Source organism: Protopterus annectens, chromosome 4.part0 (assembly GCF_019279795.1).
Source record: "Protopterus annectens isolate FY-2018-M chromosome 4.part0, PAN1.0, whole genome shotgun sequence".
Classification (NCBI taxonomy): domain Eukaryota; kingdom Metazoa; phylum Chordata; order Ceratodontiformes; family Protopteridae; genus Protopterus; species Protopterus annectens.
The window spans coordinates 1,687,376,041-1,687,448,129 of NC_056733.1; positions in this window are offsets into that span (position 1 = coordinate 1,687,376,041).

The window sequence follows — 72,089 nt, forward strand, 5'->3', positions numbered from 1 at the left end:
GGAAGCCATGGAGGGAGAAGCCCGCTTAGCTGGGGGGGGCCGAAGCGGAGGCCTCAGCCCGCTGCTTGTGGTGCTTCTCCCTCCTTTTCTCCCTCCTGGCCTCCCTCTCCTCCGGCGCCTTAGTGGGAGTTTGAGTCCTGGCCGGGGGGAGGGGGGCAGGAGTGGCCGCCACCATGGACTGGGGTGGTGCCCCAGAAGTACCGGAGGCCAAAGCCGAATCTGCGGGCAAAAGTCCCGCCAGGATCAGCTTCGACCTGCGGTCTTTCAGTGCCCTGGGGTTGAACGCCGCGCAGATCGAACATCCAGAGGAGAGGTGTTCAACCCCAAGGCACCGAACACACCGAGTGTGGCCATCCGGCGGTGATAGCTTATGGCCACACTCGGTGCATTTGGAAAAAATAGGCTTTGGGGCCTCCGACATAGTTTAAATAAAATTAAAATTACCCAAACACACTAGGCCCCAAACACAACAACAACACACACACACACTACGCCCAGTGAGGGAAGGGGAGGATTACACTAAAAATAAAGCTAAAGTTAAAGCTAAATTAACAAAAGGGAAGCCTAAACACACACAAACTGTTTAACTATAATAATAAACAGGATTTTACACAAATTCAAACACTTATCTGAAAAGCGCTAGGAGCTCCACAATCTAGAAGCTTACTCTAAGAGCGGCAAACTAGATCTGGGGTCAATCAGGGTTGGCAGGGTATTATGGGTAAGGGGAGGAGCTAGGAGCTTGGATCTCTAAGCTGTAGAATAAGTTGCCAGCTCGGATCCGAGATCGGATCCAAGACCCAAAGGTTGCTGACAAATGAAGCACCTACTTCAGATTAAAAGTTTCTCAGTTTTCCAAAGATCTGGGGAGTTATGCTTAAAGTCCCTGCTAAAGGTCCAAAGAGGAGAAGTCAGCAGTCTTCTAGATGATTGTTGTACAGCAGCTATTACAGACAATAGGTATTTATGCTTTGGAAATGGCATTGTTACCAAGTTTATCATAAGCTGTGCCTCCATTCAAGATCTTAACCAAGGGGGAAGACCTGGAATCCTAACTGATACCTTCAAATGTATAGTCAAACATGAAAGGGATGGTTACCTGGCCTTGAATATTTACAGATCATCTTACAGGGGATCCTTTTCTTATCTTTACAGACATGACAGAGTTGAACTCCAATTAATTTGATAGTGCAAGGAAGTGTTTAAGTGGCAAAGTAGGAGTCACAGCAAAGACCTAAGCTTTTAGGCATCATGAATAGGCATGTGTTACAAAAACAAATGATAAAAAAATAATCTGAATTAAAATTCTTTGCAAAATTAGGGTTGTATGCTGATGGTCTTATTGGTAAGGATACCATGACAGAGATTGTTGTCATAGATAGAATCAAATGAACTTTGCTGGAAACTATTGAAAAGGAAATGTGTCGATTCAACCACCCAATATACAGCTTTATCATGTTATTTTGCAGATGTATATGTTACAAGACTTCGGTTAAGCAGAGCATGCACACAAAATCAAAGTGGCCTTTCTCACACACTCTATTTTTTGCATATCGCCACATATTGTAAATGGTGATTAGAAATCTGACTAGAAATCTTATGTAACTATGTCCAATGCAGGTCTTTAATGAGAAAACAATGGATTGTGACAGAATTATGTCAACATTAGTCAAAACTGAAATTGCTCAAACTACATGCTCAGAGAGTTTGATGTTGTATAGAATTTCCAGTTAATAGTGGGGTAATTAAAGTCACCCATAAAAATGGTATTAGGTAAGATGGTTAGTGTTTTAATAAGTTTAAATACATGGTATGGGTTTCTTGGATCATAGTGGGGGACCTATAGCTTGCAAGAAAGTGGTACTGGATTTTATCTATGGTGATTTGAACATAGAGCAGCTCAAGTGCATTGTCTGTTTGACCAGCCTTGAAGTATATTTATTTTTGATGTAAATAGAGACACCTCCAGCTTTAGTCCTTGCCTGTGAAGTAGCTCATCTAAATATGTGGAGCATTATAACACTGCCCTGTTGGTGTGCTCTCCGTGGCTTTAAACCATGTCTTAGACACTGCACAGACATCAGTATTCTATAGGGTAAAGAGAGTTTCCAGGGCATGGGATTTTTTATTTAGGCTCCTAGCATTGAGCAGTAATACCTTTAGATTTTCTTGCTTTAGATCTGCTATGTCGGAAGTACTTTCAGTTTGGCATTGCCTAAAAAATACATTATGGGGAAGACAATGGTTTAGCTAATATTTGAAAGCCTAGAGGGGAGAGGTGCAGATCATCCATGGCAAAGCAGTGTGGTCTGTTGACCATCTCCTTATATGCAGACAAATATTGCACCCCCTTAGAATGACACCAGAAACTAAGCCAATTATTAAAGTCAATCATCTTTTGTTCATATTGTGGCATCACCCTTGGAGAAGGTAAAATGCTGCTCAATGCTAGGCTCATACCAGCCTGAGACACATATTCTGAGAACTCTATGATGTCTCTCTTCATATAGTCTAGGGAGGTACGTCTCAGGACATTTACTCCCACATGGACTATGACTGAGTCATACTGGTAAGTAAAACCACACAGCAACTCAAAAAACACAAGAGAAGTTAAAAAACAAGCTGGTCACACCAGGTACTTAGCATATTGGCAGTTGAATCCAAATGCTTTCAGCTTACTAGTTTCAGACTTCTTCAGATACTGAGTCATATTGGTAATTGTGATCCAATGACCTGAGTGCATGCATAATGTGGTGGATCCTAGCCCCTGATAAGCATCTGACCGTAACTTTCTCCTTACTCAGCCTGGAGTGAGGGACATCAGTGTGTCTCACAATGGAGTCTCCAATGACTGGAATGTTGGATTGCATGGTGACATGCCTTATGGGCTTAGAGGTAGAGACTCCATGAGATGTAGCTCTACGTGTTGATGTAGGAGTTGTTTTGAAAGAGTGTGTTTGGGGCTGCTGAGGGCATTTCTTATGTGTACTTTGTCTAAGAGGCCTTTGTGGTTTAGAAAGCTTACATGTAAGTGCCTCAATGTATGTGGGTCTATTTGTCTGCTTTGAATTGTGTGTGATGGGTGCAGCATGTGTACTACTGACAACCTTATTGACATTAGGCATACTTTTATGTGAGAGCTTTGCTTCTAGTGATGTTGTGTAAATACATCTCTCACATACTGTATCAGTTTTCTTGAGAATTAACTGGTTGTCAGTAAACATGAGGCAATTTCTACATTACCTCATGATGCCCATATCCACCAAGCTACTAACAGTGACAGTGGGAAAGTTCATATACATGGCAACATACCCTATTTTATTGATTAGACTGTTGGAGTGAGAATATCAATCACTGTCAGGAGTATCAGGTTTGCAACTATGTGGACAGTGCTTGTCACCGCAAACTAGATGTCCTCTGTGCTACTAGATATACCCTGCCTCCATCATTTTGGAATTTATTTCACATGCTATCACATTTATAACTAATGCAAAGCATACACAAGTCACTAGAAATCCTTGCTTTACACCTCACTTCATGTGTACCTCTTGGCTTAACCACTCATTTACAATTATTTTTATTTTGTTATTACTATACACTGACATACATCATTTCCTAATCTTCTCACTTATATTATAGTCTTTCATTATTACCCATAACATTTCATGTTCAGTTGTATCAAATTCCTTATTAAGGTCTCATATAATGACTTTTCCTTCTTCTTTTCTATTCATAATATCATCCACAATTTCTCTGTCTATCATTAATAATTTTTGACAACCCTTCTCCTTTATGCTCTCTCTTTATATATATATATATATATAGAGAGAGAGAGAGAGAGACACACACACACACACACACACACACACACACACACACACACACACACACACACACACACACACAGACCGTCCATAATATTTTCCATTTTAGTTTCCAATCTCTTTTGTATTATTTTCATGAAGGTCTATAATTGTTATTATCCAATACTATCGGTCTCCAGTTTTTAATAGTCTTCTATCTTCCGTCTTCCATATGAATTTAAGTATTCTACTACATAATACTTTTAACATAAAACTCTCATTTAACCATTCATTCAAAGCCTTTTTTGCCGTTCCTGAATTTGTTATACATTTCATACTCTATTCCATATTTTCCTGCAACCAAATCTATATTTACTTGGTTTAACATTTTATCTAACTCATTTAAAGAAATATCTTTCTCTAACTCTTGATTTTCTTTTCCTGTTACCTTTATTACTGGCCTTGTTTTTTTTTCCTCTACCTTCTTTTTTCTTTAAACATTTCTTGGAAATATTGCACTGCACTACTGATAATCTTTTCCTGAATTATTTCTGTTTCTCCTTTTACATTTTTATTTCTCTCAGTACACCACAATCTTCCTTTACTAATCTGCTTAAGTTATGTGATACTGCTTTTCTTTTTTTCTTGTAAAAAGATCTTTGCTTATATAACACCTCTTATCATTTTTCTTGATTTTTTTTTAATATAATTATTTTTTGTCAAAGTACTTTCTATCATTATGTATTAAATCTTCCAACACATCATCAAATGTTCTTTTATATTTTTATTTCTGTACTTTTCTCATGTCATTTTGCCAGTGTAAAAGCATTTTTATATTTTCCTTGAATATTATTCACCATTCAAATCAATTTTTGTAAAATGTTCTCAAAGTAATATGCTCTTTGTAGACCTTGCAAGATAATTAGAAAATTCAGTTTCAGCTACCGCCTCTCCTACAACTAAACCTTGTGATACTATTAAATAATCTATTTCAGTTCAATACATACCCCATTTTGTAAGTCCATGAATATTTGTCCAGCTTTAACTTACCACATATTGTAACTTTTAACATTTTTCTTATGCCATTTCCATTTTTTTACACTTGCCTCTTAAATCACAGTTAAAGTCTCCAGTTATTATAATATTCATATTTATTATTATATAATCTAAAATCTGATGAAATACGTGTTTCCTTTCTTTACAATTTACATAGGCATACAATGTTATAATTCTATGTAGCTGTTCTTTCCATTTTAAATCCGAAATAATTAATCTTCTAATTTTTGCTAAAGTTACATCTAATATCTCATCTGTATTTTTACAGAATATGACTATTCCAGAACATCTCTCATTTCCTACATTCCAGATTATTTTTCCTCCCTATAGTTTCTCTGCTTGCAATCTTTCCTCATTTGTTAAAATTCTTGTTTTCTAATATAATTAGATCTATATCACATTTATTACACCGCTTCAAAATTTGTATTATTCTAACTATGTTTTTAATACTATTCACATTAAAAGAAAGCACTATAAACTTTTCATTTTCACTTTGCCTTAGATTCATGGTTTCATAAGAACATAGTTAATTACAAGGCTAGCTTTCATAAGAGGCCGTCTTAAGCCTACACAATTTATCTCCCAGTAGTGAAAATAAAACACTATACATTGTGTTTGGAAGTCAAACACCTTAACCATTATAACAACCCCCTGTCATTAGAAGTATATTTTTTTCATCTTTATCCTTTCTTTTTTCTTTTGTAACTTATCCCTTCAAATTTTTTTTGTGGCTTTTACCATTTTACTAATATAATTATTTTTTCTTTTACTACCTCCCAATTTATTTCTTTGTCATCACTTATTTCAGAACCTTCTTCTATGCTGTCTTTATTATTTTTTTCTCATACATTTTCTTATATTTCTACTACTTCTAAAAGTTTTTCTCTTTGTTCATTTCATCTCTTTTATTTTTCGTTACTCTTATTTTCTTTTTTCCAATCCAGTCATAAATGTCCAATTTTGTTACATTTATAATATTTCTAACATCTCAATTCAATTTTTTTGCATCGTGTTCCATTTCCTCACAAATATAACATTTTCTTTTATCACAGTTTCTTAATAAATGTTCTTCTTATCCACAAAAAAAAAAAAACACGTTTTGGTTTGTCCCCATGTTTTACAACACCCCTATCCCCCTCCTCATTTATCATGCTTAGTATTTCTATAACTATATCTATATGTGTGTGTGTATGTATATATATATATATATATATATATGTATATATATATATATATATATATATATATATATATATATATATACATATCTATACACACACACACACACACACACACACGTATATATATATATATATATATATATATATATATATATATATATATCATTTTGTTTCTATTTTTAACACAATATTGCAGTCACATCCACCAATCTATAAACCACTTTATCACAAACTTTTTCAATGTCTAGTACTTCTTTAGATAAAGTTTTCAGATGTCCTTTCAAAGTCTCTCTTTCCACCTTTATTCGAAATTGTACATGAATTTTCTTTTTTTATTTTCCTGTTAAATGCTTTTATCATATAAATATAATGTCACAAAATGCTTCTTTGTTAATAAAAATAAATATTCTTACCTCATGTGCTTGTACGCACAAAGAGCTATTAAAAATTGTCCCACTCTTCATACCTTTCCATTTCTTTGTCTTCTTTACTTTGAATCCTTACCACACACATCTTATTTTCATATTCTACTGCCTTCTTTTCTGCTACTCCCCTTTTATCTTCTTTAACTTTCTATGCACTATTGTTCCAGATTAACTCTGCATCTTCATTTTGTACTTTTCCATAATGCCCCCTCCCCCAGGTGGCTCTGGCTCACTGCGCATCACCATTTCTTTAAGGTAATCATCTCTTAACATACACAATTGGAGGGCTGTAATTACACATCCATCATTTGCTGAATTATCTTCTTCAAACATATTTCTTTGAAAATCTCCTCAGAATACTGCACACATTATCTAGTCTTATTTGCTTGATCGTCCATTTCTGTCACCACTTCATTATCTCCTCTCTTCATTTGCCTTCCTATTCCCTCTGGCTGCTTCTGCACCTGGAACAGAAACAAGGAGTGCTCCTACAAAATAGGTCCTACTCACAACAATAATAAGTGGGGTTCCTTTATTAAAATTCACAAAATATAATATATACATTTTAGATACAGAAGTCACCACCTATTTACAATTATTTACAAGTATGTACAAGTGAGTTACACATTTAAAAACATTGTTTTAAATGTTCAATTCCCCCTACACTTTTTTTCACAACCAAAATCTTATTTTTTTTCAAAATTTCTGACAATAACTAGTTCCTGTTATATTTTATGTCATTCATTCTTTCATACCATATAATCCATATTAAAATTTCTACTGTATCTATATTCTTTTATTTTATATTTTTATAATATCAATTGAAAAATTAATTATCAAGGTGCTGTTTACTGCGATGGATCTGAAGTCTTCTTAAGATACTAAGGTCTTGCTGGCTGGATTCTGCTGAAATCAAAGTCTAGTTATATTGCATTCACAGTCTGTTGCCCACAGAAACTTGTAGAATGTACACTGATGCAACACCAAACTCTGTCACTTTAAATCAGTAATTAATAAATAACTTTTTATAACAAACCACACATGCTACTGTTGCAGCTTTAGTTACACTGTACCACTTTTTGCTTCTTATTCAGCATAAGTGAAAACTTTCCCATACAAAATACCTCTCCTAACAATTTCATTTGCTATGGTCTCTTTATAGTTGTTTTGCATCCTGTTTTTCTCCTTGGTATTCTATTTTGGTCTTTGTATGAAAACATCTGTTTGCTGGTGTTTGCAGAAAAATATGTCTTCATCCTGTATTGAAATAATGCTGGTATTGTCTCTTAAGGAACCATCCTGTGCAAATGCTGACTTGATAAAAGCAAATCCATTGAAACTTCCTTGCTTAACAGTATCATATGATATAAACATGTGCAGATTGTTTTCCTGTTGTCCATTCTTTAAGGAAGCAGATCATCTTTCTTACTGAAAATGTGAAATGCATACATCACATTTTTTGCATTTTTGCTAAGTCTGTAAGTGGTCAGTCTTCTTGCTGACAGTGTGAAATGCATACATTCTTGCTAATGTTGTAGGAAAACATGTCCATTAAGCAAATTCCTTATTTTTTAAGCCACACTAATTTAGTATGGATGCTAATCACATATTGCTAAACTCTATTCGTACATTTAAGCAAGCTTTATTTTATACATTATTTATTTTGCATACTTGTACTTTCAGCCTTAATAGATTTTATAGTATACTCTTACAGTATTTTTCTTTTAAAATATACTCAAAGCACTTTATACTGATATGCATTTTTTTCTTTTGATACAAGTCAAAATGCAATTTTACACAGTTAATACCAGAACTGAGTGTATAATTTAGTTTAACAACTTTTTTATTGCAGACCATTCTATGAAAATATTCCATCAGTTATGAGCTGTTTCTGTTTTAGTTTTAACTTGAATAATTTGTTTTCTTGCAATAACAGAACCCAATTTATGACTTAGAACTTTTTTATTAACTCTTTGCAACTGTTGAATTAACTGTTGACTTTTATTAATCATTTTATACTAAAAGATTGTAGCTAGACTAATATATATATAAGAGACAAGAACCGTGTGCTACTGCAAATGTTATGTAGTACTATAAATATACAGTTTCAGTGTAATTGTAACTATAACATTGTGGTCATATCTCTGAACTGGCCATTAACACCTTGGTTGACAGTTAAGTGAACATATTATATACTTTGGTAAAGTACTGAAGTGGGCTTAGATAATAAATATTTGATTGTAATTATTTCAGTATATTTAATACTTGAGGATTTAAAAAAAAAAACATGATTTATACACTAAAGAATGCTATGTACATATTAGTCCATTAGCTGTATGAGTACACTATTTTAATATAATTTTCCTCTAACTGGGGTAACCAATACTAGTATGGATAACACGATGGTCCAAAAAACAGTGATAAAACTACAACTTAACAAATCTTACTTTTGAAATTGTTACTTTACAATGTGTCCTATACAGTATGCATCTACACATACTGTTTGTTACTCATGCATTTCAATCTAGTAGGTACCCTGGATACATTTTTTTATAAATTTCATTTGTACTGAATTCTTCTGTATTTGTACTTAGAAAGATTGTAAAGTACATTTAGTCTAGTCTTACAAATTTAGTAACATTAATATCAAGCAAAATCTTGGAAAATGCTTATGTCTCTTTAGAAGTATCTAGTGGAATGGCTACCAGAGGCAACTTCATTCCCAGCAATTAGAAGCATTCATGCTTTTTGCATACCAACATTGTCTTGCCAAAAACATATAAAAAATAGCGACCAGTACTGCTGATTTTTACATATCTTTACTCTCTCTCTTGTATAGCTTTACAGTTTAACATGTTGCAAATACAATTTAATGCTACATAATAAATTATCTTGGCCTGTCAGGTTTAATCTATTTACCAGTATTTCTAATGCATTAATACCTGTTTTCCCCTCCCCTAAAAGAGTATTGTCAAGAAGAAATGAGAATTTTTTTCTTCCTGTACCTTTATTTAGAACTTTTTGCAATACTGCTCATATAGTCAGTGTAAAACTGAGAAAGTTCCCCTCCCACGGTAGTACTACAGTATTGTTTATTTGCTTTATGTCGTTAGAATAGAATGTATGCCAGCCCAACACTTTGGTTATTTATTTGCTTTATTAGGTTACTAATAAAGAATGGACCTTTGTCTGATTTGATATTTTTTTATAAAGCTTTTGCTGTTTACTACTACTAGTATGTATCTATACCCTCCTGCATAATTTATTTGAATTGTATGTATATTGTATGTATATTATAGCCCATCTGCTGGCTGTACTTGATGTAACTGAGGTTTTTTACTTTTAACATTTACCTGCAAACAGATTATCAGTTACATATATGCACAAATGTGTTGTTTTATTAAAATTACCAGATAGTGTTGCATTTGAACATTTAACAATTATGTTTTAATAACAATAATGTTTTAGAAAAACTCAAGCCACTTGCCTGGCAATCAGTCTTGTTTTTCTACCTTATCTGCTCAATATTTCCTGTAACTGTTTATCCAGTCTGGGAAGGTCTGAGCTCACATTTCAGACTCTGTAGACTATAGTTAATCCTTTTAGCATTTTTCCTGTAATCGTCTGTTAATACACTTGAAGCTTGATATTAGAATGCAGTTATAAATCACTTAGAAATATAAGTATTTGTGATTTCCATAACTATACATTTATACTACATAACTAGAAATTACTTTACAATTAGCTTACATATTTTTCAACTTTGATTTCAGTATTTTTTTATTTATTTAACTGCTGTGCCATTCATTTTACAAAGACTGCTTGACTAATACATCTGTGATTTTATTTCTTTTTAAACTTCAGAACTGTTTGGTGTGGTGTTACTATACAATATAAAAAAATGTAAAAAAACAAAATAGATATTGGCTTAACTAACATGTTTATATTTACATTATTCATATTTGTTGTTATCTGTCTTTCATTCTTATCTATTATAAACAGATGTACTATAGATGAAAAGATAATACATACATATCAGTCTTGTGACTTCAGATTTTTATTGTTATAAACAATTTTCATTTGATTTTTATGCACTTAACTGTTTTGTGTACCTTTTCACTATGCTACGAGAATGGCAGTCATACACTCTACTCTAGTACTGATAAATGTCTTGCTTTACTTAAATGAAAGTTTTTAAAACATTTGGGAATGATTTGTACATACATAAGATACTACCATGTATGCTTAACCATTTTCAAAATACAAACATATCATAAAATATATCTCTTTTGTACAGATCAGCTGTAGTTTCCTGCTCTTTTGCAATGTTTTCTTAAGCTCAGCTCTTGTATGCAGAAAGTCAGTCTCTGTCGATTCAGCTAATTTATTTTCTTTATCCTGTAACTGCTGTTCAAGAGTTTCCTGTAATGTTGCGTAGTCTTTCTGATATTTTTCAGTAACTGTTCTGCTGAATCTAAAACTCCTATGCAGTTTTGAAAAAATGTGTTTATAACTTGTCTAAACATCCTGAACTCATCATGTCTGTCTTTCTGAAGTTTATTACATTCTTTTGTAACAAAATGTACTAGAGGTTCTGTAAGTGGACTACTGTTGTAACTCTGAAATAAAAAAAAACCTTTCACAAGTGGTGACAGAACATAACTGTCCAACATCTGAATATAATGTAAGCATATTAACTTTTCCTGTTTCTTTACAATTAAAAGTGTTGTCTGTACAGTCTAACCTTTGAATAATGGCATGCACTGTATTTTTATGACATTGTACACAGAAAGCAGTTTCATATAATTTGCACAATAAACATTTGTCATGCCACACATGGTTTTCTTTGAGATACCAGTCAAATATTGTAATACATTTGCATAATGCCTTACTATCAACTTGCCCTAATAATGTTTTTTAAGCATACTCTTACATCAATATTCTATTTATATTCATATTTATATATTTAAACAATTTCAGTCCTTTTAACCAGTCTGTGTTACATATTTCTTCCCCCAATTCATGTAGTCTTTCAAATTTCAGAAATAAAAACATGTTCAGTGGTTTCTCATTCTTTTATTGACATATATGCCATACTTGCCATTACTGGAAGCCTGCTTATAGACAACCTCCAGAAAAAATCTGTACATTCTACATAATTTCATATATTTTCATTCTTGCTCTTACCGGTTTCACTTTTTTATCTTCTAACTGTTTCCAAGGGTAAACATAATAAAATGTCCCCATTATATTTCCATACCATGTGTGATGCCCCTGCACTGGCCCAGTTATCTGAGTCTGAGAGCCTGATTCCTCACCACTAACACTAGTGAGGGACGTGCACATTGGGAGGATGACAAGTACACACGCAGCAAAGTACAATTTCTCTTAAAAGCAAACAGAGATCACAGTCAGTCTGGGGCTGGTTTCTCCCTCTCTCTCCAGATCCCCAATAAGTCTCCTCACTGCCACAGCTATAGGGTTAAGATCTCAGCTGAATGGTCAAGCCAAAACCTCTAGTACCCTCTCTGTCCAAACAGTGCTTTGTGTCCCTGCCCAAGTAACTGACACACACACACACTTTGAGATTTGATTTATATACAAATACACAGACACTCCTGGGGAAGGCTGGTACAGGTTTACTAGGTATGCCCCCTCCTCCTCAGACTATAAGGTAGTAATCACTGCCACCAACCAGCTCCTTATCAGCTGCTATAAGGCCCTTCCCAAAGGGTGACCAATTCTACTGTGTAATGTTACTATTATCCAAATGGTAAGTGTGACCAAGACTTTCGGCTATTGGGGTGGCATATACAATGTCATCAAATGCATATGCAAGTACGCTAAGAGCTTAAATATCTCTAAACAAACCAGACACCATTAAAAGATTTAAATATATTTAATAATAAATAAAAAAGCACAAGACAATACTCAATAACTCAACACAGTGACAACAGAGTTCAGAATCATAGGAAATATTTTAAAGCAACATTGCAGGACAGTTTCACATAAATACAGAAAACATCTAAAATAATCTTTACTGTTTTCATATCTATATCTAAGAGATACTATGCCCTAAATGACTTACTTACAGAGTCAGGCAAATACAGATGAAAAGTGCTGATGAGAGAATGTTTCTAGATCCAAAGACAAATACAAAATGCACAAACTCACTCTTTGAGATAGTTCTTAAATTACTATCAAACATTTCTGCTGGGTTATCTCAGATTACATCATTCTTTGTCACCTCTGCCTTCAGTTTCCAGTCTAACAGAAACTTAAAATTTAGTACCTCTTTGTCAAAAATATTATCTCTCAGAAATTTGCCTGTAACTGGAAGTCATAAAACAGTTAAATACTTTTACCTTTGAAACCTGTAATTATTTCTGCTTCCAGACAATAGAAAGAATTCCTAGCTGTCAGCATCCTGTCTCCTAGCTGAAACTGAGAGATACCACAGTCATAAACAATTTCAACTTATTTTCTTAGAGTTTTACAAGTTAACTCTGTATGTTCCAGCTTCCTACTATCAAAACATGCAATTGCATAGGCATATAGTTCATATACATTTCTGTTATTTTCAAGTAGGGTACACTGTGGTAACATTCTTGAATCTCAGTATATAACATACAGTTTAACACACACTTCTGCACCAGCAGTTTAATATACACATAGCATATAGTTTTCTTACATTTGTAAGACAAGCACACAAACCATATTACTATTCACAAATTACATAAAATTATTTACAAAATTCTAGCTAGCTGAGCTGGCAACCTTCACACCATGTTTTCCTATTCTTGTCTATCTTTTAAAATCAGTCTTCCATAATAATACTTTCTCTTGATATGATTTCCTTTTCACACAAGCGATCCCTTTACTTCTTTTTAAATGTTTAAACATTTCCCATATTGATTTATATTTTTCCCTATAATCCTTATTGATAATTTTCCTTTGTCTTGTATTCTTATTAATACTTTATATATATTTAATGAAGCTATATATACAATTGGGTTTAATAAACCCAAACCTCCTTCTTTCTTGGAAACATAAAGAATTATTCTTTTAATAGGGTTTAATCTAGATACCTATATAAATGTAAATAACATGTTCAATAATTCTTATTCACATTCTGGTGGTATCATAAACACACTTGCCAGATGTGCCATCTTACCTAATATCACAGAATTAATTAAACATGCGTTCTTCCAATATGAAAGTTTAACAGTTCTCCAGAATATACTAGTACTCCTGATGTTAAGTATCATATCCTTCCATTGTGTTACTTTCTTTTGTTCAATACCAACCTTTATTCCCAGAATTACTATTTCTTCTTTAATAAATTGAATCCCTCTTATTGTCCAGAGAACCCCAGTCCTTTACTTTTTTCTTCATTAATACTTAGACCTAACATCTTTGTTCTTTGTCATGTGTCAGAATAGCTATACTTATCCATTATTTAATTTTTAACAGCTAATACTAAATCATCCACATCCACATCCATGGCCAACGCCATATATGGGGTTGTTGAGCGTACTATAGGTAAACAGTCAGCTAGTTTGTTAATGCAGTGAACATTTAAATATATTTAAATATATCTTACTAATACAGTTATCCGGAATGAGGTTGGCTTTGATTACATTTATTTATTTATTTTATTTAGCTTTAAACATTGTGCTTAGGTTAATCTTTATGCTTCATGGTGAAAAGGTGGAATGACGTTTTACTAATGCAGTTAGTGTATTTGTCTCTAAGTCACTGTTGCTCTCGAGATTTGATGCTAGCATATTGTAGATGGATTTTAAAATGTTACAAACAAGGTTTTATGAAAGTTTTAACAGTTTTTATCATAAGTATATATCATACATACAGATATGTTTTTTAATAATCTTTACATACACAAGATCCGATGTTATTTATTTGAATGAATGTAAACAATATATGCTGCTTTAAGACTCATAACTGAAATGGGAAATAGATTGGTTACAAACATTGGAGTGTTTAACAAATTATTTAATTACCAATTAAGCTAGAGGATATGATTGGTGAATTTTATGTATAAAAGGAAGTTGAATTTCTAGTTTAATTGATCTGATGAGAGCATGTGAAAGCGCTTATCCGTTTTTTGTTTATGTGAATAAAGAAGTTTTTACGATTTATTCTCGTGGTGTATCCTGACAGTTTTTGCTGCTACTAAATCATCCACATTAGAGAACATCACTGGAATCTGAATTCCCTCTGGTGAACAATATTTAGCTTTCTCTAATGCCAAATGTATCTTAGAAACTAAAGCATTCATATTTAATGCAACTAGAATACTACTTGCTGGACATCCTTGCTTAATACCACTCTTTATTTTTATTGTCTCTCTTCTACAACTGTTAGACACTAACCTCAATTTATTTTTGCTATATACAGATTTCAAATTGATTATTTTGTTACTTATATTATATTCTGTCAAGGTGTCTCATACTGCGTCATGCTGGATCTTGCCAAATGGCTTACTTATGTCACCTACTAGTATTTTCAATTCTGTTTCCCTGTTTATTACATAATCTATCAATTTTCTTATTAATATTAACAATTCTTGACTTCCTTTTTCTTTTATTCCAAATATGACATCAGTCATTAATTTATTAGCCTTACTTATTATTCTTTTTCTACTATTTTCATAAATATCTTATAATCCACATTTTTATTACTGTTGGTCTCCAGTTTTCTATGTCTGTTTTTTTGCTCCTTTCATCCATATAGATTCCATTGTACCCATAAATATTTTTTCATAATTTACACCCTTTTCAAACCATTCATTCAATACCTCTAAAACTACTCCTTTTGCCACTGTTGCATGCCCTTAAACATTAGATATTGAAGTCCATCTAACCCTGTAGCTGCTTCTACATTTACTTTTTTCAATCCAATTTTAAATTCTGTCTTTGTAATATTTTCTTCCATTCTCTTATTATCCTCTTCAATTAGTTTATTTAATCATTTTTTTCTTATAGTGTCACATATAGAAAACATTTTTAAAATATCCCTTTTAACTGTGTGTGTAATTTTATTTAGATATGGTGCTACATCTTCATTTCTTCCTTTTTCCTTGTAAAAATATCTCTGTTTAGATAATATTTGTTTTAATTTTCTCTTGGTTCATTTCATATAACATTCTTTCTTTTTCTAGAAACTATTCTTTATTGTCTACTATGCATTTAAAGTCTTGATTACTAGTTTCCTTATACTTGCCATTATCTTGCATTAGTTTTGTCCTTTGCCATTCTATTACCTTTTTCTATATTTTCATTTAAATGACTCCACCAAATGTGTCCAATCTTTATAAAACCCTTTCATGTTTATATGATCTAGCCATAACTGATGTATTATTTCATTTACACACCCATCTAGCTCTGATTCATAAGTTCTTTTTATCCCTCTCCTTATTCTTATAAAACCTTTTCCTTCTTGAATTTCAATCCAGACTGCATCATGGTCTGAGAAACCCACAATTTTTACTCCTTGATGTAGTATATTTAACCTCTCTGATGCTATAAAGTAATTAATTGCAGTTTTCAGATTGCTGTTTTTGTATATCTAGTGTTTGTTTTTCCATAAATAAATTTTACTGTTTTTGATCACATCTGAAATAATTTTCCATCTGCCCCTTCTTTTCACCTATGTCTTAAATCACAATTGAAGTGTCCACTACTATTACTTGCATATTTACACTCACATAATCAAGCATTTTCTTAAACATATTCACTCTTTGTTTTTGTAAAGTGTATGCACATATATTTGGTCTTTTCAACTTATATCCAATATTACTATTCTTCATAATACCACTAGTATATAATCCAGAATCTCTATATATTCTTTAAATAAAATTGCTATGCCTGTACATTTTTCATCTCCTAGGTTCCATATAAGCTTACATTCCCATAATCCATTAACTTGAATTATTTCATCTTCTGTTGTTATTCTTATATCTATTAATACTATAATGTCCATGTCTAACACTCTACACCATTTCAATACTCTTAGACTTTGTTGAACATTCTTTATACCACTCATGTTAATGGCTAGGATTCTCACTTTGAAAAACAGTGTCTGTTATTTATCCTTTTCCTTTTTTCATCCTATATCTATATTTTTAAATTTGCATTTTCTATCTTTCACTTTTTCCAGTGGAACATCTTTTACTTTGGACTCTTAATCCATTTATCATCCCCTTCATCGCTTGAATTACTTACTTCTTCCTCTGTCTCTCCATCTTTATTTTTTGTTTCCTTTATATTTTCATTTACTTCTATTTCTATAGGTGTCTCAATCATTTTTTGTTGTTGTGTTTCTTCTGTATTATCTACTAACACAGTCTCCTTATCATGGTCTGCCTTTGATTCTCATGTACCATTTTTGTAGCATTACAGCCCATCTATGAATGTCCTACTTGTTCACACTTTTTTGCTCACATTTTTTAGCTTCATGACCAAATTTACCACAAATGAAACATTTCTTTTTATCACATTTGTTAATTAAATGGTCATCTTTACTACACACAAAAAAAAATCTTTGGCTGTCCCCAGTATTTAAACAATCCCTTATTCCCTTCCAAATTAATTATACTTGTTTGGCATCTACTTCTCTGAAGTACAGGCCAACACTAAGGGACTCTGGCTAACAAAGTTCGCAGATGACTGCAAACTGGGAGCCATTATTGAATCCCCAAATGATGTGGGTACTCTACAAAAGGGCCTTAAAGAAACAGATGCTTGGTGCCAGAGTCATGGGCTCAAACTCAATGCCAAGAAATGTATAGTTATCCCCTTTGGGAAAAAACAAGTACCCATAAATTAAAATATAGGTGGCAGTGCACTAAACACCAAAGGTGTGATAAGAGATTTAGGGACACAGGTGGACAGTGATCTCACCTTCGATAACCACATCGCCACAACAGTCAGGAAATCCTTCTATGTGGCACACCTCATTACTAAGGGCTTTTCATCCAGAAAAAAAGGAGGTCATTGTCCCACTGTACTCATCCCTCATTAGACCCATTATAGAATACAATGCCTCGTTTGGTATGTACCTCTCAAGACATCTGCAACAACTGGAAAGGCCGCAGAAATACCTCACTAAAAGAATCACAGGCCTAAAGCAGATGCCCTGTGCTGACCACCTTAAAAAACTCCAGCTATACTCTGTTGCATATTGTCTACTCAGAGGCGATCTCTGCTTAACATACAAGGCTATGTCAAACCCAGAGCTGTTGGACATGCTACACTTAAAGAAATCCCAATCCCTCAGAGTCACATGCTCCAGGGATGTAAACCTTGTCTTCACAATAAACAAAACATGCTGGAGGGATAGGTTCCTGACCCAGAGACTCCCCAGACTCTGGAATAGATTGCCCATACATATCAAGCAGAGTGCCTCTTTGGCCCTCTTCAAAAGGAACCTTGACGATTGGATGGGAGAAAGGAAATTCACCCCGGGAATCAAATCAGTCCTCCTGTTAGACAGGGGTCCAGGGAAGTAAATAGTGTGGGAAGAAATAGCCAGGAAATTGTTATGGCTAGGCTTGTATAGGCCCTAGGCTGATAGCCTAGTACCAACCTATGAACCTATGAACCTATGAACCTACTCGGAAAATGCATTATTTTGTAATTTTACATTTTCAATATAACACCACATTCCCAACCCCCAGTCCATAAATCTCTATTGTCATAGTTTTTTTTTTGTAATCTCTAATACATTTCTTCATACAGTTTTCAAACAGTCTTTTAAATTGTTTCTTTCAACTTCAGTTTTAAATTGTATAAATATTCTTTTTCTAGCTTCTCTGTTAAATTGCTGCACCACATACAGGTTCCAAGGATTTTCATTCATTTTATTTTCATATTGCTGTAAAAATTTCTTCATATACTATACCTCCTCGAAAAAAAATGTCACAGAAAGTATCTTTTGTTATTACAAATAAACAGTCATACCTCTCTAGGTTCAATAACCAGTGGTGACATGATGCTGTACTATACTTCATACCTGTCCAGTTCCATTTCCACCTCACCACTTTTTCTCATCCTATCCTTTCTTCTTACTTCTGTCTTTTTCTCTTGTCATCCATTGCCTTCTCTCACTGTTTGCATGTAGGATTTCTTCTCCTTCTTCCTTAATTCCTGAACTTCTTCTTCCTGGATTCTGTCCATTATTTCTCCCCATGATGCCATCTTCTTGCTTACTGGCTCACTCGGTTCAATTAACTCTTTTAAATAAACATTTAACATGTAACTTTTCTGGTGTATGCTCCTTTGGCTAGTTAAACTGCTGTCCTATTAACCTCCTCCTCATCCCCCCCCTTTTTACATCTTATCTGATCTACTGATACTGTTTTCATATGTATTCTTCCATCTTTCTTCTCCTTGCATCTCCTCCCTTCTTATGATATTGTCATAGACTACCCATTATCCCTTGTGCCTTATAAACCTTTCCCTCATGATTCCCTCACGCCATCTTTACTCTCTTTCATTCCCCATAACCTACAAGCAGTCCCATAGTGTGCTGTGACCATCTAGTTGAGCATATTGTACATTTACCTTTGTTTTTTATATGTAAAACTCTTTTTACAATATCGTGTGTAGTAGGCTGAGAAGTCAGCAACTATCATACACATTAGCGTATATGCCACATTCTGCTAGTATAATATATTATGTGCTGAGGCCATCTACGTGAGCGTATTTTACATTTACATTTCTTTTTAAACTGTTAAAACGTTTTTTTTTTTACAATAACGGGTCTATTAGGCTGCTGTTGCAGCACAAATAGGCTCGAGAAGTTGGCAACTGTGAAACACATTAGCATTTATAACACATTCGGCTTGTGTAATATAAGGTATACCCTTAATACCTTACTGCCTGCATCTGCTCACTGTTACATGTGTTCTGTTGATATCTAATCACCCAGTCTTAGCTTAGACCTGAACAGGAGCCCTTAAAACCTTATAGTCTGCATTTGCTCACTGTTATTGGGTGTTTTGCTGTTATGGAATCAGCCGATTTTCACCTGGATATTGCTGTGTTCCATAGCAATAAGGCATATAACTCGGAATGCATATGTTTTGATGACTACTTCCTGCTGTTTGTCCTAACTGCAATTTGGAATATACATGTTTGTTTGTCAAGTGCCTAAAGGACTGTTGATAGTGCTACTCCTGCATTTATTATTCTGTTTTGCTGGTCACATTTTTGCCTCCATTAAAATATATTGTATTGCTGCTCTTAATTCTGCTGTTTGTAGGTTCATAGGGCTATTGGCCCAAGGGCCTAAGTAAGCCTAGCCAACAAGGTTCCCTGAGTTATGCCACCCAAGAAAGTTATTTTCCTGTGCCCCTGTCAAGCAGAGCCACAGAAGTGATCCCCGGGGTGTATTTCCTATTTCCCATCCACTCATCAAGATTTTTCATGAGAGTGCTAATAAGGAACTTTGCTTGACATAGATGAGTACCTTGTTCCAGAGTATGGGAAGTCTCTGGGACAGGAATCTATCCCTGCAGCATGTCCTGTTTATTGTGGTAACAAGGTTTAGGTCCCTAGAGCATGTAGCTTGGAGAGATTGGGATTTCGTTAGGTGTAGCATGTCCAACAGCTCTGGGTTTGACATAGCTTTATATGTTAGGCAGAGATCACCTCAGAGTAAGCGATATGCTACAGAGTAAAGCTGGAATTTTTTGAGACGGTCAGTGTAGGGCATCTGTTTGAGGCTAGTAATCCTCTTTGTGAGGTACTTCTGTGGTCTTTCCAGCTGCTGTAGATGTCTTGTGAGGTACATTCCAAAAGGGGCATTGTATTCAATAATGGGTCTAATGAGTGTTTTGTAAAGGGGAACAATGACCTCTTTTTTCCTGGATGAGAACCCTTTTGTGATAAGGTGTGCCACGCAGAAGGATTTCATGACTACTGTGGCGATGTTATTATCAAAGGAGAGACTACTGTCCACCTGGGTCCCAAGGTATCTTAGGTTCATAGGTTCATAGGTAAGTACTAGGCTATCTGCCCGAGGACATCTCTAAGCCTATCCAGAATGTGTTGGCTTTCGCCACTCCCTTAGATTAGTTCCATGTGCCTCGGTCCAGCAGAGCCATTAGTTCCCTGTGCCTCTGTCCAGCAGAGCCACTGCAGTGATCGCCAGGGTACATTTTCTGTTTCCCATCCACCCGTCAAGGTTTCTCTTGAAGAGTGTTAGTGAGGGGCTCTGCCTAATGTAGATTGGAATCCTGTTCCAAAGCATGGGGAGTCTCTGGGACAGGAATCTATCCCTCCAGCACATCCTATTTATCATTGTGGTGAGGTTTAGATCAATTATGGGTTGGACATGGCCTTGTATGTCAGGCAGAGATCACCTCTGAGTAAGCAGTATGCAGCAAAGTACAGCTGGAGTTTCTTCAATCGGGCTGCCTAGGGCATATGTTTGAGACCAGTAATCCTCTTGGTGAGGTACTTCTGTGGTCTTTCCAGCTGTTGCAGGTGTCTTGTAAGGTACATCCCAAATGGGGCGTTGTACTCCATGATGGGTCTGATGAGTGATGAGTAGAGGGGCACAATAACCTCTTTTGTTCTAGATGCAAACTTTTTTGTGACTAGGTGGACCACATAGAAGGATTTTCTAACCACCTTGGCAATATGATTATCAAAGGAGAGATTACTATCTACTTGGGTTCCCAGATCCCTTATTACATTTTCTGTATTTAGGGGACTACCACATATGTGGTAGGTTGCTGGTACTTTGTTTTTTCCAAAATGGATGACTATGCACTTTTTGGCATTTAACTTGAGGTCATGATTTTGACACCATTTATCCGTCTCAGTGAGACCCTTCTGGAGGATGTCTGTATCAGTTGGAGAGTCAATTATGGCACCCAGTTTGCAGTCATCTGCGAACTTGGTCAGCCATTGTCCTCCTGTGCTTGCCTGTACCTCCGAGAAGTATATACCGAACAGGAGGGGTCCCAAGACTGAGCCCTGGGGGACGCGACTTGTAACTGGTTTAAAGTCAGACCTAGAGCCTGCAACTCTCACCATGTGAGTTCTATCCATGAGCCAATTTGCAACCCATCTCATGACGTAGGGGTTTATGTTCAGGATGGTGAGCTTGTCTATAATACCAGAATGGGGAATGGTGTTGAAAGCCTTTGTGAGGTCTGGGTAGGATGTGTGGACATCCATTCCCTCATCTAAAGCCTTGGTAACGGTCTCAAAGAATTCCACCAGGTATAGGAGGCATGATCTGCCCTTAACAAAGCCAAATTGGGTAGGGTCCAATGTTTGAAGGTTCCCAGTGTCTCTGTTAATGAATTCCATGATGATGTGCTTCATAGCCTTGGAGACCAGGCTAGTCAGGCTTATAGAGCGATAGTTCCCAGGGTCCATTGTGGCTTCACCTTTGTGGAGCGAGATAACTGTTGCTCTGCTGCAATCTATGGGTATGTAGCCTGTAGAGAGTCTGAGTTTGAATAGTGTGTTTATGTGAGGGGTTAGTTCATTTTGGAGCTCATTTAAGACACAGCCTGGGACATTGCCTGGTCCCATTGAAGCTGTATTTTTGGCTTTGGATAGGGCTGTTTTAACCTGTGTGTCAGTGATTGCTGGGGCACTACATTCTTCTGGTATGGTTATGGGCCATTTAGGGGGTGAGAGGGGGGTGAAGTTTACACTAAACCTGTCTGCCAGAATGTTGGCAATATCAGTCGGTTCAGTGTATTTTGTGCCATTCTGCACTAACTCAGAGCAGATCTGAGAGTTTCCACTTAGGTTCTTGACATAGCTAAAGAATGCTTTGTGGTTATCTTTGGAGTCCTTGGCAATTTTTCTTTTGAAGCTAGCCTTGGATGATTTTATGAGGGATCATAGTTTCTTGCTGATTCTAATCAGGTATGTCTTTCCTTTTTGAGATTTTACTATTTTCTGCACTAGTTTCCTCCTTCTATTGTATAGTTTGTTTATGGCAAGGGTCCACCAGACTGGTTTCCTTTTCTTGGAGGAGTGAGTCTTGGTTTTGCTTGGGATAGCACAATACATGCATTCTTGCAGGTGCTCATAGAGTGCCTTTGTAAGGGATTCAGCAGCTTGGACAGCATTGTCCTTTAGCATTGGGGCTGTGAACCTTTCTACCTCAGTCTTAAGTAATGTAAAGTTTGCTTTTGAAAAGTTTTTTGTGGTGGCTTCCTTGATTGGGGGTGGGGGTGGCATATGGATATCCAGAGTGATTAGTCTATGGTCTGATCTAACCAGCGAGAGTTTGACCTCTGGTGTAGACCACCATTCGCCCATGTTGGTGATGAGCAGGTCCAATATGTTGTTACCTCTGGTGGGGGTGTTGACCAGTTGATCCTGGGCGTTCGAGTTTATAAATTCTAGAAAGCGTTGGGAAAGGGAGTTAGCACTTGAGTAGTTCTCCCAGTTAATGTTTGGGTAATTTAAATCACCCAATATTAGGGCATTTGGTAGGACATTCATATTTTCCAGTGTCTCCAGCAATGCAGAATGTGGGCCTGGGTCATGGTTGGTGATCTGTAGCAAGCTAAAATTTGAATTGCAGTTTTGCCCATTGTTAGTTGCACATGGATGAGCTCTGAGGCATTGTGCTCTGCCACTAAACTGGAGGTGTGGGTATCCTTGATAAATATGGATACACCCCCTCCTTTTGTGTTTCGGTCCGGGTTCTGTGGCCGAAAAGTATGGTATGAGTTATAGCCTGGTAGTGCTGGGGTGCTCTCTGGAGCCTTAAACCAGGTTTCTGTTACTGCACAGATATCAATGTTCTCCATACTGAGGAGTGCCTCGATGCATGCATTTTTAGGTTTAGACTTCTGGTGCTGAGTAGCATTACCCTCAGTTTTTGGTTACTTGTGCTATTTACAGTGGTGGGTTTGTCTTTTGAGCCTTGTCTAAAAAAGACATTATGAGGGAGGCAAAAGCCTTGGCCAGTATTCGAAAGCCCAAGGGTTTCAGGTGCAAGCCATCTCTTGTGAAGCAATGTGGCTTATCGAGCATGTCATCCCAGGTGGACAGATACTGGATCCCCTTTGAATGACACCAGAAACTTAGCCAATTGTTGAAATTGATCATTTTTTCTTTATACTGTGGCATCATTCTTGGTGGGCAGGATGCTACTCAGGGTCAGGGTCATACCGGTCTGGGTTATGTGATCAGAGAGCTCTTCCATGTCTCTTTTCATGTAGTCCAGGGAGGTACGTCTCAGGTCATTCACACCAACATGGACAATGACAGAGTCATATTTGTACTTGTTCTGGAGTGACCTGAGTGCTTGTGTTATGTGGCGGATCCTGGCACTCAACAGACAGCTAACTGTTACCTTCTCCTTGTCCAGCCTAGTTAGTGGGACATTAGTGTGCCTGACTATAGAGTCGCCTATTACTAGTGTGTTGGGTATGTTATTTTGCCTTAAGGGCTGTGATTGCATGGCACACTGATTATGTGAAGTATGGTTTTCATGGTTTTTGACGGGGTGTGGAGGTTGCTTGGGTGTCTGCTTTGGAGGTCTCTGTTGCTTTTGCAGATTTTTATTTAGAGCCTCCGAGTATGTTTTCGTATATTTATGTGTATTATTTGCCAGTGTTGGTTTAGTAGGTCTATGTGAGACTGGTGGTGTGTTGCAATATTTTCCGTCTCCTCTTGACTGTCAGTTCCAGTCTTGAGTTGAGAGAGGTTTGCCTCCAATTTGGCTGTATAATTGCATTGCTCGCATATATTAGTGTTTGTTGGTGGGAGGAGAGGGTTGTCTATGTACATGAGGCAGTTGTAACATTGCCTCAAAATGCCCAGATTCACCAGTTGAACTGGAGAGTACACGTGAAACTGCCCTTTGGACATGCCTGTATAGGTAAAGTGAGCTGTTTTACTAATTAGCTGTTAGGGACAAATAAAGAGCCTTGTCCTTCTGGACAGCATAGGGGGTCTAGTGCTAGGGTTAATTAGTGCTTGCTATGAGTTTTGAGCAAGTGCTGGGCTGTGAAATGAATGGTTTGAGTGCTTAAGTTGAAAGTTTGCCTAGTTCCAAGGGAAAAATTGAAGAGGAGACTTTGTGGAGCCAGGAATAGTTATACCCTAGCTAACCGGCACTGCCCAACGAGCAAAACTGGGCAAATGCGTTTTTTATAGCAGGGAAATGAAAGAGATAGAAATTAGCCCAAAATGGCCAATAAACTACTAACTTCTGGGCTACAACAAACAAGGCGCATGAATTTCAGAAAGAAACAAATCAAATAAGCAGGCACAATACATTTTTAACCAGAAATTCCCAGCTCAGAAAGGCAGAATCTAGCCTCTCCTCCCATAATAGTGCAGACTACAAACCTTCTTAATGTAAAATAACTGGTCTGAAGCCAAAGTGCTTAAACCAGAACTAATGCACTTTAGGAATAACAGACTCTGAACCTTCAATCAGCAATTCCCAACTTAGAAGGATGTGAGCTACCTGTCCTGCCACAACAATGCAGTTCACAAACCTTCTTAATGTAAAACAATTGGTTTGAAGCCCAAGTGCATAAAACAAAAGGCTTAGAATAACTGTTACAATTTAATCAGGCTACTACCAAGCAGTGATAACTGCAGCAGAATAATACAACTAAGTACTTTTAAGAAGAAGCACAAGCAAAATAAGGTAATAAAGTGAGAAGAAACACAACTGCAGTAAAAGCAGATGAATAAAGTGCAATTTTTTATATATAACAATAGAAAATGAGCAAACTGATTTAAACAAATTTCAAAATTAACCAGTAAAAAAATAAAAACTGATCCCTGTTCCAGCAGTCTTCAATCTAACTGTACACTTCTGCCACAAGGGTGCAGGGGAACCTTCTCCAAAAAGATGGCCTGGATTAGTGCTCAAGTTATACAAACAAAGCTAGATTCAGCAGACCTGAATCTAGTCTACGCTACAGCAGACAAGGTGCACCAATATCAGAAAAAAAACAGTTCAAATGAGCAGGCACAGTAAGCCTTTAACCAGAAATTCCCAGCTCAGATGGGTAGACTCTAGCCTCTCCTCCCACAAGAGTGCAGACCACAAACCTTCTTAATGCAAAATAGCTGGCCTGGAGCCCAAGTACTTAAATGGAACTAATACACTTTTAGAATAACAGACACTGAGCCTTCAATCAGCAATTCCTAACTTAGAAGGATGTAAGCTACCTGTCCTGCCACAACAGTGCAGACCACAAACCTTCTTAATGTAAAACAACTGGTCTGAAGCCCAAGTGCAATAACCAAAAGATTTAGAATAACACTTACAATTTAATCAGGCTACTACCAAGCAGTAATAAATGCAGCAGAATAAACACGATTGAGTACTTTTAAGAAGAGGCAAAAGCAAAATAAGGTAATAAAGTAGGAAGAAACACAAATACAGTAAAAGCAGATAAAGTGCAAATTGTTTTTTTTTTTATTATATAACAATAGAAAACAAGCAAACTGATATGAACAAATTACCCAATTAACTAGTAAAAGACCTCAGAACTGAGCCCTGTTCCAGCAGTCTTCAATCAGAGAAGTTCAGGGCCTAAGTGGGTATGCCTATTCAAATGTTCTCTGTGTATTAGGCAGGATGACCTAATTAGACTAGACTAAGATAGAGCTGGGATAGGACTGAACAGATGGGAATGGTAGGAGTGTCTGCTGTACCCAAGCCTCCCTGCATACTTACACTTTCTTTTCCAACTCCACACATCAACCTGCATTTCCTCTCCTGTACCCATACTATTCAGAAGCCTTCTTATACCTCCCTTTTACCTTCAATCACCATCTCAAGTAGCTCTCTCTTGCACTCACTTGTCTCACACCCTCCAATTACTTAGATACCATCCTCCCCTCCTCCTTACACAGTACTACTCTTCTAGCTCTTTTCAATTACACTTACTTTTGGTTCCTTTATCTCCCTATCCCCACTCTTCTCTCTTCTCTTTTTTACAGGCTTTTTAGTAACACTTCTCTTCTACAAAGCCCACAGATCTACCCTGCCTGGAACTACCTGCAGTCAAGTCCATTTTTGGGTTCCCCCTCCAATAGTTAATTATTAAAGTATGTATTGTTAATCTCTATAGTTAATTACCTGCACTGTTGCTCTGCCATTAGCCATCTCCTGCATATCTCTGGACCACTCCTCACTCTCCTTCTACCCTGCTCCCCCGTTCTCTACCTCAATCTAATTACTCCTACCTTTACAGCTTCTCTGCCTACTGTGGTCCCACCTTGACCCATTCCCTATTTTCCTCCTACTCTATACATTCCCTTCTGAACTTCTCTAGCCTTTGGCCCATTCTCCTTTTCCTGCCTGCTACCATCTTTTCTCAAGGATTCACCTACAATAACCTCTGTGAGCTCTACCCCCCTCTTCCTCTCCTCCTCCTACTTCGCCATACTTACCTGCCTTACTGATTGTTTTCATAACTCTCTCTGTGGGTGTTGACCCACTTCGTTCGCCCTTGCTGTGCTCAGGCTCACTTTGAACCCCTACCCTACCCCCATTCCCAACCACCTCCACATCAATTACTTGTATCCTATCCAATCCCTCCCCTTCCCATTTCATCACCCATACAGCACTAGCTTCCTGCCTATGCCACTCCCACCTTTACCCTACTCTCAATCAAAGTACATCACTTCCTACTGCCAACTGGACCTCCTCTACCCATTCCATAACTCCCCTCTGCGCACTTTAAAACACAACTCTCATTCTTTATCATCCCTACTCTCATATTTCTCTCTGCTCTTACCTCCTATCATACAAACCTTTCACATCACTATATATGCACTCCTGCATCATGCATCCTTAAAACCCCTCCTACCTCTAACTCCTTCAATATCTCTCCTTCTCTCGTTAACTCCCCCACCACTTGTCTTCATAAACTTACTATATTACAGATCTACCCCATCTCCTTTAAATCCAAAACTAAACCTTACAACCTACTTCTACTACTATTTCCAAATACATTTTTCATTAGCAATATACCCCTCAATGGAGACATTCACCCAAACCCTGGCCCCACCTGAAAACCCCACTGCCACATAACCCTCAACCCTTCTTTTACCTCACCCTCTCCTCATAACGCATACCAGCCTCATCCCCCGAGTCCACCTACTTCTTCATACAAATACCTAGCCATCTATTCACTAAACATACAAAGTATCACTAACAAAATCACTGACCTACACTCCTAGATAGCCCACACCTCCCCACATTTTCTAACCCTATGTTAAACTTGGCTAAAACCGCACATCTCAAATAATGAAATACTCCTACCAGACTATACTATTTACTGCTCTGATAGACTCCAAAGGAAAGGAGGTGGCATCACCATCCTCTACTCTGAGGGGCTAAACGTCACACCATGCTCCCTCCCTACCCCTGACTTCCAGCCAGCTGAAGTAATCACCATAAACTGCCACCTTAACTCACACAAGAAATTTGCAATCGCTTCCATCTATATGCCCGCTGGTAAGAATAGCCCAACCCTTGAAAATATCTTATCCTGGTTTTCCCAGAACATTCACTACGAAACCCTTATCCTTGGTCCAATCTCACTACTGACTGTCCACAACTTAGCATAAACTTACAGGGGTTCCATCAGCTAATAACTGCCCCTACCCGCCTGCACAAAATCTCTTCCTCTGACTCTACTATCAATTGGATCCTCACTAACTCCCCCAACCTCTACCATAATCCATCTACTCTAACTGACTTCTTATGAGACCATCTTCCTATCTCTCTTCTAAGACACTCTTCCAAAATACCCAAATCGCACCTCTATTGAGACTGTTGTAAACTCTCCAACTTTAAAATCTCCCATTTCAGTTCCATACTGTCTTGTATTGACTGGTCCATCCTCAGGGAACTCCCTTGCCTCCTCTAGGAGAATTAGAATCAAATCCAATTATGCCCCCTGACTTTCTAAAGATACTATATACCTTGTGCATTAAAGAGACAGTGCCTGGAAAGCTTGGATCAAAACAAAAGCACCACCCCTACTACAAAATTACAGACAACTGTAGAATCTTGCCAAGAAACAAATCAATAAGGACAAAACATCCTACTACAGCTCTCCCCAAATCAATAGCATATCCAGCCCTCATAAGTTTTGGTCAACCCTAAACAAACTTCTTTCTTCTGGTTGCCCTTCCAACCCTGCCCCTTCCCAAATAAATCTCCTTCAGAAACTGCTACCTTCCTCAATAAGCACTTCATTGACACAAGTCAACAACTCACCCCTCTCCATCTCTAAAACATCTTCCCCTACACCTTCTATCCCACCCAACACAAAACTCTTCTCCTTTCAGTCTGTTTCCACTTCCTATATTAAATCCTTACTGAAGCTTAAGTCCTGCTCTACTTCCACAGAAAATCTTCCACCTTCCTTCCTCAAACTAGCTGCTAAATCTATAGCCTATCCTGTATCCATGCTAATCAACAGATCCATTCAAGAAACAACTGTAACTCTCTTATGAAATCCTCCTTCACCATCCCCCTGCACAAACGGGGAAACTGCACTGACCCATACAACTACAGACCCATTGCCATCATATCCCCTCTATCTAAGATACTTGAAATATGCATTCACTCACAGCTTCTTAACTATCTCCTACAACAAAACCTCCTTACTCCCACTCAACATGGCTTTTGGCCAAACTATAGTACATCTATTACCCTCCTTTCATATACTCATACCATTGCTGAGGCCCGTGACAATAACTAACTCATATCTTGCCTTTTCCTTGACCTCTCCAAAGCTTTTGATGCAGTCTCCAACCCTATCCTCCTATCTAAGCTATCCAACCTCAACCTACCTCCTGCCACCTTATCCTGGATCTCCAGCTACCTCTCTGGTAGGCTGCAATCTGTCAGATGGCTCACATCCTACTCACCGTCGATCCCAGTCACAGCAGGTGTTCCGCAGGGTTCTATCCTGGAACCCCTTCTGTTTAATATTTTTACCAATGAACTGTACACATCCTGCAAAAAATCAGCCCTAATCCAATACACTGATGATTTAACCATCATCTCCATTGCTAGCAATATCTCTGAAATCCAAACTCAAACACATGATGCCTTTCTATCCATTGAAAAGTGGTTATCTGATAATCTTCTCATCCTAAACACTAAGAAAACCAAACTCCTGCTTTTTCTCCCTCGTTCACTCTCCCATCATAAGTCCACTTTTGTTATCACATAATCTAATAATACCATCATACAACCAGAAACTCACACTAAGCTTCTAGGTGCCATAATTGACAAATAACTCAAATTCAACTTACATGCACTGCATTGTATTAAAAATAACACACCAGAAACTAGGCCAGATTTATCGCAACAGAAAAATTCTAACTGCCAATAGTAGTCTCTCCCTAGCACAGGTACTTCTTCTCCGCTTCCTTCTTTATACTGCCTCTGCCCTAACCAACATTCAGTCCACAACCCTGTCCAAACTACAACAAACATACCACAAAATAGCAAGATTTATCACTAACTCCCCTTACAACTCTCACCATTGCCTTGCACTCAACTTCATCCAGTGGCTCAAACTCACTAAACTACTCCTCCTGTCACAATTTCAAGTTATACACTCTGTACTATACAAACTTTCTTCCTGCCTTGGTCTCGCCTCCCTGTTATCCACCTACACCCCCTCCAGGACCCTCTGCACTTCAAACTAGCAGCTCCGTGATATCTACAACCCAAAGAAAACTGTGGGCAAACTTCTCTATAAATGTTCCATATCCCAAACTTGGAATAAACTTCCTTTTAACATATGCTCCATTAGCCACCCACTACACTTTAAAAAAGAGCTCAAACTTTATCTGCTTGACAACAAAACTTGCCCCTGTCAGAGCCCTACCTAGCTCCTCCTTTTTTATATCTCATTCCCAGCATTGGTCTACTCATATTAGTCTCAACCTTTTTCACTGTGTAACCTACTGGTATTTATCCAGAAATTATAATCTCTAAACAATGATAGTCCATATACTGCTACTGACTTTGCTACTTATGTGCATTGCTATTTGTCTATTTTTTCTGTATATTTCTCTCTAATTGTTTTCTTTTTTTACTTGTATTGGTAATTGTTTAATTCTTGGAGTGTAAATCTGTACAATACTGTAAATTGTTTTTGTAACTGGAGCTTTTCTCCTTGGGTCTCCACTGAAAATGGGCTACTAGCCCAGCTGGACTAACCTGGTTAACAAATGTCAATAAATAAAAAATAAAACATCCCAAAACCCTCCCAATTGGAGGGTTCTAACAACACAATCAGGTGTTGCAGAATCTTGTACAAACAAATTTGACTGAGAAAGCACTTCCAAATCTGCCATATCTACCTCAACTTGTTCATTATGCCTTTTACTTGATTCTGGACCAGTCTCTTTACTCTACTGTCCATTCACCTCAGTTAACCTCACTTCCGACTCATCGTCCTCCACATCAGACTTCTCAGCTATTCAATTTATTTTCTTAAAAAACACAAAAAACACTTTCTGTTGCCAATATTTTCAAATTTCAGACCTTCTGCTTCTCTCAGCCACCTCTGCACCTGAATAAAAAGACAGGAAGTCTAATAACAAATTGTATCCCCATAAGCTCCAAAAAGAGTAAGATCCTTTATTTAAATCCACAAATGCAATATCTAAATTTTATATAATTTTTATACCATATTTTCTATATTTACAATATGAACTTTACATACCTCTATTTTAACTATTTAAAGTTTTAATCCTCCCACTCTTTTCTCCACAACCAAAATCTTATTTTCTTCAAAATTTCCGATAATAAAAATTTTCCCTTTTGTTTTACCTCATTAACTTTTTCATTCCATATAATCCATATTATGAAAAATAACTTTTCATCCAGTTTGTTTATGTCTTCTTATTTTACATGTCCATAACTTCTATATTCGATCATGGCCATATTGATGCATTCAATATTTTTCAATTTAAGTGTCCTTTATCATATATTTTCTTCCACAATTTATATATCCTTTTACACTTTATAAAAAAAATTGTCAGCCATTTGCTTCTCATCACAATATATGCAATTTCTGTCTTTTTTTGCTTTATATGTCATGTTTGCTTTAACTGGGAATTTACTTATTGATAATCTCCATAAGAAATCTTCACATTCCACATACTTTTTACTTTTCTTCATTCTTCCTTTCACTGCTTTAACATTTTCTTCACCTATGTGTTTCCAAGGATAAACATAGTAGAAATCGTTCCATTATATTCTTATACCATGTCTTTCTGTCTGTTTCTATGTTTTCTATATCAATTTTCCATAACAGTATGTTCTCTTGATATAATCTCATATCCACACAAAAGTTTTCTTTTTCTTTTACTGCTTTTCAAACATTTTATCCCAAATTTCTTTATCATTCTTGTTAATAATTTTCCTTTATCTTGCATTCCTATTAAAACTTTAAACAAGTTTAATGAAGATATATATATACAATTGAATATATTAAATTCAACCCTCCTTCTTTGGTGATTATATATAGAATGCATCTTTTAATAGGATTAAGTCTTGATCCCCATATGAAAGTAAAAAGTACATTCTTTAACAATTTTTCATACATTAATGGAATTATGCAAACATTTGTTAAATGTGCAGTCTTGCCTAGTATTATCGAGTTAATTAAATATGCTTTCCTTCCATATGAGAGTTTAAATGTTCTCCAAAATATATAGATGCCTTTTATTTTAACTGTCATTTCTTTCCATTGTTTTTCTCTCAGTTGTTCAATTCCTAACATTCTTCCTAGAATCTCTCTTTCATCTTCATTAAACATATCTTTTATTTCTTCCAAAATACGTAATCCTTTACTTTTTCTTTATTAATAGTTAATCCTAGCAGCAGTAATTCTTTATTGAGTGATTTTATAGATATATTTATCCATTCTTTGTTTTTAACTGCTAATATTAAATAATCTACAAATTTAAATATAATGGGAATCTAAATTCCTTCTGGTATTTGATATTTTGCTTTCTCTAGTGCCAGGTGTATCTTAATGACTACTGCATTCATAATAAGAGCAAATAAAATGCTACTTGTTGGACACCTTTGCATAGTACCACTTTTTCTTTCTATTACTTCTCTTAACAATACATTAACTACCAACTTTACTTTGTTTTCCCTGTAAACTGATTTCAAAATGTTTATTATCTTGTTGCTTATGTTATATTCTTCTAAAATCTTCCATAATGCTTTATGCTGAATTTTATCAAAAGCTTTATTTACATCCCCTGCTAATACTTTTAATTCAGTTTTTCTATTTATTACCTCATCTACTAGCTCTCTCATTAACATCAGAAGTTCATGACATCCTTTATCCTTTGTTCCAAAGATTGTTTTAGATAGTAGTTTAGTTCCTTTACCGACTATTCTTTTTTCTATTACTTTCAAGAAGATCTTATATTATACATCATTTAATACTAATGGTCTCCAGTTTGTTATGCCTGCCCTTTCTCCTTTTTTTTTTCACTGAAACATATTTTTTATCATTTATTAAATTTTTAAACCATTTGTTCATTACTTTTACAAAATATTCTTTTTACCAGTATTGCATATTTTTATACATTAAATATTCAAGTCCATCTATGCCTGTAGCCATTTCTACAGTCACTGTTTTTAGTACATATTCAAATTCTATCATTGTAACTTTTTCTTTAGTACTTTTGTTGTCTTCTTCAGTTAGCTTATTTAACTCCCATTTATCTTTTATTATAACATAACATATTGAAATTGTTTCCAGTATGTGTTTTTTGATTAATTTCGTAATTTCTGTTTTGCATTCACTGTATCACCTATTTTATTTGCTCAATTCTTTTATTACTCTTATTTTTTTCTTTGACCATTTTATTGAAGTATGGTGCTACTTCTTCTTTCCTCCCTTGTAGAAAATATCTTTGTTAAGTAACCTTTTTTAATTTTTTTCTTGACTCATTTCATACAACCCTCTTTCTTTTTCTATAAACTCTTCTCTTCTATCAATTATGTTTTTAAATACTTGATTACTAAATTCTTTGTATTCATCACTGTTTTGTAATCTTTTAAAAAATTTCCATTCTGGTACTTCTTTTCTGTATTTTCCTTTTAAACTAATCCACCAACTCATCCAATCTTTATAACATTTGTTCATGTTTATATGATCTTGCCATAATTGTTTTATTATATCCTTTGCATCCTTATTCATTTCTGATTCATTAATTCTTTGTATTCCTCTACCTACTTTTATGTAATTTCTTTTCTCTTGAATCTCTATCCATGTAGCTAAGTGATCTTAGAATCCTGTAATTTTGCATCCTTGATGTAATATACTTAAGCTGTCTGAAACTATAAAATAATCAATTTCAGTTCTCAAATTAGTTCTTTCATATGTCCATTTCTTATTTTCCCATAAATGCATCTTATTTTAATTGTATCTGAGGTAACTTTAAAATCTACTCCTTCTTTTCATCTAAGTCTTAAATCAAAGTTGAAGTCTCCCGTTGCTCTTATTTGCTTGTTCACACTTACATAATCCAATTTTTTCTAAAGCATGATTTCTCTTTGCTTCTGTAAAATATATGCATAAAGTGTGATTATTCTATAAATTTGATTCTTATATCTTATATCTAGTATTACTATTTTTCCAGTTGTCACTACTGTATAATCCAAAATTCCTAATGCATTCTTTACATAAGATAGCTATGCCCAACATTTTTCACTACCTTAGATTCCATATTACTTTAACTTCCCATAATCCATCAATTTGCATATTTTCTTTCTCTGTTATTATTCCGATGTATATTTGTACTAAAATATCGATGTCTAATACTTTACACCATTCTAATACTCCTAGCCTGCTTTGAATATTCGTTATGCTATTAACATTTATGACTACGATTTTCACTGTGAAGAAATGTTTTTGTTTTTATCCTTTCCCTTTTCTGCTTTCCCCTATGATTATGTTTTAAATTTACACTTTCTATCTTTCACTCTTTTACCAATATAAAGTTTTGTACTTCTTGCTTTTAACCATTTATTTTCTCCTTCATCACTCAAGTTACTAATTTCTTCTTCCTCATCTCCTTTTCATTATGTTTCATTCATATCCTCTCTTGCATCCATTTTTACATCTTTTTCATCAGTTTTCTCATTTTGCACCTCTTCTATAGTATCTAACGTAACCTTTTCCTTTTTCTGATCCTGTTCTACTGTTGTTTCTTGTGTTTGCTTTTCTAACATTGTGCAATCCATACAAAAGTGACCTAGGTTTTTATACTTTATACATTTTTGCTCACATTTCTTTGCTTTATGACCAACTTTAACACACATAAAACATTTCCTTTTATCACAGTTATTAATTAAATGATTATCTTTACCACATAAAAAGCATGTCTTTGGTTGTCCACAATACTTCACCATCCCTTTATGCCCTTCCACATTGATTATATTAGGTAAATGTACAATTTTCTCATTTTGTATTTTCAGTATTAAACCACATCCTCATCCTTCAGTCCATAAACCTCTGTTGTCATATATTTTTGTAACATGCAGGACATCTCTACATACAGTTTTTAAATAGTCCTTTAAATCATTTCCTTCAATTTCAATTCGAAACTGTAGGAACACTTTTTTTCTTGGCTTTTGTATTGAATGCCTGGATTACATATAAATTAAATTCCATGGGTTAATGTCTTTTTTCCTGTCATATTGTTCTATAAATTTTTCCATATATTGTGCCTCCTCAAAAAAGACACCACAAAACACCTCCTTATAAATACAAATGAAAGCTGTTATCTTTCTGGGTTTTATACCTAGTGGTGATATGATGCTGTTCTATATCTCATACCTGTCTAGTTCTTTTTCTGCTTTGCTGCTTATTCTCACTAGATACCTTTTTTTTTGCTTCTGTCTTTTTTGGTTCTTTCCGTTCACCTTCCTTTACTGTCTGCACATGCGATTTCTTTTCTTCTTTCTTCTCTTTTTGTTTTTCACTTTCCTGAATTCTATTATATCTTCCCATCATGCTGCTTTTTTACTCTCTAGCTACCTTTGGTTTATTAGCACTTTTAAATAAACATCCCGCAACCTTTCCGACTGGAGGGTTGTAACAACACATTCAGCTGCAGTAATATCAGTGACAAAAAGATTATATTGAAAAACATGACTTTGGAATCCAAACTTTCTACTCCTTCTTCCTCTTCTTTCTCTTCACTCACCTTTCTCATATCATCGTTCATTTTTTTTGCCATTCTCCTCCTTCCTTATATCATTCGACTCAATCTCCATTACATTTGCCTTCTTAGCTGTCTGATTATCAGCACTTTCTTCTATACAAACTATAATGTTTTTTTTCTTCTCCATGCTTCCTGCTTCTCTGAGCTGCCTATGCAGCCAGAACAGAAGTCAGGAAGTGTAACATTGAATTGTGTCCCTGTACACTTGTACAAGGAGTAGGGGAAGTTCCCAGATTTCCTGGCCAAGTTCTCTCTGTTAGTATGAATACCTCCTCTGGCCTACCTTAAAACGAGGCTACTATCCTAGTGGGACTAACCTGGTCAACAAAAAGATAAACAAAAACATTAATACTTTTGTAAAAAAAAAATTATTTTGTCATGAGTATCTAAATGTCTTAGCTGGAGCTTTCCTCCTTGAGCCTCCACTGACAATGGGCTTTGCACAACTAGACTTTCTTAGTCAATATGAACAAATAAATAAGTACATAAAGAAAGAAAGAATAGTAATACATAAATTTATGCATCAAGAAATTTGATTTATTCCTGACTGTATCAGTATATCTGTAGAAACAGTAAAGGTGCAATGCATCATGTCATTGTGGAAGTATGCCTAAAATTTTATAATGTGTTTGAGTTTTGGGAGGGAGAGAAAGAGAATGTAACATTTATGTGACAGAAGTTTTAGAGTTATACTGAGGTAGGAAAACATTTGCCATATGTTCATCATTTGTGGTACATAAGGACACAAGGTTCTGAAAATGTTTTGAAGCTTATGCTGCTCTATTAAAGTATCAAGCCAAATAGTTAATTTTTTGAGTGCCATGATTTGCAATATGAGGTAAACCTCTATATAGTATCAGAAAATATTGAACTAGAAGCATACTGATGAGAGAAACAGATACAATTTCAAAGTGATGGATGTGTGCACAATATGTGAGCTTACCTCAGCATAATTAAAAGAGCTTATGGATAAGCCACAAATGTGCAAATCTGACTATAAGGCAGGCATGGCAAAGATGATTAAAAAGAGATTAAAAAGAGTCATGCTAGTTATGAATGGAATGAGAAACACATAGTGCATATTTTTTGTCTGAGCCACTGCTCATAACTAAGTTCATTCTTCACCAGCTCCATATGCAAAGGCCCTATGGCTCATTCATACCTTGGGTTAATTATGGAGGGCACAAGGACTTGTTCTATCATTCCTGAAGTAGTTTAAAGTTTGTATTTAAAATCTATTGTCACTAACATGCTTGCTAATGTTAATGAGGTTATCGTGCTCTGTTCCTTATTATTCATGGAATTCCCCTGCATGTCATGATCATCAGTTAGCCAGCCTTCTATGTGGACAAGCACCTTCTATTTAAAACCTGGTCTTCAATAAAGATTCTACCTTGGAATGTCTGTCCAAAACTGATACCCCACCCCTTCACCATGAAGATAGGTGAGCAGGTATGTGACTCATAATTATTCTCACCCCCTCACACTAGCTCTAACAGGCACCTGAGCTACTAGTTAAACTCAGGTCACCTTGGTTGTAGATGGGACTTTACCCCTCTATAACAATGGACCTGGACATGAAGACTATATTGTTAAGTTGTATCTCTAAAGCATGCTAAAACATAACATCAAGTGACTAAGTTGTTGAAGCTGCAATCATTACATTGTTAAACGTAGTATGATGAAATAAACACATTCAGTTGATAAGAATCTATCTGGTTGAATTAAGTTATGAATTTTCTGTAGGCATAGTATATTCTGGGAATATGCATACAGTCTATAGCATGCAAGAATGTGACATATAGAATTTGTAGCAATGGGGGTAGTTACAAATATGGCAGATGAAATTGAAAAGTAAGATAACAGAAATGCTGTGCTTACACAAGACAGAACAGTCGTACAGAATGTTTGTGTAATGTCTTCCCATATGCTAGAAGCATTGAATTTGACAAAGGACACTGAAGTTAGAGATATGTAAACTACTTATTTAAGCAAGTTGTTTACATTTTCTGATCAGAAAGTGTGTAATGATATACAAGTATTGGACTAGATAAAAGAAGAGTGTGATTGGAGATTGAGTTAACTGCTAAAGAGAAGCAGACAGTACAGCCTCATGATAAAGATAAGTAGGTGTAAATTCTGAGTTACAAACCTGATATGTATGGCTCATGTGTTAACTTCAGAAGACAAGAAACAAGATAATCAGAAAAAAAAGCTTTGGAAAAGCTAATCAGCAAAAAATATGTATATTCTAGAGAGCAACCATACAAGCAATTCTGATATTCCATTGCATGTTACAGAACCTTTTAAAGTGTATTCTCAATAAATCTGCTACCATGGTATAGAAGTTTAAAGAAAATATTGTGGTCAGGCTGACTTGAGCGAGATCATTTCTAGAAAGTGTGAATGTCTTAGCATATATGGGTGGAAGGGCAGTGAGGAGAAGGATGCTACACCTCACACAATCCCTTGTATGAGAAGTAGCATTGCCGTGGGCATCCTGGAAGTGGGATCTCAATTCACCAAGATGCTGTCTGGTGGTATCCCACTTTAGGGAAGTATGAGACCATGCACTTGAAAAAGAAAGCATTGAAAGTCCCTGTGATATAGGTAGCCTGCCACTCCACTGCAAGGATAGTAAAAGAGATTTACTCAAATGCTCTTATTGTTGGGATACTAGTAACAACATAAACTCCTCAAGGTCTGCTAAATGATCAACCTACAGATTCTGCAGACTACCATGTAAGATGAAGTCTGATAGGGAAAATATCCTAAAATATATATTATAAATAAGTCTTAAATAAGAGTAACATTTTGGAAATTACTGGAACATGATGTGGAAACATACTAAAGTACAAAGCAAGAAAAGAACTTTGAAACTCTGAAACAGTTATTGACCAAAGTGCCCCAGCCAAACATTTTTATGAGAATAATTCAATCACACTATAATTAGCTGCCACTTATAATAGTGCAATGAGCTTTTTAAGAACATAAACCAGCTGGAACAAAACCCATTACAAACTATCAGAAAAGATTTATTCACATAGAAAAAGATTTGGGACAAAATATATGGTTTTGAAAAGTTACAGGATTACATTTATGGTAAAACATGCCTGAGGAAAGTGGCCATAAGAGCATATTTAAAAAGGCACTGCACAATCTTCCATTACAACTACATAGAATTATAATTCAACTGAAGAAGTAAACACTTCATTATAAAGGTGATGGGCAGGTATGCTGAGTCATTCGTATATATAAGAGTTAGAAGAAAACTTGTTTGATGACAAACAGAATGCTAAGTGAAAAATTCTGTAGCTGATAAACATTGACATCTTCTGTCAATGTAAGAAAGATGACCCTGATATGCACAATGAGAAACCATAGTGCAGTGTTGTCCAAAACCTTAGAGAAAAGCTGCTGCTACAATCCAAGTGGGATAAAGACAGACAAAGCTATACCAAAAGTCGACCAAAAGTTCATGATGTTACAATGGACAAAGAGTATCAAGCCATTCAAATGCCTCCAGAGTCCTGCATGGGGTATGCAAAACAGCTGAATTCACAATAGTGAAAGGCAGCATGCTGGCATGCAGATCCTATAACAAATAGGACAAATATAAGTACGTTGCATGAGAAGAAAAGTGTACTGTGTATGTGTTTTTATTTGTCCAGGCATGTAATATGGTGCAGTGTAAAGTACACTGATTATGTATTACATGGAAATAGTTACATACAAGTGCCTGAAGATATTCCATTCAAGATGTGTGCTCTGTTCTGCAACTGAAAACTTCCCTTAGTGGATGCTACTGGCAATTATATCCATCTTCTGAGGAGTGAGGTGACTTCCCACAGTTGAACCTCACGCTGTTCATCTGCAATATCCTGGCATTTTTGTAGCCCTGACAGAAGATACAGGAAAATAACATCTTACCTGCTCAGCAGGATTATAGTGCGCTTACAGGACTAACATCTTACCTGCTCAGCAGGATCGTAGGACACTAACAGCAATAACATCTTACCTGCTCAGTAGGATCATAGTGCACTTACAGCACTAACATCTTGCAAATTAAAAGGCTGAAGAGGATAACAAGGAAGATAAATGCAAATGAAACAGCACAGTAATAGTGTAGTGGTCATAGCATCCACCTGACTAGCAGACATTCGCGATTCAAGTCCCAATGCAACACATACCATTTTCCCTGTGAAATCCGTATATGAACATTTCTTTAAATTTTTTTGCTGTATAACCTAATAAATAACATTTAAATGGGAACTGGAGTACTGCATTAAATGCACATGCGAAGTGTCAGTGTCATAATGAATAAGGCACTCGTAAGCAGGTTTAAGCACGAATGAGCAGTAGTAAGCATATATAAACACTAGTAAGCATGTTTAAGTTTGTTTGCATGGGGGTAAGCATTGCCTACACAGATTAAGCAAAGTAGAGGCTAACTGAATGTAAGAAACTGTAACCGGAGGTTAGCATTGCTTAGCTCCATGCAAACTCACGCACACCCACTTACAACTGCTTTAAAGTGCCTTAATCACTCTGTACCCTATGGCCTGTGTTCTGCCCAGCAACAAAATAAACAACTTCTGCAAGGCTCAAACTCAGGACCCTGTACACCACAGTCACAGTAGTTAACTACTAAGCCATCACAGCAATGCATACAAATGATGTATCAGCAAACTAATTCTCAACACAGGAAAATCAAATCAATCATGTGAACTGAATCTATGTACTGTGTGATGCTGTATAATCTGCCACAGAACATGAATATGTGAACTGGAGTACTGCAGTAAGCATAGATTTGAGGTGTCATTGTAATAAAGTGTAGAAGTCCCCAGGTCCCCATACAGTGTATGTGCACATGAATCACAGATACCAGACACATATATAACCTGTAATGAATAACAAATTACTGCCAAAAGGCAAATATAGTGCTAATTAACTTCAAACACCCAGTAATAAAACAAAATCCAAGGACCACACTCGTACAGTAAATATTTAGCGCTTTCATCCACTTTTAATATTGTGAACTTCATCAGAAAAAAATACACTTGACCCTACCCCTTCCTTTTATATTTAAACTAATGCAAATAGGAAATTACATCATACAATTAACAATTAGTACTTATGATGTTGAAAATATAATGTATTATGTAAATATTAATAAAATAACTTAACTGTACATGTTAAGCTTTAAAAATCATCTATATGTTAAAAAACATTTTAAATTTATAACTTCATTTAATCTAGGTGCTTTATCCGCAGCCAGCAATAATTGCCAAAATGCTTCTTTACATTCAAGTGTGTTGTTTAAATCACCAGCAAACAAAACCTTATCAACACTCTCTAATACAGAAAATTCAAACTTTTTAAATTCTTGGCATAAGAGTGCATGCCTAGCTAATGAATTTGTTCTATCCTTCTTTTTAATAGCAAAATGATGTTCGTATATTCTACGTTTTAAACTTCTTTTTGTTTTCCCACTATAATAACTTTCACATGACACACAGGTAGCTATGTAAACAACATAATCACTGTTACAACTGTAATAATTTTTTGCCCAGAATGTTTCCTTTAAATGACTTATAGTGACAAAGGAACAATTGCTGATAAACCTACATTGTTTGCAGTTTCTACAACTATAAGTGCCCTTTTTGTTGGTACATGTACTAATATTACCAGTGGTCTTGTTCTTTCCAGATTCTAACATAAACTTGATGTCGGTTACTTTTTTTATGAGTAAATCTGGATGCCAATCCCAATATTGCCACTAACTCCTTATTTCCAAGAATTATTCTCCAGTTGTTCTCTATTACATGTTTAATATGCCACACTTCACTAACTATAGGTATGGGAAATGCGGGTCTATATTATATCCTCGAATGAAGTGAATGCTGCTTGATCTAACTTATTTTCATGAAACTGCAAAATATCGAAGCAGCAGAAACTCAAATTTTTTTTCCTAGGGAAAGAATTTGGTTGTCCGTTTCTGTTGCTTCGGTATTTTCAGTGTTATGGTGGAAAGTTACCGGTCAGATTCAGGTAAGTGTGTGATTGTGTGGATGTGAGTGTTAGGGTGATTTAGGTGAGTTAGGGTTAGGACTCGGGTTAGGTGTGTGTGCGATTGAGTGGACATGAGGGTTAAGGCAGATTTAAGTGAGTTAGGGTTAGGGAGCAGGTGAGGTGAGTGTGTGATAGTGACGGACCTTAGGATTAGGGTTTGGGTTAAGGTAAGTGGGTAGTTAGTGGTGTGTGCATAGTTTAGTGTAGGATTAGGTATCAGATTTTAGGTGTATGTGTGTGGATTTCTGTTTGTTTGGTGTGCTTGTGTTGTGTGTATGTGTTTTGGATCAGCGATTTTTTTCCCTGGGAAAAAAATCGCTGATCTGACAGTTCGAGATTGTAAGCTTTCGCTTAAATCAGGTCGATCAATCAGCGTTCACTTTTTTAAGCATTCGATGATATAATATAGACCTGGAAATGCTATCTCATATTTGTTAACTTCGTTTTCCAATGTACCTATATTTTTATCATTCACTGGACCAACCATAACATCATTAGAATGCAAAATAGATGTAGCAACCCCCTTGCTTAATGTCATGAGTTCACTTTCTATATTTTTTAACCACTCCAGGCCATAACCTCTAGTCAAAAAAAGTGACCTCAAAAACAAAACTTCCTTTTCAAAGATATCATTGTCAGAAGTTAATCTACTAAGTCTTATGATTTGTCCTTTTATAACTCCTTTCTTCATGTGTATTGGATGCAAACTTTCTTTATGTAAATATTGGTTAGCAAAGACTGGTTTTCTGTAGATTCTACTTGTGAACTCCTTTTTCTCATGATCTATACCTAAGTTCAAATCTAAAAAATTAATAGATTCTCCAAAACAACTAATTTTAAATTCCAAAAATTCAGTGGTCAGATTCAGGTCCGTAACTAAATCTACAAATTATTTATAATTACCAGTCCATATAAAAAACAAATCATCTATATATCTAAAGTAGATTTGTACTTTGCCAAAACTAGGATGTTGCTTTAAAAATTTCAATTCCCAGTTAGCCATGACTAAATTTGTGAAGGCAGGAGCTACCCTTGCCCCCATTGCTACTCCCGAAAGTTGCTTGTACAGCACATTTTTGAAAGTGAAAAAATTATTGTTCAAAACCAAGTCCATTAAACAACAAATAGTATCGATTTTTTCTCCAGAGAAGTCTGTGTTTGTAGTCAGATACTCACTGAGGTACTCAATACCCCTTTCCTGATCAATAGAGGTATATAAGTTCTTCACGTCCAAAATTCCGAAAAAAATTGGTCTATCTGTAATGGTGTGTTCTCCCAAAATTTCTAACAAATGCCAGGAATCTCTGAGGTAGTATTTAGATTTTTGGACTACAGGATTGAGAATATAATCCAACCAAATAGATATATTTTCAGTTTTAGAATGTTTAACTGAAATAATAGGCCTAAATGGCGAATTTTTTTGGTTGTTCTGGATTTTGGGAATACCAAAAAATGATGCCATTTTCGGATATTCATCTAATAGAAAATTGTAACTGTTGTTATCTATTTCACCTTGGTTAAACATATCAAATAATATGACATCCTATTTTTTATAGCTTTGATTAACTTGTTTACCTTTTTATATGTGTCCACTTCCTCTAACATAATCTCTATGGAACTTTTGTAGTCTTTTGTATTCATAACTATTTTACCACCTTTATCTGCTCTCATTGTTCTAATGTCAGGATTTTTACATAGAGTATGTAATGCTTTATACTCTTCTATAGACAGATTTTTTTCATAATTCCAATGATTAAGCCTTCTAAATTCACTCTCACATATGTTCTGAAACACCTGCAAAGTAGTTTGCAATGGAGGGTTAAATGTACTAGACTTACTTGGTTTATCATTAGAAATTACATTAGTTTGCTGCAAAACATCCTGCATGATATAACTTAGATTTAACATTCTCAAATATAATCTAAAATCAATCAAAAGTTTACCTATATTAATATCACAAGCAGAAATAAATGAAAAACCTTTTTTCAGAACATTTTCTAATTCAACAGAAAGGGACATGTTTGTTAAATTAAGAATGCCAACATCGTAATGTTTTACATTCTCTTGATTTACCACCTTTTTCTGTTTTTCCCTTTCCCCTTCCCTTTGTTCTGGGTGGAATTGTACCACTTCGTAGTCCGTTTGTTGAATAAATTGTCCTTGTGAAAAGGTTCATTGTTATGTTCGGCCGAAAAGACATCTGATGTAACAGCCTGAGCATAACTGGCCCTATTTTCACTTTTTTTCTTGTTCTGGTCCATTGAAGAACCTACATTCTGTGTAACTGAAATATTATCCTTGTCCTTTGTTGTACCGGACATATTGTCATTTAAAGTCACCCTTTCTTTGTCAATTGTATCTTTGTTAGTCACTTGTGTTGATACATTAATGTTCTCAATGTCAATCACTGCCACTTTCTCCCCGGACCCTTCATACATAATGTAGGCCTGGTTAGTTTTATAAGCAAGAATGTCTCTCTTTAATTGTGATTGTTTCCTGGAAATGATAGTAGCCCTATGTTAGTCAGCCTTTGGTTCTACGCCATTATGCAGTTCAACATAATCTTTAAAACAACCAAAGCTCTTAATGTGTTCATCCATTGTTTTTATATTTTATTTTATTTTTATGATCTCCTTTTCATAGTGTACAACCAAAACACGCATCATATTCAGCCCAGTTTCATTGTATAAATTTATAAGGGTACTACATAATTCATCTCCAGGCGTGACACAATTATGAAATTTTGCAGTTCTTAGACCTTGTGGTACAACTTTACATAATATACACTCTTCTGAATACTGTTTTTCTAGGTTCAATGTCACATATTTAAAAATTTACTTTTCCATATCATAAATACTTTTTTCTTTTTTTTTACAATAGACAGTGTCTACAAAACCTTTATCGTTTGAATTTTTACTCACATTGACATTTGCAGCTGTTTCAGCCATCTTTGTGAATGGATTTTCATTTTCTTTGCATACATAACTCCAAACGTTACCCTCCATGAGATACAGTCGCTTATTCTCACGGCCATGTTTGCTTGCACCATCATTGGCGTTTTCATTGCTTACATGTTGATGTAAAACATTACTACGCTCTCGGTCCGCACCAACCATATCATAGTTTTTTGGTTGTTGAATTACATGATGATGCAAACAGTCTTTCACTATCTTCGTGATAGTGTTTAGTAGCTCTTCTTTAAAATTAGGTGTATAAATACCATTGTTACTACTTTCAGGAACCGGTTAAGTAGACAAATTAAATAGTACATCTTGAGACTAAATTTCCGAGGCCATCGGATGGTATTCAACTACTAGTGCTAATTAACTATTAAGCAATGCTAATCGCAGCACAGCTCAACTTAGTAAGTGTAAGCAATGTGTAGGGAAGACAATTCAATCTGCCCAGTGGTATACCTCTTTAAACAGTGCCAACCTTAGGTAAGCAGGTGTGCCCATAGCTTAGCCTTTTCAAAATCGGCCAATCACGGAAAAGTGTGGGAAATCAGCCCTACTTAAACCTAAGAGGTGGAAATACAGCTCATAACTGGTTGTAGCTTCCCCTTGCAGGCACTATGGCAGTAAGGGGTGAAGGATTGTGCTTCTGGGCACAGCGCTGGTGCATCCAAGAGTCCAAGGTCATGGCTGGACTCCTAGTTAAAGACGATGCACAGAGACTGCTGCAGGGCCAGTACCAGGGCTCCCAATATAAGGTGGAGGCCTGGGACCATTTCGCCTGCAACCTCACCAGTGCCACTGGGATACCCAGAACTGGTGAGCAGATCAGGCACCACTATGCTGACCTAAAGTGGTGGAAGGGGGACCAATTGGAGGAGTGTCTCCAAGAGGCTAGAGCAGCAGGGGATGTCCCAGCCATGTCTAAGTATCAGTCCACGACCTGTGTAATAATTGCCATCTCAGGTATTTCATGGATAGGTATGGCTAAATATTCCTCTTATGTCTCCCACAGCTACAATGGAGTGGGCCTCGAACCAAGAGGCCCACATCAGCCACCTGGCATAGTTGCAACATGAGGCAGGTCAGTAATACTCATGCTTTTACTGTCATAGGAAATAAAAATAAAAGTAGTAGTAAAGTAATTGCTAGTATAAAACCTGTATTGTTCAACACAAGTACTGCATACACTAGAGAATATGGCAGGAAGAGTCTGATATTGTTAGTATGGCAATAAAAGTGTAATACCCTGACAAAACAGGTCCAACTGCTGGACTATGTATCTAAATTCTGGTATCATATGGTAATGTAGATTTGCAATCATGTAATAGTATTGTTGTATTAATCACTGTTATCCACACCATGCACCATAAATCGAATGTGTAGGAATGCCTGTATATGACAGGTGTAATCCCCAGAGGCCATTTAGTACAACTGAGAGACACATAGACAGTAAACAGGAAAAACGCACACAACAAAAACTGAATAGCACATGTAACTGAGATGTGAATTGTTGTTTTTTTAGCACACACAGCCACGGTTGGAATCCTGCCAGTGGTAGTAGTCTGCATACAGAATCATACCCCACAACTGTACAGATATGTCCAGAATGTCTATTAAAGTGGCCCATATCTATTGCCTATCAGCCTGTCCCCCTGGGAAATCAGTGGGATGATCCCAGACGTATAGGCTGCAAACAGGAAATACAACTGATTGACACACATCTATGACAAACATCTGGGACACTAGCAACTCCCCAATACCTTATGTGACTAAGAAGTCATGTATGTCCCATTTACACCCCAACTTCTTAAGCTGTGGTCAGAGTGTGTACAGTAACCAAGTGAGTAGGATTTGCAGAATATTAATGTGTAATCCAGAACTTTGTGTGGCAACAGTCAGGTAGTGCTAACAAACATTGCTCCCACAAGTACGTTGGATACGAACAATGTGCTGATTAATACAGACCAATATAACCTGCACTGGTACTGTCCACCCTGGTATTGTAGGGGATTGTGAGTTTTGTTGTTTCTCTGAATAAGAAAATATCCTTGGTCACTGTCACCCACACTGTGCTACATAATATAACTGTGTAGGAAAGCATGTATATGTGTGTATCAGGTCACTAAAGGTGGGAGAGGGAAATATTCTAGATATGTCGAGGCACACCAGCATGTGGTCAACACATGGCCAGATTCTGTGCAGAAAGAGTTGGATAGCATAGTGCAAAACATCAACCTGGAATCCGGGTGTATGTGTACAAACAGTTAGTCATTGTTAACAAACATTCCCTCCACAGTTATACCAGGAAAGAGGTGTATACTGCAGGTAAAACCAGTTCATGTGTAATTCTGTTGACAGCCATATCACTGTCCAGTATAGGTCTATAGGTTAGTGTAGTAAGACTTGTAAGGTACAGATAACAACACTGACTAGGAAAGTAATGTTGAGTACAGGAATATACTACTTGTTAATTGACATCTTTCTCCCCCCAACTTTATCTCCAACAATAATCAACATACCCACCTCAACTAGTATGTACTGACTCTGATAATGGCCAATCGTTTTATAAATATTCTAATGGTTCCATGCATGTGTCATATTGAATTATTCCAATATTTTGGCATGGTGCCATCAATGTACCTGCATGCTGTTCTTATTACCACTGTGGTCCTATATATGCATGTGTTCTGTTTGCTATGTAACTGTTATGTATCTGGTGTCTGGGTCAATGGTAATATCTATGCATGCTGTATTACCTAACCCTGGAATGTTTTGACTTTTACTAACCCATATATGATGTTGAAATCTACACAGTATAGCACGCTTGGGAAGGCTAGTCCCAGTGGACCCTCCTGTTCCACCTCAGCTGGCCGAGGCACCAGACACCAGCATGTGTGGGGCCCAACTCTGCACCTCCCTGTCAGTTGGTCCTGCACCACCTTCGGGTGGAACCACATAAGGGGATAGGGGTCGCCCCCCCCAGGAGTGGGTGCAGACAGACATCTGTCACCCATCGCCAGGTCAGAGTCATGGTGTATAGAGCGATCAATGAGGAGTTTGGTGATTTTCTACACCAGCTTGAGGGCCGTGTGTCACAATTAGAGAGTCAGGCTGACTCTGCGACTCAGCCCCCAGCATAGCCACCTTCGGGGCTGTGAAGGTGCAGTGGTGACTGCCCATGGGTTGGGACCTCGGTCCCACTGTTACCACTAGGGGGCTTGTGGGCTTCCGATATCCCAACACCCCTCCCCATCAAGGTGTTTACCCTCCATATGTGTCATATACTGCCCCTGTATTCATCTTGTGTGTCTTGTCTGCTAATCTACCCAACCTACCTCCCTAAATATACCTACTACTCCTCCCCAACATCCTACTCTCACCTGAAAAAAAAGACAATCTGTCCCCACAAAAAAATCTTGCCCCATACATAGCTGTCCATTTCGCACACGTGTCCACTGGACACATGTAATCTGGTCTAATTGGCATCACAACAAATTTATGTTGTCCTCACCCCTCTCCCAGAGGTCTGAAGGTCCAAATCTACCTCCAAATTCAGTGTATATGCACAGCTGTTATTGTGGAAAAAATGGGTAACTATGGACCTTTCTTACACCCTTCCTGCACATGCCTAGCTATTTCCCCTACTGTCTTACCCTCTTTGTGCCCCTTTTCAACACTTTCCTATCAACCCTTTTTTCTTTTCTTTTAAAGAAATTAGTGTGGGGGTAAGCAGCAGTACGCACTTTTAAGCAGCATTAAGCGGCTTTAAGTGTGTTTGCACAGGGGTTAGCAATGCCTACACAGGTTAAGCAATATAACAGCTAACTGAGTGTAGGACACTGTAACTGGAATTTAGCAGTGTTTACCTCCACACAAACCCACGCAAACACGCTTGCAATTGCTTTAAAGTGCCTTAATCACTCAGTATTCAACCACTGGTGTTCTGCCCATCAAAAAAAAAAAAAACTCTGCAAGGCTTGAACCCAGGACCCTGCACACTATACACAAAGTGATTTACCACTAAACCATAGCAGACATACATAACCCTGATGTTTTCGCAAACGTATCATCCAGCACAATCAGTCAACAGTAGAGAAAATGTAGTAATATCATACCACATAAGCTGTTAATGCAAGAAGTCTGGACAGAATGTGCACACATGTGGGTACACATAGGGATATATGTTAAACACTGCTGTAATACACTTAAAATATTGCTAGTTACACAGTTATATATATTAGAACACATATGTAGAATGACATCAAGTCTGAAACACAAAAGTGTCGACACTATTTACTGACTTCAATGCTACGATCATCCATGTCAATTGCCAAGAAAATGAGGTACAGGCCCAAAATATGAGCGGAACATACATGGCCATATGGACAGATATATAGCGGTAAATGTAGACAGATAGACAGCTATGTGCATATATATATATATATATATATATATATATATATATATATATATATATATATATATATATATATATATATATATATATGTGTGTGTGTGTGTGTGTGTGTGTGTGTGTGTGTGTGTGTGTGTGTGTGTGACTCACAAATCATCACATAACATAAATTGTATATAGATAGATAAATATGTTCATATGTGTATGTATATATACATATATATATATATATATATATATATATATATGGGGTTTGCATATTTATGTATGTGTATACACACACACACACACACACACACACACACACACACACATATATAAATAGACATATATGTATAGATGTATGCAGAGGTATATATATATATATATATATATATATATATATATATATATATATATATATATATATATATATATATATATATATATATATATATATACATATTTATTTATTTTATTTATTTATTTATATCAGTTTGATGACTGGGGAAGTCCACTGGGCTCAGGAGCCCATTTTCAGTGGAGGCCCGGGGAGAAAAGCTCCACATTACATAATAATATAAAAGACAAAACAAAAGAAAATACAAAAGATAAAATTAAATTTGGTTATATACACACACACACACACACACACACACACACACACACACACACACACACACACACACACACACACACACACACACACACACACACACACACACACACACACACACACACACACACACACACATGCATCTAGATGGTAAAGTACATTTCCTGTACTGTTGAATGATTGTGCTGGATGATATGTTTCTGAAACTATCAGATTTATGTGTATCTGTCATGGCTTAGTGGTAATTCAATTTGTCTATGGAGTGCAGGGGCCTGGGCTTGCAGAATCTGCATATTTTGTTGCTGGGCAGAACAAGGCCCATTGGATAAAGTGTGATTAAGGCATTTTAAAGCAGTTGTAAGCGGGTTTGCTCAAAGCTAAGCACTGCTAACCTCCGGTTACAGTGTCTTACACTCAGTTAGCTCCTAAATTGCTTAATCTGTGTAGGCAGTGCTTAGCTCCACGCAAACCCATGCAAATCTGCTTACAAATGCTTTAAAGTGCCTTAATCACTCTGTATCCAATGGGCCGTATTCTGCCCAGCAACAAAATAAACAGCTCGTGCAAGGCTCAAAACAGGAATCATGCATACCCTAGACAGGGTGATTTCCCACTAAGCCATGAGAGATACAAAGAAAATGCATGTTTTCAGAAACAAATCATCTAGTCCTGTCATGCAAAAGTACAGAGAATGTATACAAACATCTAGATGTCTGTGTGTGTAGCTATATTAATATCTAAACAGATACAACATATCTATTTATGTATACATATATATATATATATATATATATATATATATATATATATATATATATATATATATATATATATATATTTTTTTCTACCACTATATGCATATATATCAACATATATGCATATATTTTTATTTTATTTTTTTTTATTTAACATTTGTTGTCCGGGAATGTCCGACTAGGTTCCATAGAGCCTGTTTTCAGCGGAGGCCCGGGGAGAAATGCTCCAGATTTAGATACACATGCATATGCCTAAATTGACACATATATGTGTCTACACCTATATGTCTACATATACACAGCACGTTACATATGTGTACACAGATATATATCTATGTAGGTATATACGGACATAGTTAAATATATGTTACCAGCTATATATATATCTATATAAGTATATATGGCCATACATCTGTAGATAGCAATGGCAGATTAACAAATACACATATGTCCACATGCACCGTTAATGGGGTTGAGAGGACCCACACACTATATGTCTCGTGTATAGGCATCCCTCCCCACAGCCAAACATGTGCGCCCTGCAATACACTATCAAGTACTCTCTGCCACCCATAGAAATGTAGTATGTGGAAGCCATCAACATGCCCTGGATACAAATACACAGACACAGATATGCAGATACAGATACACACACACACACACACACACACACACACACATATATATATATATATATATATATATATATATATATGTGTGTGACTACACATACATACACAGATATACGTACATTAAGATGCATATGTAGAAGGTGCACACAATATGGAACAGCCACTATGCCTACAGTTAACACCTGAACATCTGGACACTGTATGGGCCACCCATACAAATGTCAATCGTTCCCTGCAACATAGAGAGGTCATAGAAAAGACACCACACACAGGTTTGCAGAAATAGGAAACCTTTCATTGTGTGCTATAACAGTTCTATATGCCAGGTCTTTATAGCTATTCAGACACTGACAACCATATAAACAGAGTACTGCAACTGTAAAACAGTTACAAAAATACAGTAGTCAGGAAAGGTTCACAACTGTTGCTATCCAGGCCAAGCCCTTCAAATTGTACAATAGTGAACACAGACTAGGCCAGAGGATAACAAACAATCAACAGTATGTACTGCAGGTGTGTAGTTCAGCAGCCTCTATCTGCACTCTGTACAAACTCAGTAGGTGGTAAAGACATTATTTGATCACATGGCTTGTCACTGTTACGTAACAAGGCATAACTGACACCATCACGAGCACACCGACAAACAGAACAGTCTGTATGGCAGGAGGCAGAAGGATTGCAGTACCCCAATTCATGTAAGTAATGTAAATATAGGTAAAGTATATGGTACATTACATCCAGATACTTTGCGGCAGCTCACCCCTGATACCCCTGCATTTTGTAACAGCCTAGGTCATTTTATGGTGCTCCCCACCTAGACTCAATAATACAGGGCCATATATCACTGTTACATACACTGGCTGCTGGATTGCATAAGTGCACACATGTATTGTGTAGGTGATGCCCACACTTATATGGCCCCAGCCCCACTGTATGTGTGGGGGATACAACAGCAGTGGACTAATTGCAGCAATGGCAGTGTGATATACTCACAGCCCACTACAGATCAACCTCCAACAGCGTGACATATGTGCAAAGCTTGGTATTTAGATGGAGGACAGAGGCTGGAACACAGACACATATGTGGAGCACTGTTGCCATACACTAAGCAAGCTGCTGGTGTTATAGGATAGTCTGCAACATACCCTTAGTCAGGGAATGGAAATTAGAAACAGAAATGGATGTAGCCATGTACTGATAGCACTCAACACACACACTCCCAGTGTAATATTTGACACAGGACCTGTGTGGTGAATGGACAACACATGATAGGCATACCTCTGCCCAGAAGAGGACAGGCCCACAGAAGTGAGATATGCAGACAGACTGCATTCTAAGGTTAACTTGTATGTATACACACACACACACATCCTGTAACACCAGTACTATACAAAGCATAACACAACTCTACTCACAGTCTGTCTATAGTTCCTGATCCTCCTACAAATATGTGGCTGACATGAGTGTGCAGGTTCTCCTGTAAGAGGTATTGCTACCTGCTGTCTGTAACACTGATGCCCACACACAGGAAGGATGTCCATCACACAGGAAATGTAAAGGGACCACGCCCACATGCTGTAGGGATTTATAGTGGGTGGTTGCCATGACAGTGGTAATTGGAAGTAGTACACATGTAATCATATATATGTATGGCTATCTGGATAAGTATATGTACATATATTTCCACCATATGTCCTGGATGTGGAGTGTAGCCCTACTCCAGCCCCTATAGTCCCAAAGTCATAGTGCAAGAGTATGTCAGGTATATATAGCAGGTATATTAGTAGACTATTGCTACTCTCATTGGGATTGTCTTCACAGACATGGTGTGTGTGGAAGGTCACATCTGCTTATAACATGTGTGCCATTGGCTATTGACAGACATCCTAAGGAAATCATTGGAAAGTACAGTCTTTAGCATGTAATGCCCCTGTGGAGTGCAGCAGAGATATTGGCCAATATATGTGGAAATTTGGAATTACCCTGCACAGTCCAGAGGTATACACATAATCCCTTAGTGCACAACATGTGTACCAGGCCTGACAATATGGCTGTAGACAGCCATGTAGATGGGAATAACACATAACGACTGGTATACATTTGCCACCATAGGTTTTGCATTCACACACTCCTGTCTGGCCTGACACAGAATGACTGCCGGTACAGGGGTACCATGGACACATACTACCCACTAGATATTGACATACATCTGTACAACATCCCACTGCTCTGTCTGACATACATGACTGTTAAGTGAGGCCCAGCAACAGTACATCTGGCAAGTAGCAGCACATGACATCTCACTAGGTAAGTACACTAAGCTGCTAGGCATGTAACAATGCACTGTGCAGGCTACAGGCAGACTGGCTCAACACTGGCCTACATCTCCTATGGGGAATGTACATGAACCTGCATATATAGCAGGCTCAACAGCCATGTTGCAACACAGGGTAAGATACACCTGTGTGAAAGTATATAACCACAAACAATGTGAATACAGCCACAGCTTCATATGGTAAGGTAGCATAATATTACAGCATATGGACTATCTGTTCTACACCATCCTCATATGTGCCACTCACAGAATGACCTTACATATACTAGGCTGCTACACAGTTTAGTCTGATGGATGTCTCTGGTATGGGACATGTGTGTGTGTATGGCCTGACAAACATGTATGCCAAAATGGTACCATGCAGTGGGGCAGCAGGTAACACCAGATAGAAGGGGGACTAGAATAATGACATCAACCACAGTCTGTACACAGGCTACAGTACATATTAACAATGCACACACTGCCGACATTCACCATCACTACACAGACCTCAATACTGTACAAACATCCACAAAATGTCCAGGTTTTGTCAAGAAATCTAATCCCTATTATACATAACATGTGTAGCAATCAGATACATCACTGGCTTGTTATCAGATATGATGACACTATTTATGGTGTATAGCACATATGCACCACTTCATGCATGACATATGTACAATGGTTGACAGAGATGTGGCTGACAGCACATGCACAGGGCCAATATAGACATGCTGCTGTGATAACCTCATTCATTTACCATTGTAACGGGGTTTGTTGCAACATATGTCCTATGAGGGATATGAAGTCAGTAACTGTCATGGCCTTCATCATCTACAGACTGCAATCCTCACACTACTTTCTGCATTCCACAGATAGATGCTCCATGGCTAGCACATGAAACCAAAGGCACAACACTGCCCAGTCTACAGATGACTCTGCAGATGGGGATTCCGCATATACATGGAACTGACATGGCAGGTATTGCGACATGTACGGCAGCCATATCCAGACAAACACTGTTAAACCAACATTACTACCAATGCAGTATAGCAGCACTTACAGTCTGTAGTCAGGTAAGGCACATCCCCTTCCTGTTTGTTTCCCTTTTTCCACAGTGTATGTTGTTAGATGTATATCCCCTATCCATCTGAGTTGCTTTTTGCCAAACAACAGATCTAGTTCCTGCTCACAGTGAATGAAAAGGGCCAACACCAACATGATGTTCCTAGATACTGGAGTGTGTTTCCATGCAATTGGCTATGGGAAAGTTACCACAGCTGTTCCACATGCAGTCAGCTAGGGGAGGGCTGCAATTCATGCAGAGGCCATCAGCTGATCATGAGCATTACTTAAAATACACTTGCTGCTGCCTAAGCAAAGCAGGTGTGGTTCTTCACATCCACCTGAGAAGGAGTGGGGGAAGCAGACAGAGGCACATACATGTCAGGGACGGATGGGAGAGTAAAACTGAAGCCTGTTTGTGTCACACACCTACCAGCACAGGGTATCAAACCACTGACAGCTATGTAGTGCTATCACAGTTCAATGCAGTTATTGGATGTGCCACATGAGTTACCTGCTGTGGAGCACTCAGAACATATATGTGATGGTGAGTGACATCTGCAACAGGGATACGGTAGATATACAGTAGGTAACGTACACATGCCTGTCCACATGGACAGGTGCCAGCGTCAACACAGCCACACTCTCACAGGGACACACACACACAAACACACACACACACACACACACACACACACACACACACACACACACACACACACACACACACATTGACACACTTGGCAAGGCTAGGAGTATAACTCATCACTAGTGGGATTGCCACAACACATCAATGTGCAGGTATCACATGCACCACATGGTCATATGGAGGTCATATGGGCAAAGATTATGAGGAGGTGTCAGACATGGGACAGTATGCTTCAGTATGCCCAGGGGAGTTGTAGTGAGTGTGGATGTGGACATAAGCACCATACAGCACACACATGAACACACTGGGTGCCAGTACTGATATGCATGGGTGCATGTCTGCATGGGTGTGTGGTGGTCAGCTATGCCAGCAGGCTATACAAGGGTAGGTGATGGGTATACCTTGGCATCAGGCCACATGACAATGGTCTGCATTGTGGCTCAGAGCTGTCATTTCTGCATTTGCCAACACAGGTGAGTATTGTATCCCCCATTCAGTCACCTGGGTGGCTATAGTGTGTGGCCAATGCTGTGCATCCCCTGCCATGTATGTGTTCCTTACTCCATGACATGGATGGTGTCTAGGATGTGCATGCCTCCCACATGCATGTACAGTGACATGCGGAACTGTACCTGGGGTGTCTGGCCCATGTTGTGAACACAGATTATCATCAGATATGCCAGTCTTGCCCACCTGTGGCAGGTACTGGTAATGGGCAGCAGGTTTACCCTGCACCTACATTGATAGCATGCTAACAGCATTCCCTGGTGTCAGTGGTATCTGTCCATGCAGGGCATGTTGTCAGGCATGGTATGTCTGTTTTAGGTCACATGTGAAGGCACCACAGCTGGTGCAGGTTTCCATTGGGGAACATCGGGGAGGTGCACTGTCTGCATGTGCGTGCATATTGGACAGATGGGCAGGGTGACATGCCTTCTGTAGCCCACTGTTATCACTCCATAGTTACTATCAGTGGCCAATATGCAGTGTACTACCCATATATTGGCTGTTGTCTAGGCATGTGTGTGTTTGAGACATGGGTTGAGAGTGTGCTCTGGGTAATACTGGGGTTGCTAACTGTGATTGTCTGGCCTTGATGTCACATGTATGGGTACGGCTTTGCACCCCAGCCTCTCAGCTATTTTACATCTGTTATCCCAGTATGGTTGACATTGTGATATATCGTAGGGCCAACATATAAGAAATATGAAAAAACTGCTCCACATTGGCCACACACTCACAACCACCTCTACAAAGGATGCAAGTTACAAACACACACCCACACCTGTCATATGTGGGGGTAGAACCCCTAACTAACTAGTTTAATACACTACAGCATGGATATTACTAAAATACTTCTTTCGCACAGGTCTATTTCACAATGAATGACATCAGCAGGATTACCAAAGTAGGGCATTTCAAATGTACTATGAGTGAGTAGCCTAAAATGCATGCTCCCTTCACAGACAGTGACACACACACACAAAACATCCACAACTGACGTGTGGGTATAGAACCCATGACCAAGGCTTATATCACAGTACAGCATGCAGCTCTTATAGGATGCACCACGGGAATTATTAGAGAACTTCTTCCCCAAAGGTGTATTTCACAAGGAGTGACATCAGCAGGATTACCAAAGTATGGCATTCCCTACACAGACAGTGAGACACACACAAAACATCTATGACCGACATGTGCAGGTATAGAACTCATGACTGAATTCTACATCACATAGTTGTTATAGGATGCACCATGGGGATTATTAGAGAATTCATTCCCCAAAGATGTATTTCACAAGAAATGACATTGGCAGGATTGCCAAAGTAGGGTACTTCAAATGTACTGCGGGTGACTAGCCTATAATGCATTGCTGTATACACAGACATTGAAACACACAGAAAACATCCATCACTGCCATGGTTGGGGTTGGAACCCTACCACAGTTCTAAATCACACTCCAGCAGTACGCAGTTACCGCAGGTGCTACAGAGATTACTGGACTACAATGTTCCCAGAGGTGTATTTATAGGTGGGTGACCTCAGCAGCCTTACCAAAGTTGAGTATATGAATTGTAGGGAGTGTGAGTACCCTAAAAAGCATTGTCCTTTACTCAGTCAGAGACAGACAGACAGACCCACACACACACACACACACACACAGTTGCCAGGTCTGGGGTTAGAACACCTATCTAACTACTTTATCACACTACAGCAGTAGCAGTTACAGGATACACTACAAAGATTACTGGACTGCAACCTTCCCAGAGGTGTATTTCTAGGTGGGTGACATCAGCAGCCTTGCCAGAGTTGAGTATATGACTTGTAAGGAGTGTGAGTACTCTAAAAATATTGTTTTCTACTCAGTCAGACACACACATATAGACCCAGTTGCCAGATCTGGAGTTAGAACACCTACCTAACTATTTCATCACACTACAACAGTACGCAGTTACAGGACTTGCTATGGAAATTACTGGGCTAAAACCTTCTCAGAGGTGTATATCTAGGTAGGTGACATCAGCAGCCTTGCCAAAGTTGAGTATATGACTTGCAAGGAGTGTGACTACTCTAAAAGGCATTGTTCTCTATCCAGTCAGAGACAGACGGACACACAGACACACACGCACACAGGTACCAGGTCTAGGTTTTGAACACCTACCTGACTACTTTATCACCCTACAGCAGTACACAATTACAGGACACGCTACAGAGATTTCTGGGCTACAGCTCTCCCAAAGGTGTATTTCACATTGGATGACCTCAGCAGACTTATCATAGTAGGGCTATGGGGAGGGTGGTGTGTGCATGGGCCATAACCCATTCATCTAGATGTTGAGATGCCACATGCAGGCACACACAGGGTCATATGTCACAGGTATGTGTATACAGCTACTAGATGACTACTTCCTTGTACAGTCATGTTGCACAGCTGGCGTGTGCACCACATAGTCTGTAATGCAGACAGATACTGGTGGCTAGTATCTGCAGTAGGTGACATATGCATCACATGTGTTTGGGGCCCTTTGGTTGTGAGCTGGGTGGGAAAGGCCTGGATGGCTCCTTGCCACAGTGACCCTCTTCCACACATCTATGTACATCTACCTTTTGTTATATTAGTGTGTTTTCCTGACTTATATGTCTGTATTCCTATCCACTGTGTGTGCAAGGCATGAGTGGTGCATACTGGCAAGTGTCTGCACTAACAGCTGCAACTGCCAGATATGTCTGGTCCACTGGTGTTTGCAGTCATGGCCTTCATGTGTTTAAGTGTGTGAGCATGCCCAGTATGACCTTTCAGTATGTTGTGGACTGACATTGCCTTCATTTCTCAAAGTGTGTGAGCATGCCCAGTATATCCATCTGTATTAAATTTGTGGATCGTGTCCAGGTAGTTTATGCTGTAGTGCTGACCTTTGTGTTGTACACCAACAGGTAGCATGCTGTCTCTGCAGGGTATCCATCGACCATTTGGCTTTGACTGTTACTACATTTCTGCATAGTGAGGGGGTACACCTGTCTGTTTCTAAATTTCTACACAGGAGTGGTGGGGGCACACTTGACTGTTATTACATTACTATGTAAGATGTGGGGGGCACAAGGTGATACTTGTACACATTTGCTATGACTGTACTGGTATGTCAGGTACTCCATTTCATTCTCTATTGCTAACTATCATGCTGACTAGTACACTCCCTATACATGTTTGCTGCTTGTGTATCTCTGTTACCTTTAAACTACAACAAAAAGAAAAAAAAATCTTGCTTTTTTTCCCACTTTCTGAAAGTTAAGAAAGTTCAGTTACAGATTTGCTGTTCTGAACTGTTTGGAAGTTTCTAGAAGGCCAGTGCTTGCTTGGGCTAAAGGGAAGTCTCTGTGTCCACCAGTGGGAGTGGTTAACACTGAACAGCCTGCCTGTCCCTGGAGGAGTGGTTACTGCCTAGAAGCTGTAGTTTTATTGGCCATTTTGGGTCAATTCTAAACTCATTGATCTCTCTCTCTCTCTCTCTTAAAACCCTACAACTCTCTTTTTGTGCGGTTTTGCACACTGAGCAGCATTGGGCAGTGCCGCCTAAACAGGTTTAAAGTATTCCAGGCTCCACAAAGTCTGCTTTTCACTTTTTCCCTTAGAACTGTTCAAACTCTCAAAGTAATCACTCTGTTCTCTTTCCAAAGCCCTGCACTTGCTCAGCTCTTAAAGGAAACACTAACTAACTAAAGCACTACACCCTCCTTGACTTCACATAAGTATTAGGCTCCCAATTGGTCCTTCCTGATCAAGGGAAAAATCAATTCCCTTCCCTAATCTGATCAGTAAAAAATCAGTTCCCTATACTAATCTGGTATGTCCAAGGGTCAGTCTCAAGGTTACTCTCCAGTCCAGCTGGTGAATCTGGGAATTTTGAGGCAATGTTACAATTGCCTTATGTACACAAACAACCCTCTCCTCCTTCCAACAAACTCTAATACATGTGAGAGATGCAGTTACACAGCCAAACTGGAGGCAGAGCTCTCTCAACCCAAGACTGGCACAGCCAGACAGGAGGAAAAGGTAACCACCCACACCACAAATCCAATCTCACACAGACATATTGCATCTGCATACCCAACACATAAACACACAAAATCATACTCGGAGGCTCTAAATAAAAATCTGCCTAAACAGCAAAGACCTCCTAAGCAGACATCCAAGCAACAGCCACCCCTCAGCAATACCCATGAATCACATATCTCACAAAATCAGTGTGCCTCACAGACACAGCCCATAATCCCAAACAACACACCAAATACACTTGTTATAGGGGACTCTATTGTCCGGCACACTGACATCCCGCTCACTAGACAGAACAAGGAGAAGGTCACTGTAAGCTGCCTGTTGGGTGCCGGGATCCACCACATAATGCAAGCACTCAGGTCACTCCAAAGCAAGTACATGTATGACTCCATCATTGTCCATGCTGGTGTGAATGACCTGAGACGTACCTCCCTGGACTACATGAAAAGAGACATAGAGGAGCTCTCTGACCATGTAGCCCAGGCTGGTATAACCCTGACCTTGAGTAGCATCTTGCCCTCACCAAGAATGATGCCACATTATAAAGACAAAATGATCAGTTTCAACAATTGGCTAAAGTATTGGTATCATTCAAAGGGGATCCAGTGTCTGTCAGCCTGGGATGATATGCTCAACAAGCCACGTTGCTTCGCTAGGGACGGCTTGCACCTGTCACACTTAGGCTTTCGTATACTGGCCAAGGCTCTTGCCACCCCCATAGTGCCTTTTTTAGGCAAGGCTCAAAGGACAAACCTACCTCCATAGACAACCCAAGGATAAAAAAACTAAAGGTAATACTACTCAATGCCAGAAGTCTAAACCTCAAGATGCACGCACTCGAGGCTCTCCTCAGTATGGAGAAAATCGATGTCTGTGCAGTAACAGAAACCTGGCTCAAGGCTCCTGAGAGCATCCCTGCACTACCAGGTTATAACTCATACCATGCGTTTCGCCCCAAAACTTGGACCGAAGCACAAAATGAGGGGGAGTATCTATATTCATCAAATATACCTACACCTCCAGGTTAGTGGCACTGCATCGGAAACCATCCATGTGCAACTAACAGTGGGCAAAACTGCCTTTCAGTTTGTAGCCTGCTACAGAACACCCTCCCTATTACAGGAACCCCACTTGGCATTCCTTAGAACACTGGAGAATATGAAGGTAACTCCAAACACTATGTTATTGGGTGACTTCAACTACCCAAACATTGACTTGGAAAACTACTCAAGCCCAAACACCCTCGCCCAATGGTTCCTTGAATTTATAAACTCTAACGTGATGGAACAACTGGTCACCACTCACACAAGCGGGAACAACATATTGGACCTGGTCAACACCAACATGGGAACTCTATGTTCCACACCAGAGGTAAACCCCTCATTGGTAAGATCAGACCATAAACAAATTTCCCTGGACATCCATATCCCATCCCCACCCCCAGCCAAGGAAATCACTGTAAAGAATTTCTCAAAAGCCAACTTTGCACTTCTCAAGACTGTGGTGGAATCCTTCAAAGCCCCCGGGCCAGAGGATAATACAGCCCAATCCGCAGAATCCTTTACAAATGCATTCTATGAGCACCTGCAGGAATGCATGGATCGTGCTATCCCAACTAAAACCAAGACTCACTCCTCCAAAAACAGGAGACCAGTCTGGTGGACCCCGGCCATAAATAAGCTATACAACAGAAGGAGGAAGCTACTACATGACAGAGCAAAATCCCAAAAAGGGAAGGCATTTCTGATCAGTATTAGCAAGAACCTTTGATCCCTCATAAAATCATCAAAGGCCAGTTTCGAAAGAAAAATTGCCCTAGACACTAAGGATAATCACAAGGCCTTCTTTAGTTATGTCAGGAATAAGGGTGGAAACTCCCAGATATACTCTGAATTGTTGCATAATGGTACAAAATATACCGAACCTACAGACATAGCCAACATCCTGGCAGACAGATTCAGTGGAAACTTCTTCTCCCCTTCCCCCCAAAGTAGCAAATGCCTATCCCAACTGAATGTAACCTCCCTGACATCACAGATGCACAGGTGAAAGCTGCCCTCTCCAAAGCAAAAAACACAGCATCTATGGGACTGGACGGTGTCCCAGGCTGTGTCTTACACGAGCTCCAAGAAGAACTGAACCCTCACATTAAGTCACTGTTCAAACTTAGCCTTACTACAGGATATGTACCCAAAGAATGGCATACAGCTACAGTGGTCCCACTCCACAAAGGTGGTGCCACAACGGACTCCAGAAACTATCGCCCCATAAGCCTGACTAGTCTGGTCTGTAAAGCTATGGAGCGTATTATCATGGAACTCATAAACAAAGACATTGGGAGCCTCCAGACACTAGACCCTACCCAATTCGGCTTTGTTAAGGGCAAATCTTGCCTCTTAAACCTAGTTGATTTCTTTGAAACAGTTACCAAAGCCATAGATGAGGGCAAGGTAGTCCACACAGCCTACCTGGACCACGCAAAAGCCTTTGACACAATACCCCACTCGGGCATCATAAATAAGCTTACCAGCTTAAATATCAACCCCTATATCCACCAGACTGGACGTTTGCCCTTTGTGGAAAGAGTCTTGGTTTTATTTGGGATTGCCTGATCCATGCAGTCCTGGAGGTGTTCATAGAAGGCATTTGTAAGGGCTTCCGCAGCTTGGGTTGTGGTTTCCACTGGCTCAGGGGCCTTGAAGGATACCACACCATCTGGGTGCATTCTATGAGCACCTGCAGGAATGCATGGATCGTGCTATCCCAACTAAAACCAAGACTCCCTCCTCCAAAAACAGGAGACCAGTCTGGTGGACCCTCTTTACTGATCAGAGATGCCTTCCCTTTTTCGGATTTTGCTCTGTCATGTAGTAGCTTCCTCCTTCTGTTGTATAGCTTATTTATGGCCGGGGTCCACCAGACTGGTCTCCTGTTTTTGGAGGAGTGAGTCTTGGTTTTAGTTGGGATAGCATGATCCATGCATTCCTGCAGGTGCTCATAGAATGCACCCAGATGGTGTGGTATCCTTCAAGGCCCCTGAGCCAGTGGAAACCACAACCCAAGCTGCGGAAGCCCTTACAAATGCCTTCTATGAACACCTCCAGGACTGCATGGATCAGGCAATCCCAAATAAAACCAAGACTCTTTCCACAAAGGGCAAACATCCAGTCTGGTGGAGCCCAGCCATTAACAAACTTTACAATAAGAGGAGAAAGATATTACATGATAGAACAAAATCCATAAAAGGGAAGTCACCCCTGATCATTATTAGTAAAAAAATACGAGCACTCATAAAATCAACTAAAGCCAATTTTGAGAGAAATATTGCCATGGATTCAAAGGACAATCATAAGGCCTTTTTCAGCTATGTTAGGAACCTGGGTGGAAACTCCCAGATATGCCCAGAATTAGTCCAAAATGATACAAAAATCACTGAACCCACAGACATTGCCAACATACTGGCAGACAGGTTCAGTGCAAACTTCACCCCCCCCTCCCCCCCTTAAGGAGAGATAACTATCCCAGCGGAATGTAGCCTCCCAGACATCTCAAATGCGCAGGTGAAAGCTGCTCTCTCTAAAGCTAAAAACACAGCATCAATGGGACCAGATGGTGTCCCCAGCTGTGTGCTACACGAGCTAAATGAGGAATTAAACCCGCACATAAGGCAGCTGTTTAATCTCAGCCTTACCACAGGATATGTGCCCAAGGAGTGGTGTACGGCAACTGTGGTCCCACTCCACAAAGGCGGTGCCTCTACGGACCCTGGTAATTACCGCCCCATAAGCTTAACAAGTCTAGTCTGCAAAGCTATTGAGAGGATCATAATGGAGCTCATAAACAAAGATATAGGTGACTTGCAGACATTGGACCCGACCCAGTTTGGCTTCGTCAAGGGCAGATCATGCCTTTTGAACTTAGTCAACTTCTTCGAAATAGTCACCAAGGCCATTGATGAGGGAAAGGCAGTCCATACAGCCTACCTTGACCTTGCAAAGGCTTTCAACACAATACCCCACTCGGGTATTGTAGAAAAACTTACCAGCTTAAATGTAAACCCATATGTCACAAGATGGGTTGCAAACTGGCTTAAGGACAGAACCCACAGGGTTAGAGTTGCTGGCGCTATGTCACACTCCAAGCCGGTCACAAGTGGTGTCCCACAGGGCTCGGTCTTGGCCCCCTATTTTTCGGCATCTACTTCTCAGAAATACAGGCCAACATGAAAGGACTTTGGCTGACAAAGTTTGCAGACGACTGCAAACTGGGCGCCATAGTGGAAAGTGCATCGGACACGGATGTCCTTCAGAAGGGACTCACGGAAACAGATAGCTGGTGCCAGAGCCATGGCCTGAAGTTAAACGCCAAAAAATGTATAGTCATACCCTTCGGGAAAAACAAGGTAACCCCAAGCTACCATATAGGTGGCAATCCACTAAGCACAGAAGAGGTTATCAGGGACCTGGGGACCCAGGTTGACAGTGGCCTTTCTTTTGACACTCACATTGCTAAAGTGGTTAGAAAGACCTTCTACATTGCCCACCTGATCATGAAGGGATTCACATCCAGATCTAGTGAGGTCATTGTTCCCCTGTACTCTTCACTTATCAGACCAATGATCGAGTACAATGCCCCATTTGGGATGTATCTCACCCGACATCTGCAGCAATTGGAGAGATCCCAAAAGTTCCTCACCAAAAGGATAAAGGGACTCCAAAATCTGTCATATGCTGCCAGATTGAAGAAACTCCAGCTCAATTCAGTCGCATACCGTCTGCTCAGAGGTGACATGTGCCTGACATACAAGGCCATGTCCAACCCGGAATAAATGGACATGCTCCACCTCAAAAAATCCAAATCCACCAAAACCACTAGAGCAAGTGACTTAAACCTTAGCACGAATATAAATAGGACATGCTGGAGGGATATATTTATCACTCAGAGACTCCCTATGCTGTGGAATAAAATCCCGGTCCATGTGAGGCAGAGCACCTCGCTGGCTCTGTTCAAGAGAAATCTTGACCTGTGGATGGGAGATCGTAGGTTTACCCTGGGAATCATCTCTGTGTCACTGCTGGACAGAGGCACAACAAACTAATGGGCACAGTATTTTTTCATAAAACTTTGGGCTAGGCTTATAAATGCCTAAGGGCAGATAGCCTAGTATAAACCTATGAACCTATGAATCTATATCACAAGATGGGTTGCAAACTGGCTCAGAGATAGAACCCACATGGTCAGAATCACAGATGCCATGTCTGAATCCAAACCAGTTACAAGTGGCGTCCCACAGGGCTCAGTTCTGGGACCTCTCTTGTTCGGTATATACTTTTCTGAGGTTCAGGCTAACACGGGGGTATTATGTCTGACAAAGTTCGCAGATGACTGCAAACTGGGGGCCATAATCGAATATCCAGCGGACACAAGCATCCTCCAAAAGGGTCTCACAGAGATGTATGCTTGGTGCCAGAGCCACGGCCTCAACCTAAATGCTAAAAAGTGCACAGTCATCCCCTTTGGGAAAAACAAGGTGCCCACAAATTACCACATAGGTGGTAATCCATTAAGTACAGAAGAAGTAATTAGAGATTTGGGGACCAATGTATATAGTAATCTCTCCTTTGATAATCACGTTGCCAAAGTGGTTAGAAAGACCTTCTATATAGCCCACCTTATATCTAGATCAAGAGAGGTCATTGTGCCCCTCTACTCATCACTCATCAGGCCCATAATTGAATACATTGCCCCTTTTGTGATGTACCTTACCCAACACCTGCAGCAACTGGAGAGACCCCAAAAGTACCTCACCAAGAGGATCATGGGCTACAAACAGATGTCCTATGCAGCTCGACTAAAGAAACTCCAGCTCTACTGAGTTGTTTACTACCTACGCAGAGGCGATCTATGCCTGATGTGCAAAGCCATGTCAAACCCAGAATTAATGGACATGCTCCACCTCAAAAAATCCAAGTCCCTTAGAGCTACATGCTCCAGGGACTTAAACCTCAGCACAAAAATAAATAGAACATGCTGGAGGGACAGATTCATTTCCCAGAGGCTCCCCTCACTCTGGAATACAATCCCAATTCATGTTAGACACAGCCCCTCGCTGACCCTCTTCAAGCGAAATCTGGACACGTGGATGGGAAATCGCAAATTCACCCCTGGGATCTCTTCTGTGTCCCTGCTAGACAGAGGCACAGTAAACTAATCTTAAAAGGGTACCTTCTGTGACCTACTTTACAGAGGCACAGTAGGCTAATCAAATAGGGAGGCAGAAGCCAAATACACTCTGGCTAGGCTTATAAATTCTCTAGGGCAGATAGCCTAGTATCTACCTATGAACCTATGAACCTATCACTAGAGGCATACCAGTGCCTTTGGTTGCCCTACATATTATTGTCTGACATCCTACCCTTCACAACTAACATCCCACTGCCTGCCCTTCTGTGGTCTGTCTGTGTAGGCCTGGGGGGAGGTTAACCATAGGCATCATTCTGGGGCCATGGCACAGGCTCTGTTTGGGTTTGTCTACACCTGTCCTGCTGGCTGAGACTGTTGTTGGGTATGTGAACCTTCCTGAATGTCATGTGTGGGTCTTATGGATACATCAGCAAAAAAACCTCCTCCTGCGCGTGGGTTGGTGATCCTGTTGCTGCATCATGGATTCGTTGCAGCTTGCTATGCTTTACCTTTTCGGCATCATTGTGGATTTCTCGGTGGCATCAATATTGAGAGCCGACTAAGTTTTGTTCTGGAATATTTTCCACACCCATTTTGGATTTCTTCAACTGGTGGATGACTTTTTTTCATCGGAATAGAATTGGGATTCTCCATTTGATGGTGGTGACCACGCCATTTTGTTTTTTGGCCTGACTGTTTCGAGGGGAATTCATGTATGTATGCGCTGCAACCATTTCTTGATCTTTTTCTACTTGGGTATGGACATTCTACCTTAGACACGCTCTGTATTGTTTATCACAATTATACCAGCTGGCGGGACTTATTTTGTCTATATATTTATGGTCTATGTGATTTACTAAGCACCAGTTGTTGGTTTTCATAAAGGGCTGGTGGAACAGTGTCGTGTTTCAAAACGGACTTATGGGTTTGTTTTCCATCTTTTGACTGACCGAGTGTAAGGTTTAACAACATTTTAACAGCAGGATTCTGCGAGTGACATTTTACAACGGGAGCAATCTACAAACCTTACCATACCGATTTGGATATACCAGTCTGCTTAATTTTGAACTACATGGTGCAGGGAAATCAACACAGACTATTTTTGCAAGTTACTTGTTGAACATTTTACGTTTTTGAATGTATGTGGACATTTTTTCATACCGCCCATACTAAATAGCTGTGATATGACTATGTGAGACGTATTTGGGTATGTTGTAATGGTGTTTATATGCAGTTATTATTGCATATGTTTTCATATTCAATACGGTGACATGTAAACCACACATTCTCTAGTTTTGTCTCCATAAGGGCCGTTAGAAGATTTTTTAATATTTAGACGGCTATTGGAGTGGTTTTTCATTTAGGGTGGATGTCCGACTTTGCTGTATGGGTGGTTTACCATATCATAGTATGTTTTTCAGTCTTCAACATTTTTTGCAATTAATTTTCACTTATAAAATTATTATTTTCATATGGACCATGATAACTTGTAATAGACATAACAGTGAAGTTTGCTATATGCATTTTTAAGATATACAGTTGGATCAGGATTACTTCTCAAACCCAACATATTTTTATATGGGGGGTTTTGGATTGAAGTAGGGTGACTATCTTTGACTAAGAGTTGGGAATTTATATACAGATATTTTGTCATTGTTTATATTTACAATATCTTAATACCTATCTGTTTTTTATTATGAACATACTATGTTTTTGTCTATTCACAGTAGATTAGGGCCGTCTTTTGTTTTTTGGTGAAGAACATATTCATTTAGTGCTCTATACAAGTAGGTAGTTTGTGTCGCTGACAACGTCTCATTACAATTTATGATAATGTTCATCACGGCCTATCTACATATATAGAGTTTTGATAACTGTTTTTTGGCCAACAATCCCCAGATATTATAGGAGTCTTTGATTTTCATCAAAAAGTTATTTTTTGCAAGGGCCATGATAACTTGTGATAGGCAAAGCAGTTGAGTTTACTTTATGTAATTTCAGACATATAGCTGTATCAGTAATATTTTTTGTATGTCACATATTTACATATGTGGTTTTGGATTGTGGTAGGGTGCCCATTTAGACTGTGAGCTATAGATCTACATATATATATATTTTGTCATTGTTTATATCCAAAACATCTTAATACACATATGGGTTCATAATATGAACAGTCTATGTTTTTGTTCAATCATAGTGGGAAAGGGGTTTCCTACTTTCTGGTGAAGAACACATTCACTATGTTAGTGTTGCTGATAACAATTACTTATAACAATTTATGATAATGTTATCAAGACTTAGCTATACATATAGGGTTTTTGACAAATTTATTTTGGCCAATAATCCCCTGATATTATAGTAGTCTCTAAGGTATTGCTGGTTCTATCCTGGGTCCCCACATTGGATATAATGAGTATTGTAGGTCTTTTTCTTTGGTAGTTGAGCATCGAACTATTTTATATATACTCTTTTCTATATCTATCTTTTTGTGCTTTTGCTCATTATCTTTGGCTGCCCCTTTCAGTTTTATAATTATTGTTGTTTCATCATCTGCATTAAATACAAAAAATCTTCGTGAATTTGAATATCATATGGACGCAGTCATTTCTTCATTGTGAATATTATCACTTTGACAGCTGTTATTGTCCTTAACAACCATCTCTTAGTTTGCTGTCATGGTATTATTGTTTGACCATTATTGACAGTTAGTATTTTATTCATCTCTTTTTTCTCCAGTCCTATTGAATATGGATTTATCCTATCTTATTTCAGGACTGGTGGCTGATAGGGAAGATCTAGGGGCCTTTGGTTTGAGCCCTAATACAAATGGGAATGTAGATCAGATGGAGAATAACAATTCTGACATAACAAGCCAAAAACTAATTGATGACCTGAATAGGCAATTAAGGGCACTACGAGCCAATGTGTGGCATAGTAAGCTTTTCAAGGCTTATCAGGCGGCGAACATAACCCCAAGAGGGTTAAGGATACGAACTATCCCACATGTGAGTAATGCAGATGATGAATTGACCACGCAGTGGTCAAAAATACAACATGAGGCCACAATGTCTTTTGTGGTTCAACTTTATAAATTTCATAATCGAGCTATAGATAAGGGGCTGTCTGAGATCATGACCTTGGCAGACAAATTGAAATGTTATGAACAGGAGCCCTCTTTTGAGGGCAAGCTCAATAGAGTGGCCCAGGATTTGAAAAAGTTTGATGCTGAACTACGATCTCGTAAGATGAAGAAGTTCAATAGGGATCAAGAGGATTATTCTCGGGGTAACCCTTTCTCTTCCCAATCCAAACATGTGAGATTTAATAATCTCCCCACTACAGATAGGAAAAGGAAAAGACCTAGATCCATACTGAGGAAAAGTAACCATAATGGCACTTCATCTTTTGATGATACATCATCAGGGACTGATAATGAATCCTTGGCAGCAACAGGATCACTATCACCCAAAAGAAGCTCGGGGGTTGCCCCTTTAGGAGCACATAAAGACGGGGTGGGCGTAAACACAAGAAAAATACACAATGTACAGGGACTATTGGAGTTGGCATTAGGGACATAGATCTATGCACTGTCAACAATATTTTAAATCTGTCTGACCATGCTTTGTCTGATGTACATGTCAAGATATTGAATAAAGGCTTTAATTTTATACCTGGTTCCATTATTTCTGAGGATGTATTTGCACAAGATTTGTCGCGATTCTGCAGATTAATTAATCTAAAAATGTTTTTTGTTGATTCTGGTCTTGACTCTGATAAGGGGAAATTTACATATCATCAATCCAATTTTTCTCCACCAATGAATGCTGTAGTTCACCAGTTTCAAAACAGTGTTCTGAAGGATATTCATTTTCTAAGTTCAGATATGGCATTAAAACACAACAACATTACTTTTAGTGAGAAACAGGCCATTCTGGAACTTCAGAAAAATAAACAAATTGTTATAACAACAGCAGACAAGGGGGGTGCCGTAGTAGTACAAAATTGGGTTGACTATGACAGGGAAGCTCGCAGGCAGTTGTCTGATACCAGATACTACATTCATATGGTTATGGATCCCGTACAAAGATTTACTAAATGTATTGAATGTTTCCTCAAGGATGCTTATGACAGGGGTGTAATTTCTAATGATACTTTACATCAACTAACAATTAAGGATTGTAATTCACAATACATTTATTTTCTTCCGAAAATACACAAAGATGTTACACATCCTCCGGGAAGACCCATAGTGTCTGGCAGAAAGTATTTAACTGAACCCTTATCCCTGTTCTTGACCAAACACCTTAAACCTTTGTTACCATTCCTTCGTTCCAGGTTAAAAGACACAACAAGCTTTTTACAAATTATATCCGATACCCAACTGGAAGAAGATTGGCTCTTGTGCACGCTTGATGTATGTGCTTTATACACCAATATCCCACATCAAGCTGGCCTTCAGGCTTTGGCATATTGGCTTGACCATACAGGTTTATATGGCTCTACATTCAACACATTTTTGGTGGACATGGCAAGATATGTCCTCACTTGTAATGTCTTTTATTATAAGGAGGCATGTTTCTGGCAAATTAAGGGTACAGCTATGGGGGCTTCTTTTGCCCCCATATATGCTGACCTTTTCATGGCTTATGTTGAAACCAAGTTAATTTATGATTCTACAAGAAACATCTTCCTTTCGGATATGGACATTTGGAGACGATATCTTGACGATATATGGCTTGTGTGGAGGGGAACTGAGTCTAGTTTGCTTACATTTGTGCAATATTTGAACAACAATGAGTGGGGTTTAGGCTTTACAGAACAACATGACACTCATAAAATTATTTTTTTGGATGTCTCCATATGTAAACTTCCGGATGGTACATTAGAGACAGAGACATATAGGAAGTTCCCACAATATAATTCACTGCTACATGCTTCGAGTTATCATGCTCCACACATAGCCAGAAATATATCAAAGTCCCAATTTATTAGAGCAAAACGGATCTGCTCACAACATTTAACATATTGTAGGAATCAAGATGATCTCACACAAAGATTCAAACAAAGAGGTTACAAGGAGGGAACCATTGCAGTTGCAAAAGGTCAGGTTCAGAATATGGAACGCACTGAGTTGCTTGTGTATAAGGATAAGTCTATTACATCATTCAAACCACTCAGACTTACTACAACTTATGGACGAAATACCAATGGTTTAGTCAAGATTGTACAGCGACACTGGAACATCTTGCAGAGTGATCCAGAAGTTGCTAGGATTATCCCCGACAAATGTATGTTTTCATACAGAAATGGCAAAAGTTTGAAATCTTATTTTAACCATTATAAGACTAGGGATCACAGGATCAGGGACCAAATTCAGACTACTATTTCTGGGCACAGTCTGTATGGTTGTTTTCCTTACGGCCATTGTGTAAATTGTAAATACATATGCACCACCAAGGAATTCTCAAGTAGAAACTGTTCAAAGGTTTTTGACATAAATATTTTCGGTAATTGTAGTAGTGATTGGGCCATTTATATGGCCACATGCAAATGTGGTGCATTCTACATTGGACAAACCTCGAGGTGCATCAGGTTACGTATTTCAGAACATTATAGCAATATTAAACAGAAAAAGATGACTAATGCTTTGTATAAGCACCAGTTGACACATCCATCTGCAATATTTTCGTTTACCATTATTGATGTAATTCAGGGTGATCGGAGAAACAAAGCTGGTTGGCATGGCATTTTAAACTGTAAAGAAAAAAAGTGGATTATTAAGTTGGGTGGGCTTTTCTCCCCCGGGCTTAATGAATATTTATAACTACTCCACCAATGATATCCTTTGTCTGTATATTTAAACAGCTTGTAAATACTATTACTTTTGAATACACTGATGAAGGCTGTGTAATTTACCAGCCGAAACCGGTATGTTTGTATTTGCTGTGATGCCTTAATTTCAATACAAAATATTTTCCATCACCATTTGCTGGCTCCAATTTTTGTTTTTGGTCTTATGGATACATGTCACTCAGCCCATTTCGTGCAGTTGGTTTTGTCACCCTGTGTAGTACAGGCTGCTATGTTGACTCCAGTATGTGTTACAGATATCATGGTGCCACTTTGGGTGTCTACTGTCTGCTGTCTTAACATTTGGCCACCCAATTCC